The following is a 72,089-nucleotide window of genomic DNA, read 5'->3' on the forward strand; positions in this document are numbered from 1 at the left end:
ATATGTGCTACTTTCCAAGAATCCATCCATTGTGTAAACCAGTGGTTTTCAAGTTAGTTTCCTGGATGAGCCACATCAGTATCACCAGGGAACTTGTTAGAAGTGTAAATTCAGGCTCTACCCTTATCCTACTGAATAAGGAACTCTGGGTATCGGGCCCAGCAATTTCTGTTTTTACAAGCCCTTTGGCTGAACTGTGGGTGTTAATCAAGGGACATCCCCGCTCCACCAAACTGAAACACAGCTGATATTGATATGAAAGATGCTGGCCACTCCTACAAGTATGAGGGTAGGTATTCTGTAAAACTGATCTCTGAGAGATGAAGGGCAGGACCACAAACCTCAAGATCCTTACCAATGATCATTCCCTGCAGTGAATAGTAGATCTCTTAAGTTTTTAAAGTGCAAACTTTAGGTGCATAAAATCACCTGAAGAGGTGGTTAATTAAGGCAGATTCCTAAGTCATGCCCCTGACCTACAGACTCAGCATCTCCTGAGGTCTGCCATTTCAACCATCACCTCTAAGGGATTCTATCAAGGAAGTTCTAGGACAACACTTTAAGCAATGGTTTTAGGCTTTTTCAGACTCTCTTTCACCCCCCTGTATCCTCCCTTACATTTCTTCTTTCCTTCTCATCCCCTCCCTTCCTGCTGTGATTGGTGGGATCTCAGAGGCAGATTCATCATCCTTTCGGCTCTGTGCTTCAGAGAGAACAGGTCAGATGCTCTTGGAGAGGTGCCTTGGGAGTAATAATAATAATAATGGAAGTATTGACTTGCCATCCTCAGATTACAGGGGAAGGTCATGATTTATCAGCTCACATTGATGGGACACGGTGGGTAGCTGGACACACAATAGTCACTGTCTATCCACATGACAAGGCTGCTGGGACTCAGTGATTTAGGGACACAGTGGTTTCTTAAGTCCTCCCAGCTGTCAAACCCCTGTGTTAGTTAAGATGAAGATTCCTGTTCTAGGGTTCTGCAGAGAAACAGAACCAATAGGATTATACACACATAGAGATTTATCATAGGGGATTGGCTCATGTGATTAGAGTACCACTTGGCAAATCTCATGATCTGCAGGGTGAGTCAGCAAGCTGGAGACCCAGGAGAGCCCATGGTGTCGTTCCAGTCTGAGTGTGAAGGCCTGAGAACTAGGAGAACCAAGGTGTAGTTCCAGTCCAAAGGCCAGCAGGCTCAAGGCCTAGAAAGAGCTGATGTTTCAGTTCGAGTTCAAAAGCAGGGGGGGGCTTCCCTGGTGGCGCAATGGTTGAGAATCTGCTTGCCAATGCAGGGGACACGGGTTCGAGCCCTGGTCTGGGAAGATCCCACATGCCGTGGAGCAACTAGGCCCGTAAGCCACAGCTACTGAGCCTGTGCGTCCGGAGCCTATGCTCCGCAACAGGAGAGGCCGCGATAGTGAGAGGCCCACGCATCGCGATGAAGAGTGGCCCCCGCTTGCCGCAACTAGAGAAAGCCCTCGCACAGAAACGAAGACCCAACACAGCCAAAAATAAATAATAAATAAAATTTGAAAAGTAACAGCTAAGGAATAACCACGATTGATTAACTCTTTCAGGCCTGTTTATGTTAAAAAAAAAGCAGGGGGAGAAAATGTCCCAGATCAGCAATCAGACAGGAGGAGTTCTGTCTTACTCCCAGGAGGTCAGCCTTTTTGTCTATGCAGGCCATCAACGGATTGGATGAGGCCCACCCACACTGGGGAGGGCAATCTGCTTTACTCAGTCCATCAATTCCAATGTTAATCTCATCTGAAAACACCCTCACAGGCACACCCAGAACAATGTTTGACCAAGTATCTGGGCACCTTGTGACCCAGTCAAATTGACACATAAAATTAACCTTCACAGTTCCTTTTTCATGATTTTTCACATCTAGATTCTCTTGCCCTCTTTTCTGATAATATTTCAGAGCTTGGATGTCTGGTTGGCACAGAGTCTTGAAAAATGCTCTGGGGGGTAGGGGTGGGGAGCCAGGCATCTTGCCCCATTCCTCTTCGTTCTTCTTGGCATTAAAGTGCTTTGAGGAACTGTTTTTGAAGGAAGTCCTGCTTCTACCTCCTGGGGCGGCCCTTCCAAGTAGAAGAGCTAATTTCAGTTTTTCCTGGGAAAGGGTAACAATGTGATTACAACTTCCCTATAGTAGGTGTTCGCAGTGCTCCAGGTGTCTTATATGAAGAAAGATATCATCTCCATTTTCTAGATGAGAAAACTGAAGCTCAGGGAGGTTATGTACCTCGCCTAAATTTCACACACTATTGAGTTTCACAGCCAGGATGTTAATCAAGGCTGCCTAATCAGAGCCTATGTTCTTTTCACTAAAGTTTGTACTGGGCTTTACAGTTTATAAAGCACTTTAACACACATTATTTTATTTGCTGACCGTAGCTTTCCCCAGTGAAGTAGATATTATAACCATAATTTTAGAGATGGGAAGTAGAGTTTTCAAAGGTTACACATCTTGTCTATCTCCTGTGTCATGTAGCTAGAAACTGGGGAAGCTGGGCCACAAATCCAAAATCTCAAATAAAAAGATAATTTTTATTCTAAAAAAATTCATAGGAATACACATAAACTTAGAAGGAAGGTAAGAAAGAAGATCCCCTGCCTCAGTTTCTCTAATGTGACTGAAAACAGAATAGTATACATTGAGGTCCACCCTAATTCCCCTGCCTATGTCTTTGGTAAGCAGGAGTGAGCCCTTATACATGATCAATTCCGCCCTCTGGGGCATGGATATACTTTAAAATATATTAAAATTACATTGTTGGTAGCTTTTAAGAAACCATAATATATTTTTGCCCTGGGTCTTGCCATACGGCTAAGGCTGGTCAGATTCCACCTGCCTCTGGGCAACAAGTGTGTTTTCTTGTTTAAAACAACTAACATATTTTTATTATATGAGTAATATGAGTTTACTGCAAAAGAATTCTGAAAATGCAGAAAAGTGTAAAAGAGAAAAAAATTTAAACTATCAAAAAAATTTTATTATACAGTAAAGTATTTTTTAACTGCGAATTTGGAAAATTCAGAAAATCATAAAGCTGAAAAACTATCCATAAGATTATAGATGACTATTTTGGCTTATACCTTTTCATTTTCACTTTTTAAAAACACAATTGGGATCATCATTTAAATGTAATTTGTTTGTGTTTGTAATTTGTCTTCCTGTTTTTGTCATAAGTATATCCTCATGTCCTTATATGATCTTTTTCATGCATTTTAAATGGCTGCATATGTAGTTCATGGAGTGGATGTGCATTTGTTTGCATGATCTTCCCCTATTGTTGGACATTTAGAACTTGGATCTCCTGAATCCAAATCTGCTGCTCCCCCACCCACACATATCTGTCTTTATTTCCTTTTAGCCTTTTGCTTACATTGATTCAGGCATTATTTGTGATGACCTTAGGAATGTTAAAAAAAATAAAAGCCTAGTAGCTTCTTATTCATTAATGTGTAATGATGCTAGTGTTAAGGATTTACTATGTACCAAGTTCTATTTTAAGACTTTGAACAAATTTTCATTAAAGTTACCATTTCTGTTATTATTCTCATCATACAGATGATACCACAGAGGCACAGAGAGGTTGAGATAAGTATCAGAATGCACTCACTTGTACTGAGCAAAACATTCAGCTTACAGAGCCTTATACAAATAGGCATTTATTCATTCTGCATATGGGCAGCTATTGATATTGGTTTGGAGGCTCAGACACTTTAAGACTGCTGTCACTGCAGTCCTCTTCTCCCATGCCTCTTGGTTTTAAAATGGCTGCGACTGATCTAGACATCACATCCCAATTCAGGGCAGGAAGAGAGTGAAACAGGTGGTTCTGACTGATCACTTCTACGCCTTTTATCAGGAAAGCACATTTTCTTCTCAGAACTTCCTTTTTCACTCAGCAGAATTCCACTCATGAATTATTGTATTTTATATGATCACTGCCAACTGCAGAAGAGGCTGGGAAAAAAACTTACCTCTAGAGGAGAAGTTGACTAGATGAGAGTGATTTGGTTAAGACTGTTGGGTCAGTTAACCTACAGTGGCCATCACAAGATACTTGCCAAGGTCAAGTGTTGGTCTTATTTGACCCACCCAGCCTATTTCATACAGGTGCTAATACCCATTAGCTGGGAATTGCTGTTTCTCACACCTCTAGAAGTGGCTAGTGGCCACTAGAAGTGGCCTGGAGCCTGCCAAAACTCATCTTTCACTGAATATAGCACCATCTAATGCATGCTAACATTTTTTATCAATATTAATGTCACCACAAAGTGCCATTAAAATAGAAGTGTTTTTCATACATTATTTATCTGCAGTGTGTCCACCAAGCCATTCTTTTGCTGGAGCGCTGTCTCCTTGGCATTTATAAACTAGGTAATAAATCTGCAGCTCACTGGGTTCGTATCCTTGGTCTGTGGCAGAGGGAGAGGAGGATCCACAAGCTTTTTGGGCTAAAACAAGTTGCTGCATCACTTTTCTCTCAGCCCTGAGCATGTTCATTAAGGGCCTGGTTGCAGATGCGCTGAACTAGGGGCTGCACAGTGGCAATGCTGAAAATGATGGCTGTACCCCACTTCTTGAAAATATGGCTTTATCTAATTAGGAGGGGGCTCAAAAAAGATCCGTCATTTACTGGAACCTTTCAATTGTGGTTATTTCTAGAGCAGAAGTCTAAAGTAGCAATTAATAGGAGTGTTTTGTTTGGGGCTGGGACTGGGGTGAGGTGAGTGAGGTGCTTAGGATATTTAAGCAAAATTTAAGGGGATGTTCACTTCCATGGTCGTGTATTACTTGCATGGCCCTGGTTTTGTTTTGTCTTTACTAGTTGCTAATGTTTAAAAATTGGAATAATTATTCAACAAAGGTTTTTTGATCACTTCTGTGTGCCTGGCACTATTCTAGTCACTGGGGATACAGTAATGAATAGAATTGTCATTATTGTCCTCAGGGTACTGATATTTTAGTAAAGAAGAGATTTCATAGAGAAATTTGGATTTTTGGCTCCTTAAAGTATCAGAAGAACTGATAACTGTGAGCTGGCTTTTCCTTATGACAGCCATCACTCACATCTGGGGAGCTGCCGCTTCCTTTTAGTTGAGGCAGGAGTTCGTCACACTCCCCATCACTCCCTACTGTGTTGTTTGATCCTCACGGGATCTCTATGAGTGGATACCACTATTATTGCCAAGTTGCAGATGAAGAAACTGATACTCAAAGAGGTAAAGTGACTGGCCCGGGGTCTTCTAGCTATAGAAGGCAGAGTGGGATATGAACCCATTTCTGTGCAACTTCCGAGGTTGAGATTGCTGTCTCTGTGCAGAGCAGTGATTTAGGAGGCAGGAACACAGAAGTATCAGCAAGCAAAAACATTCAGCCCATATAAGATCAAATTAGAGAGGGGTATCAGCAGGAAACAGATGGCACCCTCAAATTAGGATAGCTCAAGCAGAGTTGCATAAACTATTTACAAAGGCGTGGGCAGAGTGTAGGGAAACCACAAGGCATAGTGCAGAACCCCAGATTAGTAATAGTCAGACTCTACTGCCACTCCTGGACCTCTAGGGGCAGGTGACAGGGTGGGCTACTGGAATCGGGGAGATAGGACGGTAGAGAGGGCTGCACACTTGAGCTGAGAACTTTGGATGCAGCTGGCCCCTTGGCACCCCACGGGGAGGGAACTTGGAGAATAAATACCCCAACCTTACCAAGTTCTCTCTACTCCTTCCTATTGATCTCTTGCCAGTGCCAAAGTCAATTGGAATTCAGAGGACAAGAAGCCCATTGATGCATCCCTCCAGGTTCTGGGGGTACAGAGCAGGGTGAAGAGCAGTGGAGAGTGGCTCAGGAGGGGCAAACAAAGGCAGGGGGCAGGTGAAAGCCAAGGGCATTTTAGGGGGCAGGGACTGATGATGGGTAGGGGAAGAAATTAAGATAATTGTGAATACGGGGTCCAGCTTTGTTTTTCTTCATCAATATATTTTTAAATTGAAGTATAGTTAGTTTACAATGTTGTGTTAATTTCTGCTGTACAGCAAAGTGATTCAGTTATACATATATATAAGTTCTTTTTTTAAATATTTTTTTCCATTATGGTTTATCATAGGACATTGAATATAGTTCTCTATGCTATACAGTAGGACCTTGTTGTGTATCCATTCTGTATGTAATAGCTTACCTCTGCTAACACCAACCTCCCTCTCCATCCCTCCCCTAAACCCCTCCCACTTGGCAACCACTAGTCTGTTCTCCATGTCCGTGATTCTCTTTCTGTTTTGTAGATATGTTCATTTGTATGATATTTTACTTTTTTTTTTTCTGGCCATGCCGCGCAGCATGCGGGATCTTAGTTCCCCAACCAGGGATCGAACCCGTGCCCCCTGCAGTGGAAGTGCAGAGTCTTAACCACTGGACTGCCAGGGAAGTCGCCATTTGTGTCATATTTTAGATTCCACATATAAGTGGTATCATATGGTATTTGTCTTTCTCTTTCTGACTTATTTTGCTTAGTATGATAATGGCTAGTTGCATCATGTTGCTGCAAATGGCATTATTTTGTTGTTTTTTATGGCCGAGTAGTATTCCATTATGTATATATATACCACATCTTCTTTTTCCATTCGTCTGTTGATGGACATTTAGGTTGTTTCTGTGTCTTGGCTATTGTGAATAGTACTGCTATGAATATAGGGGTATGTGTATCTTTTGTAATTATAGTTTTGTCTGAACATATGCCCAGGAGTAGGATTTGCTGGATCATATGGTAATTCTATTTTTAGTTTTCTGAGGAACCTCCATACTGTTCTCCATAGTGGCTGCACCAACTTACATTCCCACAAATAGTGTAAGAGGGTTCCCTTTTCTCCACACCCTCTCCAGCATTTATTATTTGTAGACTTTTTAGTGATGGCCATTCTGACTGGTGTGAGGTGGTACCTCATTCGTGTTTTGATTTGCATTTCTCTAATAATTAGTGATGATGAGCATCTTTTCATGTGCCTCTTGGCCATCTGTATGTCTTCTTTGGAGAAATGTCTATTTAGGTCTTCTGCCCATTTTTTGATTGGGTTGTTTTGTTGTTGTTGTTGTTATTGAGTTGTATGAGCTGTTTGTATATTTTGGAAATTAAGCCCTTGTCAGTCGCATCATTTGCAAATATTTTCTTCCATTCTGTAGGTTGTCTTTTCGTTTTGTTTATGGTTTCTTTTGCTGTGCAAAAGCTTGTAACTTTGATTAGGTCCCACTTGTTTATTTTTGTTTTTATTTCTATTGCCTTGGGAGATGAAAGGTCCAACTTTGATGGGGCTGGGAAATTTCTTTCTCTTTCTCTCTCTCTCCCCGTCAGCCATGTTTAACCACCTGTCTACTAGAAACATCATTGATTTCATGTCAGAGATTCCTCAAGTTTGTAACACAGGGCTTGAAACTTTTGTCGTCATGACTTTCCAAATGGACAAAATGCTGAACAATGTAGGGAAGTAACTTCTTCCAAGTTTTCAGAAGGGTGACAGAGTTCATTGAACCCTAGCATTGTAGAAGGCTGTATCTTTAAACATCCAAGACTGATCTGTCTGTTTTTAAGTTTCTCCTCTAAAATCTATTCAGCTTAATACTTCTTGTCAAACACTGTATATCTTGCTAAACTGAGCCATATATTACCACCACTAAAAATCATTTACTTGCTTGCTTTCAGAATTCTGTTTCTGAAATGAACTGGACTGTGGCTTTGGATCTTTAGTGGATTTTAATCAGTATGTTTCAATCATCTTTGCAGTTACATTTCCCATATGAGTATCCCTGTCAGCATAGTAACAGTAACAAAATCAGGAGCACCTTAGCTAATACGGTAACAATGCAAATAGTAGTTAAACCTAGTATATGTGGCCCAGAAACAATGTACTTCTGAGAATACATAGCTGCAGGGAGGGACATAGAATGTGGCTGGGTGAGAACACTCATATGAGGAGCATGGTGTCATAATTAATTTAGGGAACAGTTGTGACACCATTGGTTGGGTACCTATGAGCCCTTCCTCCTCTTTTTCCTTGTTAATAGAACCCCAATATTGTTCGGCGAGTAGGCAAGTCATGTGCCTTGAAAGGGGGCTGGCCTCTCCAGTCCCAGGGAGAAAATCATTTGTCCATTCCAGGCTGGATAACCTTGTCCCTTTTACCAATGATTGGATTAGCAGGGTCATGGAATGCAGTCCTAATAGGATGTGAGAAGTCTGCTGTGGATATTTCTAGAATAGGTTCTTCTTGTTGCTAAAAAGAGTCACATAGGAAGAAATAGTTGCCTCTTCTTTACTGGACAGTATCATAGCAGCTTGTGATGCCTAGAACTGTGGCAGCCAGGTAATGATGTGAACGGAGCCAGGTCTCATGCTGAGGGTGGCAGAGTACAAAGATGCTCTAGGATGTCATAATTCAGGTAACCACGGAATTCACCATCCTGAGTCCTAGCCTACCTCAGGTCTTATTATGTGAGACACTGTGTTTCTGATTGTTGACACCACAGACACAGGCAGCTCAGATCTTTATGCATCGTAGAGATGCATGAAATTCAGGAGTTTATGGGAAGGGTAACTGATGATTTTAACATTTTGTTTTCCTAATTTTTTTGAATTCCAAAAGTAATATATAGATGTAAAAAATGCAATCAAAACAGAAATGTTAATAATAGAAGCCGGAGTAAATCCTGAGTTCTCATTGCAAGGAAAAAATACTTTTTTCTTTTTCTTTTGTTTTATATCTATATGAGATGATGGATGTTCACTAAATTTATTTATTTATTTATTTTTTAATTTTTAAATTATTTTTATTATTATTATCTTTTAAAAATTTTATTTATTTATTCACTTATTTGGCTGAGGTGGGTCTTCGTTGCTGCATGGGCTTTCTCTAGTTGTGGTGAGCAGGGGCTACTCTTCGTTGCGGTGTGCAGGCCTCTCATCGTGGTGGCTTCTCTTGTTGCGGAGCACAGGCTCTAGGTGCGCAGGCTTCAGTAGTTGTGGCACGTGGGCTCAGTAGTTGTGGTTCACGGGCTCTAGAGCACAGGCTCAGTAGTTGTGGCTCACGGGCTTAGTTGCTCCGTGGCATGTGGGATCTTCCCGGACCAAGGCTCAAACCCGTGTCCCCTGCATTGGCAGGCCGATTCTTAATCACTGTGCCACCAGGAAAGTCCCTCACTAAATTTATTGTGGGAATCATTTCATGATGTATGTAAGTAAAATCATTATGTTGTATATCTTAAACTTATACAGTGCTGTATGGCAATAAAACAGAAGGAAAAAAAAAAAGAAACTGGAAGTCTCCTGTAATTCTCCACCTCCTACCTACATATGTTAATATAATATTAAAAAAATAGGATCTTGAATAGACATACTTAACAGGACATCTTAGATGTCTTTTATATGGATAATGTAGATCTACATCATTCTTTTTAGCAATTGTGTAATATTCCTAAGTATGGCTAGATCATACTTTTAAAGACCTGATGTGGGTGGTGCTTTTAAAAAATGTGATCCATGGGTAACTATATTCATCTCTGCCCCCAATCTCTGCCTTCAGTCATTTCTGGCAGGTGTTGCTGTCGTTCAGAGAGGCGTGCACAGGGAGAAGGTGTGTGGCACAGTGAAGGGACACAGGATTTGGGGTCAGGCAGGTTGGGGCTGGGATTCAGCCCTACCATGTATACTAGCTGTGCCATCTTGGAAAGTGATTAAACCCTTTATGTCTCCGTTGCCTCACCCCACTAAAAGGGATAATAAAACCTACCTCTTAAAGGTGTGAGGGTTAGAAATAATGTATTAAATCACTCACCACCTAGAATGATATTCAATGAATGGCAACAATTATTCTAGGAAAGGAGCCGCCTCCATGAACTAGTGTAACTGTCTTTGGTTATCCTCACCGAGCACACAATGGACAAAGACGCACAAGGACTTGTTAGCCTAAAATAATTTCTTGAAATTATTGAGCAATTGTACCCCAAATGGTACAAGGTAGGTCCATGGAAACAAACAATCTAAATTCATGTTTGTGTCAATCTTGTAAAGGAGTTAAACATTTAACCTTCATTTCCTGGTCAGAGGCCTGCACATACAGTATGAGCAATTTATCAAATAGGCCAAGAAAAGACACCATAGTAAGAAGATTTTGGTAGGCTGGAGTGGTAGGCTAAATTAAACAAGGTGAACTTAATTAGGGGAATATGTAAAATTTAACTGTTTCCTTTTCTTTCTTTTTTTGCACCATACAGAATGGGAGAAATGTGATTTAATAACAGGTATGAAAAAGGCTTAGGTTTTAAGTGGCTGAGGTTCAATGTGAAGCCATAGTGTGATACAGCTGTCTAATCAAGCAACTGGAATCTTAGGCCTTATAAAGAGAAATAGGAAATTCAGAATGAGGAAAGTGATGCCTCCACTTAGTTTGCCCACGTCAGACCACACGCTGTAACACTAGGAAGGCGAGTAACTGGCATGCAGGCTGAGGCTTCATGTTTGTATGCCATGGCAGGTAACACTAACAGATCATATTCCACTGTGTTTCGATGTAGCCTCTGAATCCTTCTCAACACTGTCTTTAAGGCAGCCAATATTTTTTCCATGGAGTTGGCATGCAAGATGAAACCTGTCGGTAGCCAATGGACTGCAGGCTTCTCCTATGATCTCCTTCTAAGGACGCATTTCATGCTTAAATCACGTGGTTCAACTTTTTACCAACCACAACAGATTGGATATGGACCCAAGTTCCGCCAACCTATAGGATGCTTAAAGAGCTTTATCCAAACTGGAACAAGTTCCCTCACTTTGATTCTTTTGTGAATTTGAACTGGGAAAAAAAGAGTAAATCAGGCAGTTGCTGGCGGGTTCAGAGTGGACATAATGAACATAAGAAAAGGGAAGCAAGAATGAGGAAGCAGAAGCTCTGAGGTAGAGATAATTTATAAGGGGAGAGGGGATAAGGAATTGGCTGGTGGCAGCAAAAATGGTGGAAGAAGAGGCAGAGCGCTGAGGATAAATGTCACCCTGCTGCTGAGGGTCTGGCAAGATCTCTTGTCCTCTGGCTGGAGATCCAACTACATTGCCATCTCTACTCTTCCCAAGAGGCCTCATCAGCCTGGGGTCCAGTCAGGCTGGCCAGAAACTTGAGGTTCCTGTTTTTCTTAAGTCCACTATAAACACCCCCTCTTACTTGAGGTGACCGAGGGAATCTTTGTTCCTTGTAGCCCAAAACATCTACTTAAGGTTCTTTGTCTAGCTTTGGGCGCCATAGTGGCAAACCAGAGCAGGTGCCAAAGAGAGAGATTAGAATGGTAAAGAAGCCTGGGAATCTCACACAGAAGGAGTTTTCAAAGCTATGAGGGTGTTCATCCAGAGCAGTGGTTCTTAAAGTGTGATTCCCCAAGCGGCAGCAGTGGCAGCAATGTCTTAGAGATGTGAATTTCTGGGCCCACCCCAGACCTACTGAATCAGAAACTCTGCGGGTGGGGCCCAGTACTCTGTGGTTTAGCAAGATCTTCACATCTGATTCATGCTCAAGTTTGAGAACCACTGGCCTAGAGAAGACCAAGGCAGAATATTAGTACCATCTCTAGTTATTTGAAGGACTGTCAGGGCAGGTGTGATATGAGACCCCTGAGGGCAGCACTAGAACTAGAGCTTAGACAAAATGTGGAGACAGATTTCAGGGCAATAGAAGGGGGACTTTGCAAGCAGTTAGTGTGGTTTGAGAATGGTTTGGGTCTGTTGGGTAGTGAGCTGCCTGTCCCTGGTGGTGTTCAAGGAGGGGGCTGCATGACCTCCAGGTGGTAGATATTGTAGAGGGCTGTGAAGTCCACAGGAGGGAGAAGAGAAGACTGAAGGAGGAAGTGTGAATTAGGAAGACTCTAAATCAGGAACAGTGTTTGAGGACTGGCATCCTGGGTCCCTCGTTGCCATGGTGACAGTGGTGGGGTGGGGCAGTAACAAGCCAGTTGTGTGTATAGGAGTTTCAGGTGGGGCTTCTTTCCATTAGAGGCAGATCCACAATCCTGGTCTCTGTCAGGAAACAAATCCTAACATCTAGGACCAGGATCCCACTTTGGGATTTGCTTATTAACCCTGTCTCTAGATTCTAGCCCTTCCTTAAACGATCTTAAGCAAAGGCAGAGACTCTGATATTGGGGCAAACAGGTCGAGGCAATTTGATCACTCACTCACCCAGTCCTCTTGGGACAGGCAGTAGGATAATGAATATTAATATCAAACTGTCATATTGCGCTTAGTGGGTACAAGTTTTGGCTCTGGAGTCAGAAGGCCAGACATGTCATTGCATGACTCGAACATACTTCTCTCTGCCTTATTTTTCTTGTCTCTTAAATTGAGGCTTATATGAGTTGCTATCTCGTAGGATTGTTTTAGTGTTGAGATGGCAGCCGTGTGCCCAGGCCATGATGAGCGCTCAGTATGTTTAACTCTTATCATTGCTGTCATTGTTGTGTCTCCTCAAACTCCTAAAGTGCCTATGAGGAGGGCAGGGTAGGTTTTGTTGCCCCCATTTTACAGCCCCAGGAGCCGAGGCACAGGATGCTTAAGACCAGGCTGACGTCACACTGCTGCAGTGTTAGTGGCAGACTAGAGCTAGGACTTAGTTTTCTTGGCTTCAGGTGGCCAGGACAAAGCACAGGTTCTGTATGTGTGTTCTAGAAAGAAGAGCAGAATTAGTTTTTTGAAAAGGCAATAGATGCATGTGAGAAACATTCTACAAAAAAGGCATGTGGTGAAACGTAAGTCTTACCATGCCGCTAACGGGCTGGTCTCCTTGTGCCTTTCTGTTGGTGGACTCTGTGCAGCCTCCAGGAGCTGGTTCATGCTTGGACAGGCCTGGGGTGTATGGATCCCTGGGCACTATTTCTAAGGCCTGTTGCTGTTTTGGTCTCCGGTTCCAGGCGCACGCGTGCACGCGTGTGCGTGCGTGCATGTGCATGCGTGTGTGCGTGCGTGCGTGTGCGTGTGTGTGTGTGTGTGTGTGTTGTGAGGAGGGTTTGTGAGGGCAGAGTGGGGTTTGGGATCTAACCTTGCCCTTGGAAAGAGAGGCCAGTAGGTCTGGGCAGCACCAGAGATAGGCCAGGGCCAGTGCTGGGTGGCCTCCTTCAGCCTCCCTCAGGGCTGGGGGCCTTTGAGTTCTCCACCCTGTTCCAGAAGGCACAGGAGGGTGGCCTGGGGGTGTGAATGCTGGACCACTTCTCCCTTGCTCTGAGTCTGGCTTTTATCTCTTTCTTAAGGTGCTCTCATTCCCCCTGCTCCTCCCAATCTGCCTGGGGAAGGCTGATGGGGACCCCTAGACCCCAAGCTGCTGGATCATCACACCTGAGGCACAGGACAGGGGTGGGGACGCAGGTCATGGAGGTGCAGGTCACAGGCCCAGGGGCCCGCACCCCTTGGCTCTTCCCCTTCCTCCTGGGCTCTCTGCTCAGCCAGCTCCTGGGGGAAATGTCAGACTCACTCAGCTTTAGTAATCCTGCCACTTTCCCAGCTTAGAGGAACAATCTTAGTATTTATTATTATTATTACTATTATTATTTAACTTCTGGAAGCCATGCTCTGACAAACACAGCATGGCCTTAGCTGCCTGCCACTTTGGTCAGGAGACAAGGGATGGGGCCAGCTGAGAATGCAGGTCCTTTCCGGGGTCAGCTGGGCAAGCAGAGAAAGGCCACATGCCGAGACCATCCCCTGTCAAATCCCCTGACAGGCACTCTGGTGTCAGAGCAGATTTCTGTGCTTCCTGGTTTCTGGTTCTCTCCAGGCTTAGTTCCTGGCTTCCCCTTTCCCTCATCTGGAGTTTAAAAGGTTCTGTGTGAAGGCCTTGGTGTGTTGCTTCTCTGAGCCTCTCTCAGTAGGGTCCTGCCTCTCTGACGCCTGGAACTATTTAAAAACATCTCTATCAGTCAGCTCCTTGCTGGCCTATGCAGGCTTGAGTATATCTACTCACGGGGGTATAGTCCACCACTTCTGGAATCTCCCACCTCATTCTTAGATGGTTCTAGAGAGAAGAGCAGAACTAGAATTTGTGGCCAGGACTGTTTGTTTTGACAGGTACTGGGCTCCTAACCTCAAATTCCTCTTTCACTTAAAAGTCCTATGGGTTCTTAATCTCAGGATGTCTTTGAACATTTCTCTTAGGGTCAAGTTTCCAGCGGCTCATCTAAAACTTGAGTGGGCTGGGTGGGCCCATTGTTCACCGGAAGGAGTGTAAATGTAGGACAAATCCATCTGTCACAAGAGAGAATCAGGTAGGGGATGGGCAAAGTGACTTCTAAGGTCCTGTCCTCATCATGCCTTTGGGCTCCACATTCTCTTATTCTCTGAAGGAGCCAGAGTCTGCGGTTTTGGGGCCTTATCCTCGGTGCAAGGAGAGCAAGTTGGAGAAGTTACCGGGTCCTGGGATGAGCCCAGCAGCTTTCTTCCTTTTCTCACTTTGCTTCTCTCCTTCCCCCCACCCTTTCCTGCCTGGGGCGGTATGGCCAGCAGCCAGAGCTCCTGAGCCCTGTTATTTAAAAAAAAAATTCAGCCATCACCATGGCAACCTTCATCCTGCACCACCTCAACCAGAGATACAAAGAAGCAGTGAAAGGGAAAGTTTAATAAGATTTTTTATTTATTTTTTTATTTTATGAATCTCACTGACAGTGTCTATCTTTTTGGGAAATAGAAATGTTCCATTTTCGTGTCGTTATCAAAATGCTATTCATTTTCTGCCCCTTGGCTTCAGGAGCGTCACCATCACTGCTTGCTTTCTAAGGGCTCCCTTCAGAATGGGTGAGGGGTCTTTTTGTTTGTTTGTTTGTTTAATTTATTTGGCTGTGTCAGGTCTTCATTGCGGCGTGTGGGATCTTTCGTTGCGGTGCACGGGCTTTTCTCTAGTTGTGGCATATGGGTTTTCTCTTCTCTAGTTGTGGCGTGGGTTCCAGAGCACATGGGCTCTGTAGTTTGTGGCACGCGGGCTCTCTAGTTGAGGCATGTGAGCTCAGTAGTTGTGGCGCGTGGGCTTGGTTGCCCCACGGCATGTGGGATCTTAGTTCCCTGACCAGGGATCGAACCGACGTCCCCTGCATAGAAAGGCGGATTCTTTACCACTGGACCACCAGGGAAGTCTCTGGGTGAGGGTTCTTATTTGGCATTTTGGCTTTTTGAAAGGGTTTGGGGTTGGGCTAATGCTAGAGCATTTCCATGGCTTTATTCTCCCTTCCATTTCCCTGACATCCAATCAGAGTCACATCAGGGTATTGAAAGCTGGAAGGGTCCTTAGAAATCACTTACTCTGCAGTGCCATTTTTGTTTCTGCACGTCTAGCAACTGTTCTCCCACATTCCGAGATTACTTCCTTGATCACCCCCTGGGGTGCCTGGTCTCTGGCTGTGTCAATCCACGTGATTCAGGTGGAGCCCAGAACTTCCCTTGACCACAGCTGCTGGCTCAGAGGTGAGCATGTGGCCCAATGGCACCTGTGAGGGCAGTCCAGGGCCTTTTGTCTGCTACGGCTAAGAGAAAACCCCTCTATTTTTCTGCTGTGGGGATGAAAGCCTGGAGCTGCTGGAGACCCCCATATACAAGGAACCTTCCTGCAAGGGGACCAACAGAGAGGGAAGCAGAGCTGAAGGATGAAGGAGAGAGACCAGGCTCAGAGGAAGTTGCTTGACATCCTGGACTAAGTCCTCAATCCATGGCTTTTCGGTTTCATGAGTAATACGTATCCCCCTTTTACTCCCCTTAAGGCAGTTTAGGTTGGGTTTTCTGACACCTGAAAAACAGTGGCTTTGACGTTACATACCCCAAGAGTTTAGAAATGAGACAACCGAGAGCCGGGGCAGGGAGGCACCACCCAAGGTTACAGAGAGACAGCCCCGAAGGTCAGGTGTCCTGATGTCTGTGTAGCCTCTCAATCTGCTGTCCTTCCATTCTCAGGCTGATTTCCCCACCATGGCAGGAACGAAAGCTGAGCTGGTGGGGGCAGAACGTTAACAAGTGTAATTATGGTAAAGACACCTGCCCAGCTACCTGCCCCAAGGGTGATGGTGAGCATTTGCGGTGATATTCAAGGAAGGTCTCCATCCTCAGAAGATTTTTATTTCTTTTATAGGTTAGGAGGGATCCCAAGACATGTCAAGAAAAGCAGTAATCACATGGCTGGTGCTGCATAGCCGTGAAACCCTAAGACGTAGCTCACCTGCTTTCTCCACTGAGAAAGTGCTTTTTAACTCTGTAAACAGATATAATTCAGTCAGTAAACCAACACTTGTGATTTCATTAATTCCACGGAAAAGCATTAATTGAGGGCCTCCTATGTGCTAATCACTAGTTTAGAGACACAGATTCAGTAGTCAACGAGGTAGCCTCAGTGCCTGTCCTCAGGGAACTTACACTTCAGGGTGGGCATGAAAATAATCAGAGAAACACAGACTTAGGGACCGTGGAAAGTCTTATGAAGGAAAAGTACCCAGTGCCATGAGAGCATATGAAGAGGACCCATCTCGTCTGCTGAGGCAAGGGAAGCGCTGAGCAGAGATGGGCAGAAGGAACAGGTATTAGCTAAGCAGCGTGGGGACCAGTATTTTGAATACTGGACAGAGCCTGAGCAAAGTTAGGGGGGCAGGACTTTGAATTCATTCATGCCAGTGTTTGTTGGGGGCAGGTACCATATGTCAGTGTTCCTCTCTTTTGCTTGCTATTTTAGGTCCTTTTATTCCTGCCATCAGATTCTCAGAGCCCAGGAGTCCTTGAGTCAGTTATATAAACTATTTTCAACCTAGGATCCTTGGTGCTCTGGCCTCACGTCTCCGCAGGTTCAGATACGCTGCGGGCTAACGTCTAGTTAGTCACGCTTTTGTGTGTGAGGTTAAAAAAATTCCGCCATCATAACCGAGCCTGCTCTTTTAGAGAAGGGTGCGGATTGCTTCTATCCCTCCTCAAAAGTGCCTCCTCTCCCCCGAATTTCCCTTTCATTTGTCTGTAGAAGAATGTGGCGGCAGTGAAGCTTGCTGCCACTAGGGGGCAGGAGCGCCAAAGCAAAGGACTAAGTTCCGGGAAGAAAGCAAATGAAGCCCGCAGGTAACACGCAGACAGTCCGACAGGGTTTGCGCTGGTGTAGGCCCCGTCAAGCTCCGAAGCCCAAGCTTTACGTGTCTCGATTCCGATACACCAAGTGTGCTTACAATGATGATTCCCTTCTGCACACTGTTCATTGCTACAGATACTAGTGCCAGCAGAGAAATTTTAAAAAGGAGCTTCTGGTGGGGGTGGTTCTTATTGTCTGTAAAACAAAGAAATGGAGTCTTGGATTAGAATTTAAGCTTGAAGAGTCCTTCAAAATGTGCAGAGGGGCCAGAGGGCCCCAGTCCTGGTTCGCAGTGTGCTGTGTGACCTTGCTTAAGAACATAACCTCTCTGGGCCTAAATTGCTCCTTTATAAAAGGATGATACGATGTGAAAAGTCTCTTCTGATTCAAAGAATCCAAGTGGTGAAGACAGTTAAGAGTGGAGGGCTGCCCCCTCAGATGACGCCTTGTGTAATTTCTAATTTGGGGGGTTCTTTCCCCTGAGGGAGTTCTGTTTTCCTGACTCATACCTCATTTCATTTTACAGATGAATATACTTTACCACAAAGGAATGAAGAGCTATGGGCGTGGTTCTGGCAAGTGGTGAGAGAGATACTGTCGACTCTTTCAAATCGCACCATGACTGAATCCTCTTTGCCTTTGATAGGGACGAGCCATTTGGCTCTGATGTGGGAGACAGGGTGACTATCTGTGAGAAGCAAGTATCTCCCTGAAACTCAAATTAAACCCTCCGTTATCCTGGAATCCAGAGCCTTATTGAACTAGCTCACGAGGCTGCTGGCTTGAGAACAGCGTGGAAACAGGACTGCTCTGGGACTGAGGGATGATCTTTAAGGCCCTTTTCTGCCTTGTCACTCTAGAATGAGAAGATTTATGCCCAGACAAGACTATCCCTGGGAGGCTCCACCAAGAAGTGGCGCTTCGGCCTAAAGCCACAGTCTTGTTCTAAGACAGGTCCCCTGGGACTGGCCCCTGAGGACCTGTTCTGTCCTCACCGCCCCCTGCTGCCTTGGGCTGGGGGAAGATGGTGGACCCTAACAGAGACAAAACCCCCAAACAAATCAAAAACCAACAACAAAAACCCTATAGAAAAACCTCCTTTCTCTGGCAGCACCAGTTTCTGGGATTCACAACTTAGACCCAAAATGTAGAGTGGGAGGGGTCAGCAGGGGCTCGGGGAGGCTCCGCTCGGATTCTCCTTCCCGCCTTGGGTGATGGCTCTCTCTCCCCGCCCACCACTGCCTGATTGACAGCAAGCGGTTGCCTTGCGTGGCTGCTGCCATTCCCACCGAGCAGGATATTATAGATACTTTCGCTCTGAATTAATATAGATCAGCACCATGATTCGTGTTTCTCTAAAGATTATTTTAATGTTGACGTACATTTTAATGGAAGTTTATTTTTTGGTTGGTTGGCATCAGTACCACAATTTGTAATGATCGCAGAATGTTCCAGTTATGAATGTTTTTGGCTTTTTTGGGCCAGGCTTTGCAGCTTACAGGATCCTAGTTCCCCGACCAGGGATGAACCCGTGCCCGCCGCAGTGGAAGTGTGGAGTCCTAACCGCTGGACCACCAGGGCATCCCCCTGCCCCATGGTTTTAACCGGCAACTCCCCACCCAACCCACACATTGCACATCCCCTAGGTTGCCTCTCTTCATCTTGACACCGGGTGGAGGTGGGGAATCACCGCATCTTAGGGATCATCCTCTCTAGCCCTTTCATTTCCCAGAGCAGGGATGTGGCTTCCAGCTGATGGCTGACCGGGGCTAGAATTCAGGTTTTCTGAATCACCACCCCTCTCAGGATTACTGAAGGTGGCCAGGAAGGGAAGAAGAGGGGACTTCACCCTCCAATGCCTGGCAGTTTACAGATTGTTAAGAAAAGTGTCCCCTCTTACGCATTTTTATATTCTCTTCCATGTTTCTACAAGTAAGTGTCCAAAATCCTGTCCCTGGCTGCTTGCTTGTTGGACAAATTTGTCCTGCCCGTCCTTCCTGTGCCCAAAAGTGGCATTTTAAACCCCTCCTTCCTCTCTCCCAGATCTGTCCCACCTCTGCATCCCCCAGATTGAATTTCCCAAGGGTGACTGCCACACAGAGCTAGCAACCCGTCACGAGATGGCTAAATATAAACTGTACAGACTGCAAATAAGCCTCCGTGATCATCTGCTCCTTTGTTTAGCTTATTATCCTCCCAAATCAGGCTGGCGGGGAGGCACGCGCCTCGTCCGTGCTGCGCAGGACCCGGTGGGTGTTGGTGTCCCACAGGACAAGCCAAACAAACACACTCTGCTGTGTGCCGAGTCGTTCCCTTCTCCATGGAGCAGGCCCTGCTTTCCAGATAAAGCCGACAGTCCCCAGGCTCTGATTTCCGAAGCAAATAACTGTGAATCCCCTCAATATTGGGAACAGATGCAACAGTCTGGCTGAGGGCTGAGTGCAGCTAGGGACAGAGACACATGATGTGCTGAGGAAGTCGTCTTACCTCCCTCAGGGGTGGATGGGGAGTGGGGGACGATGATGTGGGAAGGGATCAAGGGTTCAGAGCTGTACCGCCATCCTAGAACATGGCATGTTGGGATAGTGACCCACGGAGGCACATGTTTTTCAGGGGAGACTTCCGATCAGTTAGTGATGTCTGACCTGGACCCAGGTTTGGTAGGTGTGAATAGGTGTGCCGCACACTTGCCATCTGTGATCTAGAGGAAACCAATCTCAGGAGGTAGGATTTCTTGGTATGTAGGGTGGAGCCGTGGCTCCAGAAAGTTACAGGCTTAGCTGAAGCCTCAAACTGTCATGTTGAAAACATTCCTAGTGTTCAGGATCTCATGAATGGTTGGTTTTTCTAGAGAGTTGAGGTCCACTTTGAACCTTGGATTGTAATGGGGACAAGGCACAGGAAAGAATCTGTGTTTGGAAAGGACCCAGAATGGGATGCTATCTTGAAAGGACACCGATGACCTCCACTGCTAATCTGATGGATATTTATCTGTCTTCATCTTAAATGACCCTTATCAGCGCTTGGGGCTACTGGCCATTTCTTTCTTCTTGAATTATGCTCTTCCCTTGCTTAAAAACACTATTCTGCTTTTCCTTCTGTCTCTTTGATCTTGCCTTAATTTCTCTTAAGTTTCATCCTCCTCTGTCATTAAATATTATGGTCCCTTGTCCATAGACTTGTCGTAGGTCCCTTTATTTTCCCACCCTGTGTTCTCTCCCTAGGTGATCTCATCCTAGCCAATTACTTTAATTCCCACCTACATGGATATATTTAACCTTTTATATCTTGAGCTACACAGAATCCCTTAGCTCCAATGGCCTATTTAGCATATCTGCTTGGATGCCCCAAAGGCGAGTCAAACTCAACATGTGCAAAAGCAAGTCTGTGATCTCCCTTCTGTGCCCCGCCCACTTGGATCTCTTCTGGTGTTTCTTATCTCCAGTTAAATAAGACAGAAATGTCACCCTGAACATACCCCCTCCCTCTCTCTTCCTGTATCCAATCCATCACCTAGCCCTGATGGGTTTTTTTCCCAGTTTTATTGAGATATCATTGACGTATAGCATAACGACTTGCTATATGAGGGGTACAGTGTAATGACTTGACGTACATATAAATACCATAAGTTTAGTTAACATCCATCTCATATAGTTACAAAAACATTTTTTCACCTTGTGATGAGAACTTGTAGGATTTGCTCCCTTAGTACCTTTCAAATATGTCCTACAGAAGTGTTAGCTGTAGTCATCATGTTGTACCTGACATCCCCAGAACTTATTTATCTCATAACTGGAAGTTTGTACCTTTTGACCACCTTCATCTAATTCCTCTGCACCCTGCCCCCCCCACCACAATTCTAGTAAACACACATCTGTTCTCTTTTTCTATGAGTTTGGTTTCATTTTTTTTAAAGACTCTACATATACATGAGATCATACAGCTTTTGTCTTTCTCTGCCTGACTTATTTCACTTAGCATAATACCCTCAAGGTCTATCCATGTTGTCACAAATGGCAGAATTGCCTTCTTTTTAATGGCTGAATAATATTCCACTGTACGTATATATCCCTCACATTTTCTTTATCCATTCATCTGCTGATGGACACTTAGCCTGATCATTTTACCTCATAAATATTTTTGAATTTGTCCACTTTTTTCTATCATGACCACCATCCTAGATCAAGTTACTAAATACTTTCCTTTCTTGCTCAGACTACCAATGGTCCCAAACACCCCAATTCCTTTCCTTAAATTAATTTCAACTCCCAAGTGGTCAAAAAAGGTCTTTGTCACAAGGCACCTGGGATCCCCCTCTCTTTCTCCTCCTAGTGCTTCTACACTGATACTGGCCTCTAGTTTACTGCAATGCTGAGAAGGACTGGTAAACTCCCAACATTCACATGGTGCTTTCATTTCAAAGCACTTTTGTTCACATCGTCTCATTTGATTCTCAACTAGCCCTGCAAGTGGGTCACAATCACCGCATTTTAGGGATCTTACCTGTCTTCCTTGGAAACAGTCTCAGAGACATGGATCACCTCTTCTAAGGTCATCACTGGTGAGCAAGCAGGCTCACGTCTGCTGACTCCTCACACTCACCTCACTGTTCCTCCCACTCCTCAAAAGAGGACTTTGGATGAGCCAGATGCCCTTTAAGGCATATTCTAGGGCTCACAGTCTGTGATTCTGTGGTTTACAGGGACCAAGAGGAAGTTGCAAAAACTTTTCAAAGAGAACTTTAGAGGTGAGGTTGAGAGAAAAGGTTCAAAGTGAAACTTGCCTTTCTCCACAAGTGAGTTTCGGATCTGAAGGCTGCAGACAACAGATCAATTCTCTCCGCCTCGCGGCTGCTGCTTCTCTGGCCTCTCAGTGACCATGACTGGAGGCTGGCTTACAGCCTGATGGTGACCCAAGAAGGGTCAAGGGGTTTTAATCTTGCTTGGAGAAAAGATTGAACGTGGGAGGAATGAAAACCTCACTGTTTTGCTAAAGAGGGTAATGAGAAGTAAAAATAATCCACTGTGAATGAGCCCCTGTGACAACTTGAAATAGAAGCAGGGGAGCCGTAGAGATGGAGAATTTGAGGGAAGAAAGAGTCAAAGCAATGAAGGGCTAGTGATTTTATGTTCCCAAATGCAATCCACATAGTTTACATCTGAGAACATAGCAGAAGTTTGTGTTTGTGGTATAGATTGCTATGTCTTCTCGTAGTTATGTGTGAATTAAGGGCTTCTCAAGCTGCAAAAAGATTGCTAATGGACTGAATGATCAGGAGGGACTCCGTTGATGAGATGGTCATACTTCATGAACTTTTCATTAGGCTGGATACAAAAATATAGACATTTCCTTATCCTGGGTGTGAATATGACAAATGGTGAGCTTGTGGACCGTGTAAAGTAGGGATGGTAAATAAGTTTAATTTCCCGTGGTATCCCTGATTGTGTACATGCTTGTGACTGTCTTTTTTCTTTTTCTCAAATATATAAAATGTCCAGAACAGGGAAGACAGAAGACAGAAAGCAGATTAGCGATTGCTTAGAACTGGCGTTGTAAGGGAAGGAAGAATTGGAAGATGACAGGTAAAGGTTACAGGGTTACTTTCTTTTAAATACCTTTTAACCTCCCTTCACCCATTTCTCCCCCCAACCTCTGGCAACCACCAATTTGTTCTCTGTATCTATAAGCTTTTTTTCTTTTTTTAAAAAAGACTCTACCTATAAGGGAGATCATACTCTAATTTGTCTTTCTCAATCTGACTTCCTTCATTTAGCCCAATGCCCTTGAGGTCCATTTATGCTGTTACCTATGGCAAGGTTTCATTCTATTTTATGGCTGAATAATATTCCATTGTAGATATATAAACCATAATTTCTTTATCCGTTCATCCGACGATGGACACTTGGGTAGTTTCCAACATCTTGGCTATTGTAAATAATGCTGCATTGAACATGGGGGTGCATGTATCTTTTGGAGTTAGTGTTTTTGTTTTCTTCAGGTAAATACCCAGAAGTGGAATTGCTGGATCATACGGTAGTTGTGTTTTGGTTTTTAAAGGAACCTCTATACTGTTTTCCATACTGGCTGTACCAGTTCACATCCCCACAACAGGGCATGAAGGTTCCCTTTTCTCCATGCCCTCGCCAACACTTGTTATTTCTGGTCTTTTTGATAATAGACGTTCTAACAGGTATGAAGGGTAGTGGCTGTCTTGAACACTGGGATGAGGAAGATTTTAAAGCCAAGCATGGGCTTCATGGGGAAATGTGTGATGACTGATTAGCAATTTCTGCCGTGGTTGAGGAATGAGGCAGTGGGAGTACAAGTGCTGACCTGGATCAGTGCTACTCAAAGTGTGATTTGCAGATGGATGTAGGTCTAGAAATATTTGTTACCCATGAAGAAATGAGTACAGAAACGGTAAGTAAGCATTTAGAAACTTTTATAGCAATTTGACATTGCTGCCTCATCCAAGTATATAATTCCTGTTATTTTATAAAGTATTGATCTGTGGCAGATTGAAAACAAAATTAAAACCTGGCCCTTTACCAGAGATAGTTTGAGAAGCAGTGACCTGACAGACTGTATTTGACCCGATTAGTTCCTATAAAAGACTTTGGACTTGGAAAGCTTATGAACGCAGCCAAGGTCCTATACATGTAAATGTTGGCATTTACATGGACTTGTTGACTGAGCATGGGTGTTTGCCAGCTTTCCTCCTCTTGCTTGGCAGAAGGATTAAGGTAATAACTACTCAGAGATTGCCAGAAATGCCTTCCTGGACTTCTCTACCCATTTCTACTTTCCATTTATTCCATAAAGCCTTCACTAACATTGGCTTCTTCCAGTGGAGAGTCAGTGAGACCAGCAAAGAGGTGATGTCATAGAAGGACCTGGAGGGTGGTCAGAGAGAGGTGTCCAACATCAGCTGTTGAATTGGCCTGGGTGGCCGCTGGGATCATACATGAAATCACCCATTCATTTGCCCATTCATGCATTCTTACTCTTTCATTCTGTCATTCAGCAACTCTCTGTGGAATGCCAACTATAAGCGTCAAAGTGCCAGGTCCTGGAGATATGATGGTCACCAAGGCAGATGAGTTCTCTGCTTTTACGAAACTGACAGTTTAGGAGGGGGACAGATATTAAAGCAATAATGTGTATGAGTGGTGATATAAATCTTGGTAGGTAGTCTGATGGAGAAGCATTGGTTTCTCTGAGAATATTCAGCAGGGCCCCTATCCTAGCTAGGGCATCTTGGAAGGCCTCTGAGGAAGTGACACGTCTGCCGGAGTGGCTGGACCATGATGAAAGACTGGAGAGCAAAGGAAGTGACTAAGATGATCCTGGGGAGGTGGGAAAAGGACAGATGGTGCAAGGCCTTGCAGGCTGCAAAAGGAGTTTGCACTTGATCCCAAGAACAGTAGGGAGCCTAATGGAATTACAAATATGGTTAAGACATGGCCTCTGCTCTCAAGAGACCATCAGCACTGGGGGGGAGAAAGATACCTAAACAACTACCTATAATATAATGTGATCTGGGTTGTACAGAGGTGTACACACAAATGGGAAATAATGGGGTTAGGGGACTGAGATGCTTTAACAGGTGAAATTTGACCCTTCATTCTCCTGCTTTAAACACTTCGGTGGTTGCCTTTTGTTCTTAGAATATAGATGAGATCTTTCTGTATTGCCCCACATGGTCTGGTTGCTCCCTCCATCCCCAGACACTTCTGGGGCCACTGTCTTGCTTCCTCCACTTCTGACCGGCATCCTGACTGATCATTTTTTAAGTCCCCAGAAACCACAGACTTTCTTCCTATAGAGTGGCCTTTATTTATTTATTTAATTGATTTTTTTGGCTGTGTTGGGTCTTTGTTGCTGCATGCGGGCTTTCTCTAGGTGCAGCAAGCGGGGGCTACTCTTCATTGCGGTGTGCGGGCTTCTTATCGCAGTGGCTTCTCTTGTTGCGGAGCACGGGCTCTAGGCACATGGGCTTCAGTAGTTGTGGCACGCAGGCTCAGTAGTTGTGGCTTGTGGGCTCTAGAGTGCAGGCTCAGTAGTTGTGGTGCACGGGCTTAGTTGCTCCACGGCATGTAGGATCTTCCTGGGCCAGGGCTTGAACCCGTGTCCCCCGCATTGGCAGGCAGATTCTTGACCTCTGCGCCGCCAGGGAAGCCCTAGAGTGGACTTTTGTTTGGAATGCTCTCTCCCTAGGCCCCCACCGCACCCCTGTCTGCTTCACTCATTCTCTAATTTTTCATATCTCAACTTAAATATCCCTAGTTCACCAGAGGACCTTGTACTTCTCCCTCCAAGTGCTTAGGACAACTAGAATTCTTTATTTGTATGATTTGTTGTTTAATGTCTGTCTCCCCTGATGCAGTAGGCACCCGACACATATTGAATGAATGAATGAATGAATGCATAAGAAGACAGCCTGCCTGGCCTGGGAAGATAGCAGTGCTGGCGTGAGAGCGTGGACATGGGGCATGGAGTTTGGGTCGAGGGTGGGGGAGTGGGCATGACTGGTCCCAGAGCACAGCTGTTCCTTCTCTGTTGGCTTTTCCTCTCTCCCAAGCATGTGTGAAATGAGCCACAACATGCTGGGACTCTCTGAAAGGCCACTTTTGAGGGATTATCAGTGCCAATCCTTAGCTCTTCAGGGAAAACAAGTATCCCAGGTAGATAAACCGTGCCTAGTCCTATCTCTGTGAATTATAAGAAAACCCTTCAACCTTAAAGTTGCTCAGGGGGCTTCCCTGGTGGCGCAGTGGTTGAGAATCTGCCTGCCAATGCAGGGGACATGTGTTTGAGCCCTGGTCTGGGAGGATCCCACATGCCGCGGAGCGGCTGGGTCCGTGAGCCACAACTACTGAGCCTGCGCGTCTGGAGCCTGTGCTCCGCAACAAGAGAGGCCGCGATAGTGAGAGGCCCGCGCACCGCGATGAAGAGTGGTCCCCGCTCGCCGCAACTAGAGAAAGCCCTCGCACAGAAACGAAGACCCAGCACAGCCATAAATTAAAAAAAAAAAAAAAAAAAAAAGTTGCTCAGGACCACAGAGCTTCTGTTCGGGTGTGTCATTCAGCAGGTGATGAGCATATTGGAAGGCTGGGGGCTGGGGCTGTGGTCAGCCACAGCTGGGCCCTCCCTCTTCATTCCCCTCTGCCCTGTGTGAGTCAGTCCCTGCTGGCCTTAAGGTTGTGGTTCAAGAACCAAGAGGCCCATGTCTGTAAAATTTTCTCTGTGAGTCATCTATTGCCGTGTAACAGCTTACCTCCAAATTTCGTGGCTTAAAATAATGCATATCATTGACTATGTCTCATGGTTTCTGTGGGTCAGGAATTCAGAATACAGGGGGCATGACTTGTGTCTGGTGCTCCAGGTCTGGGGCCTCAGGTGTGGGAGTGGGAGGGGTTGAAGGCTGGGTGCTGGAATCATCTAAAGTCTCCTTCAGTTATGAGTCTGGCGGGTGATGGTGGTGCTGGCCTGGGGACCTCACTGGGTCTGTGGGCCGAGACACCCAAGTGTGGCTTCTTCATGTGCTTGGGCTTCCTCACAACATGGTGGCTGGATTCCAAGGGCAAGCATCTCAAGGGAGAGCCAGGTGGAAGCTGAATCCATTTTAGAGCCTAATTCTGAAGTCACACAGTGTCACTTCTGCTACATTTTATTCGTTAGAAGAGAATCACTAAATCCTCCTCATGTTCAAGGGGAAGGAAATTAGACTCCACTGTTTATGGGCATATTTGAAAACTACCACATTCCCTTAAACAAAAGTCCAGAGAGTACCCTGGAATAGCAATATACGCTCCAGTGTAAAATAATGATGTCCGGGAATTCGCTGGTGGTCCAGTGGTTAAGACTCCACGCTCTCACTGCTGAGGGCTCAGGTTTGATCCCTGGTCCTGCAGCCACGTGGCTGAAAAAAAAAAAAGAATGACATCATGACAAACATTTCATTTCTGAGATTCTGTAGGACCCTACCCTGGGCAGTGTTTTGACAGCTCCCCACAGCCCCCATCTCCCTTTAGGAAGAGGCCCTAGTTTCTGAGAAACTTCTCTAGCCCTGGTTAAATAAACATAGGACAGTCTGATTTTACTCTGTGCATGTGTGTGTGTGTGTGTGTGTGTGTGTGTGTGTGTGTGTGTATGGTGGGGACCATCCACAGTTCACCTGAAACTCTGCAGACAGGCTACTCACTATCCTGGAACATTGGGCAGCTTCTCAAGGTTCAGTACACATTTCTGATATTTCAGAGCTGCCCAAAGAGGTAATAAAGAAATAAATAAGCCACACTAATAGTGAAGAGTTATATTTAAGAGAAGGTTCTTCGACTGAACTAGTTTAAATGTTAATTTTGTTACTCAAGAGGACACTTTGGAGCTCCCTGTCATTATCAAACAATTAAACTGTAGTTCCTTATTAATTTTTACTGCTTTCCTAGGGTAATTAGTGGTACATATTGTGAATTGCATCCCATTAATGAATAGATTTTTGAATGTGAGTGGGCAGAAACTTTTATTTGGCTATCCAACAAGATAAGGCCCATGAAAGGAAGAAAGGTGGACCCTTGCCAGAATAAAGGGCCTCTGCATGTCTCCCTGAGTCTAGGGTGAAGCCCGGCAGTACCCTTTATAAAATATGTAGTCATCAAGCTTCAGGAAGTATGATGGTCCTGGCGCCTTCCTTGAACTCAAAGTTGGCAGTCAGAAAAAGGATAGTTCTATTGGAACAAAGATTTGGAAACCAAAACCACAATATGGAGATTCCTGAAGTCTTAAAGGAAGACTCTCACTTGCGGATTCATCTTTTTGGTTTTGTTGAAAGTGCAGTTTATGAAGCACCTACTATATGCCTGGTACTTTACCAGGCAACATGAGTATATTATTTAGTTCTCCACACTCCTTCATGAGATCGCTATTATTATCTCAATTTCATAGACAAGGAAAACTCATCTCGGGCTTAAAAACATGAGATAATATAGTAAGTGACAGATCTTGGCCCTGAGGCCAAGTCCAGCTGAGTCTCAAGCCCCAGTTCTCAACCACTGCATCACTGGCTGATGGTCGGGCCATATCTTTATTCATATCCTCTGTTGCATCACTCTGATTTATTTTAACATTTTTCTTGTTTGCAGATTCTTAACTAACAAAATTGAACACAAGTGTTAAAGGACCTTAGAAATGTAATGTGATCCCTTCATCTTTTTTTTTTTTCCCCTTCATCTTATAAACGAGAAAATTGAGGCCCTGGGAGGAGAAGGGACTGTCGACTGAAAACATATACAGAACCTAAAAGTTGAGAATTATGTTTTATTTAGCGGACTTTCTGAGGACCTCAAGCCCAGGACACAGCCTCTCAGATAGCTCTGAGGGACTGTTCCCAAGAGGTAAGGAAGGAGGTGGGATATACAAGGGTTTTTGCAACAAAGACCAGGTTGTTGGAACATTAAAAGATTACCGTTAATTAAAGAAAACCAGATGGCTCAAGTTAATGAATTTAGCACTTTTCTACGTATGGGAAGATGCAAGAGTCTGGGCTCATTGAAATCATTCCTTTGCTATGCATCTCAGCTCTCTGGGGCCAGTGTCCTGTTCTTGCGCATCCTGAGTTCCCCTCAGGGTGCACAATTGGGGATGGCGGCCATGGCTGAGGGCTTGGCAGTGGGCAACCTGGCAGCCCGGAAGCCATTTGTCACCATGCTGAGTTCCCGCAGGGCTCACCACAGGGGCAGCTGTGGTGGATTGATGGCTGAAACATCCTTTGTTTACTGACATGGCAGGCAACTTTTTTCATCCACAGGACCATCTGACCCAGTGAGGGAGTAGTGAATCTGCTTCCATGTACGTCCTAGAGGTGGTCCTGGCTGCCAGCGGTTCCCCTGATTCCTACTCTGTTTGCAGAATCCTCAGATCCTAACAGAGAGGCTGACCTCTGGCTTCCTGGGTGGGCTTCTCACCAGCAGTGTCACCTGCTCTGAGAATCTAGGTAAGTCACATTCCCTGTATGGGAAAACCATAGCCAACTCTGTCTTGTCCACTTGCAACCCAAATGTCACCAGCCTGAAAATACAAATTGTGTTGGCACAAGTCCCCACCTGCCTGGCTGACAGCATTCACCCCCACCTCGGTTGACCTGGGGGTAGGTGGGGGGCAACTGCTGAGACCACAGAAAGCAAAACTGCAGATCTGAGCTGCCAAACCAACCCTAAGGGTGCCTTCCTCTGGGCTTCTCACTTAAAAACAATCAATGCAGAATGGTTTAAGACATTCTTAACCTCTTTATCAGTTATTTCCGGCTGAAAGCTAGCCTAACAGATAGTAGCATGTTGGGTGACGGGACACAGTCCCTGCCCCGGCGGAGCTTACATGCACTTTCTAGATGACAGAGATGCTGGGAAGGGAAGAGAGCGCAGTTGTCAGCTGGGGCAATGCCCGGGTACCAGCTCAACCGTCCTCTTTTGCTTATCAAAGGAGAAGAACAGCATTCCTTTCACACTGTGTCTCTGTTCAGTATAATTAAATTCCATCTCTATTTGCTTTTACTTTTAACTTCTAATTTCTCAGAGTAAATACGAGCCAGGAAGAGCTGACCAAGGAAGCAGCTGCTCCTAGGAGCCTGGCCGGTCTGCAGGCGGCTGTGGTAGATTGCGAGCTCATTTAGAGAACACTTTTGGATCGATAATGATTTCAGTTCCACTAGAGGCAAAGTGTTTGGAGCCAGTGACTCCGGAGGAGGAGCGATGCTTACATTCGGAGCGCTGGGGCCACGGGTGGAGGCTTTTTCCTTCTCGCCTTCTCTGCGTGGGAGAAGTAATCTCTTTTTTGGCTGGAGGGTTGCTAGGTCAGTCAGTCCTGGCAATGGTTGATTCACAGTTCAGATTTTCTCTCACAGGTGACAAGTTTTGCCAAGGGAGAGGCAGTGGAGGGTGGTGGTTAAGAGCTCCAGCTCTAAGAATCCAGACTCTACCTCTTTACATGCTGTGTGACCTTGGGCAAGTTACTCAGCCTGGCTGAGCCAGGATTTCTTTACCAGTGCTCTGTGGATAAGCACAGGAGACAAGGCTTCTGCTGGCCCTCAGCAGGCCTTCCATAGATCTTTCGAGGAGCACGGTCACCAAAGGCTGGAATGGGGAGGGAGTGAATTTGTGGAATGCATAGAAATGAAAACATCCCCAGCAGCTGGGGGTGTAACATCAGTAAAGGCACAGAGGTCAAACAAAACCAAACCCAAAACACGTTGAGGGAGGGGTACCCAGGGCGTTACCAGGAGGTGTTGAGATGAACTCTGTCTCCCTGCCTAGATCTGGTACTGCCAAGGTCCTGCCCTGTGAGAGGTGCCCCCTGTTAAAAAGAACTAAAACACTCCCCCAAACATGACATCCTTAAACAAATATTTTTAATGATATTCAAGTTTCTGTGTTTTTAATGGAAGAAATAGGCACCTTTATGCTGCTGGTAGACGTGTATTCTATTAAAATATTTTAGTAGGACAATTGTCAATATGAATCAAGAGCCCTAAAAGTGATCACATCCTTTGACTTGGCAGTTTCACTTTCAGGAAATGATTAAAGGAACTAAGATTATGGTTGTGAGAAATTTAGTTAACATGCTTTTGGCACAGTGTTGTAAAAATAGAGAGCAACTGTCCAATAATTTCTTAAATTCTGGTGAATTTGTAAGTGGAATACCATGTTACCATTAAAAAATATAGAACATTGCTTTTTAAAAAAATTTTATTGAAGTATAGTTGATTTAAAATGTGTTAATTTCTGCTATACAGCAAAGTGATTCAGTTATATATATATATATATATACATACTTTTTCATGTTCTTTTCCATTATGGTTTATCACAGCATATTGAATATAGTTCCTTGTGCTATACAGTAGGACCTTGTTGTTTATCCATCCTATATATAATAGTTTGCATCTGTTAATTCCAAACTCCCAATCCTTCCCTCCCCCAGCCCCCTCCCCCTTGGCAACAACAAGTCTGTTTTCTATGTCTGTGAGTCTTTTTTTGTTTCGTAGATATGTTCATTTGTGTCGTATTTTAATTCCCTGTGTAAGTGATATCATATGGTATTTGTCTTTCTCTTTCTGACTTACTTTGCTTAGTATGATAATCTCTAGTTGCATCCATGTCACTGCAAATGGCATTATTTCATTCTTTTTAATGGCTGAGTAATATTCCATTCTGTATATTTTTCACATCTTCTTTATCCATTCATCTATCAATGGACATTTAGGTTGTTTACATGTCTTGGCTACTGTAAATAGTGCTGTTATGAACATAGGGGTACATGTATCTTTTCGAATTATAGTTTCTTCTGGGTATATGCCTAGGAGTGGGATTGCTGGATCATATGACATCTCTAATTTTGGTTTTTTGAGGAACCTCCATACTGTTTTCCATAGCAGCTGAACCAATTTACATTCCCACCTACAGTATAAGAGGGTTCCCTTTTCTCCACACCCTCTCCAGCATTTATTATTTGTAGACTTTTTAATGATGGCCATTCTGACTGGTGTGAGGTGGTACCTCATTCATGTTTTGATTTGCATTTCTCTAATAATTAGCGATGATGAGCATCTTTTCATGTGCCTCTTGGCCATCTTTGTATGTCTTCTTTGGAGAAATGTTTATTTAGGTCTTCTGCCCACTTTTTGATTGGGTTGTTTGTTTTTTTGTTATTGAATTGTGGGAGCTTTTTGTATATTTTGGAAATTAAGCCCTTGTCAGTTGCATAAAAAGTGTAGAACATTGTTGAAAGCCTGAGAAAAGGCTCAAGATGGATGCAGATGTGAAACATGAAGACTGGATTATACTTCTGAGGTTTAAACCTGCTTCTACCACTTCCTCGTGGTGTGGCATGGGACAAATTACACAACTTCTCTGTGTCTAGGATTTTTCATCTGAAATAGGGGTCAGAAATGATAGTTGCTTTATGGGTTTATTATAAGTGAGATAATGCTTGTAAAACTTAGGGCAGTGACAAGTACATGGTAAGTGCCTCATCTATCGTTAAGTGAAACTATGAGGACATGTTTCAAAAAAAAAAAGGAAGAGGAGCATATGTGCAAAAAAGAAAAAGAATTTATTTATCTATTCAATACATATTTATTGAGTACCTCCCATATGTCAGGCTCTGGAATACAATGGTGAACAGAAGAAGCCCAAATATCTGCATTAGCAGGGTTTACAGTTCTGAAAGGAAGTCATCCTAAGGATCACTGGGGGTGACTTTACAAAATGCAGGTGCTGGGGACCCATCCATACCTAGAAATCTGGATTCTGCCGATGTGTGGGCATGCCCAGGAGTCTGATTTTGTGTATGCACGGGGAGATTCTGCTGCAGGCTTTGGGAGACTGTGCTGGTGGAGGTACCACTGAGCGATGGTTGGAGAGGGATGAGGAGTGACTGATTTTTTCCTTGTATTTTGTAAAGTTTTAACAGTAAGTAAGAATATTTTAAAAAAAATTTTATACCTTTGTAAACATTTTATATATATAAATATTCAGCAGATCTGCCCCTCCAGTCTGCCTTCCTCCACATCCAGCACAACCCTTATTTCTTCCCCAATAGCAGAAGCACATTGCATAGATTCCAGATGAGGAAAGGCCTCTGGGAATGGATAGTGCGGCTGTGATTCTCAGATACCTGCAATATCACAAAGGGAAGGTGGAAAATTTCTTGCCCAAATCATCTACTTTTACTTGAATCTGCTTCGGAGCAGCCTCTCTTATGCAAAAGCCCTCTTTAAAGATGCATTTCATTTGCTTTCTTTTTCCTGCAAATTCTCCTGACCTTGAGATTTCTCTGGTGGCTCTAGTAATTGGTGCTGTTTCCAGAGTCATTTGTATGGACACTGTGTAACGCGGAGGTAGGGGGAGAAATCTCCACAGTCATCCTGTGCTTGTATCAGGTGAATTTATATTTTATGGATTTTGGTTAGATTGATTTGTGTGAAACACCGTGGAGTGTTTGCAAATATGAAAGTTTTTGTAGTGCTGGTCGCTTGTTTGCATTTACAGGAAGAATATAAAGAAGAAAAAAATTTGCTCTCTCTGCCAACAAACTCCATCGTCCCAGGAGCGTGGTAGAGAAGCAGATGAAGGGGTTCCTTCATCTGGAGAGAAAATTAGAGGCAGGGAGATCAGAGATCAGGGTGGGAAGCTGCCAGTGAAGGCTCATCTGCCCCGGGAATTATTGACAGGTGTGGGCTGCATGTTTTTAAGTACTGGGTAGGTCTCACTAAAGAAACAGGTTAAGATAAACACAACTGCTATGATTAAAGGCTTTAAAATCTCTGAACTCTTTTGTAAGTGGGCTCTGTGGCCCTACCTTGAGTTCATTCGGCGAAACAATGTCCATTTTGGGCTGATCTTAGTAGTTACAGATACATAGAAGGAGTACCTGTCAGCTTGGTTATATAAATTGAAAAACATATCTTCCCCAACCCCAAACCAAATCAAACCAAACCAAACCAAACCAAACCAGAATACCTAACTTCTTGTATCAGTTGGTTCTGATGCCTGAAATACTTTTAGTGTGGTTTCTTTTGGTAAAGGTAGGCATAGTAAGTATGTAGCATGCATACTGCTACTTCTTACTTCTGAGCTCATGACAGACATTACTAATCAATTATAGTATTCTCTACTGCTGAGGCCAGATGTCAGCACTAGTGCCTAATAATCTTACTTATAGTCTGGGCAGAACATTCTTTTGGGGTTGGTCTTAAGCATAGATAGGGTTGGTGTTTGACCTAACTAGTAGAAATTATAAGGCCTTCCCTACTCCACCAACCTTTCCCTATTAAGCAACTCCATTCCTAAATTTCTCATCGTGATAGCCATCCCCCCTTTTTAACTGAAGTATAGTTCATTTACAATGCTATGTTAGTTTCAGGTGTACAGCCAAGTGATTCAGTTATATATATACACATATATATATATATTCTTTTTCAGATTCTTTTTCCTTATAGGTTATTACAAAATACTAAGTATATTTCCCTGTGCTATACAGTAGGTCCTTGTTGGTTATCTATTTTATACAGTAGTGTGTATATGTTAATCCCAAATTCCTTATTTATCTCTCCCCTCTCTTTCCCCTTTGGTAATCGTAAGTTTGTTTTCCATGTCTGTGGGTCTGTTTCTGTTTTGTATATAAGTTTGTTTGTATCATTTTATTTTTTAGATTCCACAAATAAGCGATATTGTGTAATATTTGTCTTTGTCTGGCTTATTTCACTTAGTATTTCACTTCATGTTGCTGCAAATGACATTATTTCATTCTTTTTTATGGCAGAGTAATATTCATTTTATATATATATATATATATATATATACACACACACACCCCACACACATCTCTCTGTCTCTCTGTTTATATATATATATATATAAAATGGAATATATATACCACATCTTCTTTATCCATCATTTGTCGCTGGACATTTAGGTTGCTTCCAGGTCTTGGGATAGCCATCCCTTTTGGATAAAGCACAATTGGCAAAGGCAAAGCATCTGTATTGCTTTTCTTACTGCAATGCCTCCATGTTTTATCCTTGACAGGCACCAGTTATAAATCACAGCTCTCACAATGAGTTCAGGAGTCACCTTAGAATCTTTCTCAACACAGCTTTCCTTGCAGCTTCTACCAATAGATGAGATTTTGTATAAAGCAGGAAAGGTATTTGCCATCCATGGGTTTCTGAGAGTGAGGAGGCAAGGCATCTGCTTGTGAATTTTCCCATCTGATTAGTGTCATGGGGGAATGGGGGAAGGGAGGGAATAAGGGTAGGTGTAAACTCTTCGGTCTGGTATTTAAGACCCTTTGTGGTTTGGCCTCAGTTTCTATCTCTAATCAAAGAGCCTAGGTTTGCTCAGACAAGCATTCGCACTTGCTTCCATACTTCTTGGTTTTTTCCTTTTTTGGGTCCTCTGTTCACTGTTTCCCCCACTTGGAACACCCTCCCTCCTGTCCATCCAATTCTTGCTGTTATTTAAGGCTTAGCTCATGGTCCATCTCTTTTTGCTAAGTCTTTTCTAAATACTAGCAATGATTTCTCTGTGGTTTAAAGTCCCAGGACATTTACAATTCATTCTACTCACTTGGCATCAAACATCTTCCCCTGAAACATTTGTTTCCTTTTAATGTCTATGTGTTTGAATTTGTTAGCCACTAGACAATAGACCTTGCCAGCAGGGTCTGAGCCCTCATCTTCCATTGTGTTGAGTGTATATGTTGGGTAAGAACCATTTGTCTGTCCAGGGCTGGTGGAAAGAGGGGATGCTGGTGGAGGGTAAATGAGCCGCACTTCATCTGCTCTGCTCTCTGGTTTAAGCCCCTCTCTGTTTCCATTTGAGGCCTTTGAAATAGGATTCAAAACATAGACTGGAATGTCGGTGGGTTTTCCCACGGAAAGCTAATGCAGTATTGAGAGATGATTAAAGGGAGGATCTGGAGGGTGCAGCACAGCGAACCGCCAACTCCAGGTAGTGGGGCGGAGCACTGAAGTAAGTTTCACTTCCCTTTGGTTCTTCCCGCCCTAGTAGGAAGTGATGACAATATCCAACATTCAAAATCATTTAATCTTCAGTCTTGCCATTAGGGAGGAGTTGCATTTTATTAAAGCAACTATCTTCACTGCCACTCTGCCCTGCTCAGAATCTGGTGTCAGAGAAGTAGGGCTCATTTTGTACGTCTGAAATATTTCTTAGTAAGTTTTTAAAATAAATCTTCAATGCTACATAAAAGTGATATAAAGTTCATCACATATAAATGCTTGCTTTCTGAGTGTTTTCTATGTATTTCCAGATTATATAAGGATGTTTTATTCAAAATGATTCAAAATGATTTTCCTTCATTAGAATGGCAACACATTTGTATTTTTATTTTACTTAGAGAATAAATTGATAACAAATACACAAGTTCATAAAAATATTCAGTGAAAAATTTGTACCAGCCACTGAGCATATAAATGATCCTTCTTTTCAGGGTAGTAGATACTAAGGCAGAAGTTATTGAGAACCGAAAGTTCAGTGGAGAAGCTGAAACCCAAAGGGCATGGGACTTGGCTAATGCCCTGGCTTTGTTAATACAACTTGAAAAAATTAGCCCCAATTTTCTTCCACATTCTAGCATGCGTACATCCCGTTTCCATAGCTAGTTGGTAGGTTCCTTGATATCAGAGATCCAGCTTCTGTGATCTTTGACAAGCAATTAGACCAGTAAACCCCACAGTCCTCATCTGTAACATGAAGAAGTTGGATGAGCTGTGGTTTACAAACTGTGCTCTGCGGTACCCTAGGGTTCCCTGGGGAGGGCAAGAGGCCAGCTCTCTACCAGTCTCTCCCACTACAGCAGCTCTTTTTAATTACTATTTTTCAGTGTTACAGTTAAGATTTGATTTGGAAAAAATGGACTGGATGATATCCAAGTTATTGTTCAGCTTTCAAAAATTCTATCTCCAGTCTTTACTCCTAAGGTCTAGTTCAGTGAACACAAAAGGGCTTAATACATTTTATTGGCTAAGAAAATAAAAGGAAACATTTTGTGAATAATGGCTGACATTGACGGGCTATCTATAATGTGCTAAATGCTTCATAATTATTATTTCATTTATCCCTCACCACAGCCCTGTGAGGCTTAATCCTTATAGGGAAACTGATATTTTTAAGCAACTTGGATAGAGCATAGCATATCACTGGTAAGTGGAACTACACTGATATTTTAAAATTATTTATAAAGTAGTTATATTTGGGTCCATTCTCAAAACCTTTGTGTACCATTGTAGTTTTCCCTTGAGTTCTCTCGTCCCTTTTATTCAAGAGTTCATAGTCCTCCTGAATCAAAGTTTTAAAGAATCTCAGGAAAAAAATGGAAAATCATTTCCCTAGATCTGGGCTCTTGAGGATGCTTTAATCATGCAACCCACGGGAGGCAGAGGACTAGATGAAATGACCCAGAGAGGTTAATTTCCAAGTTTCTCATTCTATGTTCTCATTCAGTGATGGCCAAGATGGCTGTTGCATCGAAGGCCATGTTTCTGAATTGATTTCTGTCTTCAGCATCCAGGGAACATGTGCCCTCTAATCACCTCCACCCACCCCACCAACCCCCAAATAGAAATTATACACCCTCAGTGGTTCAAGATGGCAATTTTGGAGCTAGGTGGTGAGGCTAGGTTTAGGGCATTACATTTGAGTTCTTCCCCCAGTGGTACAGCTTTAATTAATGTTTCCAACATGTTCTCTGTAAGTAGCAGGAGACAATAAGGGAGCATCTGGGGTTTCCAGGAGCCTTGGAAAACAACTTTGCATAAGTCCTCTTGGGAATCAGTGTGATAATTTCTTGGGGGTTTATACCAGGAGTAAGATCCATGAGTGGTAGGTAAGCTACACTGACCCTGGGGTAAGGTCGGGTGGGATACACGGTGAGCACTGGTACAGTGCCCTCCAGAATGACCTTAGCTTTTCACTCCCATGAAGATCTCATTCTCCCTTATCCTCACCGAAAGTCTGATGAGTCTACAGAGGTTTCTCACTGTCATTTTAATGTGCATTTGTCTGATTACTAGGGGAGTTGAGCAGAGGATTATCTTTCTCTTCCATGAAACTGTGAGTTCCTCTAAGGCCGTGGAATAATCGTGTGTATCCTTGGCCTCTGCTACCCAGTAGGACCTCCTTACTTACATCAGTGCCTGGCTCGTCCCTCAGCAGAGGCTTCAGGTGTTCCAAATACAAGCTTTTTCTTGAAATTTCTTTAAGTTGGAAGCATCTGTGTCTAGCTAGGGTCTGCCAGAACTGCAATCAGGATAATGACCAGAGTATTCACTTGTTTCTGTAAAATCAGAGAACTGGTGAACTTCAAGGACACGAAGAGGAATGGTCGGCTAATGACAGGTTTCACTCAGTAAACTCTGATTTCCTCTCTTGTTTTTCCTCAGTGTGATACGTCATCTTGTCAGCTTGTGTGCCGCTCACTTTTGATCTGTTTGAAATGCTTGCCTGGGGCCATCCATGGGAAATAATCTAGTCTGACCCATCATGTCCCCATCTCTACACCAGTGGTTTTGAGCACTTTGGGGTCATGTGTCCCATTGATACTATGATAAAAGGTACAGACCCATTCTCTGGAAAATTCATGTGTGCACAAAATTTTGCACATAATCTCAGTGGACACGACCACCTAAAGACTTATGTGGCAATTGTTTGTTTGTGCACTCATTTATTCATTTACTTGCTCATTCACTTATTCACTCGTTCATTCATTTATTGTTAGTTAATGCTGTGATCTAGGTGCTGTGTTAGATATTGGAGACCCATGAACAACAGTCCCTACCCTCAAGGAGTTTATAGTCCAAGCTTACAGATGGTAACTAAACCACCTGTGATGGTAAATTTTGTGTGTCAACCTGATGGGGTTAAAGGATGCCCAGATAGCTGGTAAAACATTATTTTTTGGTGTCTGTGAGGGTTTTTCTGGAAGAGATTAGCATTTGTCTTGGTAGACTGAATAAAAACGCCCTCCCTCCCCACCCCAATGCTGGTGGGCATCATCCAATCTGTTGAGGGCCTGACTAGTACAAAAAGAGGATGGAAGGGCAAGTTTGTTCTTTTTGCTTGGCTGAGACATCCATCTTTTCCTGCCCTCAGATATCAGCATTCCTGGTTCTCAGGCCTTCAGACTTCGACTGGGACTTAACCCCTGGCTTCCCTGGTCCTCAGGCCTTTGGACTCAGACTGAATTACTCCACTGGCTTTCCTGGTTCCCCAGCTTGCTTTTTTTATTGTGGTAAAATATATACAACATAAAAGTCACCATTTTAACCATTTTTAAGTGCACAACTCAAGGACATTAAGTACATTTACAATGTTGTACAACCATGCCACTATCCGTTTCCAGAACTTTTTCATCACCCCAAACAGAAACTCCCTATTCCCCCCTCCCTTCTCCCCAGCTCCTGGTAACCTTTATTCTACTTTCTGCCTCTATGAATTTGCCTATTCTAGATACCTCATATAAGTAGAATACTACAATATTTGTCCTTTTGTGTTTGGCTTACTTCAGTTAGTGTAATGTTTTTGAGGTTCATCCATGTTGTAGCATGTATCAGAATTTCATTCCTTTTTAAGGCTGAATAATATTCCATTGTATATATAGACCACATTTTGTTTATCAGTTCATCTGTTGCGGACACTTGGGTATTTCCACCTTTTGGCTATTGTGAATAATGCTGCTATGAACATTGATATACAAATATCTGTTTGAGTCCCTACTTTTGATTCTTTTGGGTATATATCTAGGAGTGGATTGCTGAATCATATGGTAATTTTATGTTTAACTTTTTTAGGCTATATATATTTTTCTCAGAAATTTTTGAAAGGATTTTCAAACTGTGCTTTGTAAATTACTTGGCTACTTATTTAGTTTATGATTGGTTATTTTAATTTTTATTCTATAACATTATTATCCTTTTATTTTGGTAATCATCTAGCACAGTGGTCCTCATATTTAAGCTTGTATCAGAGTCACTCGAAGGGCTTGTGTAAACAGAGAATTGAACTCCATTCCCAGAGTTTCTGATTCAGTAGGTCTGGGGTGAGGCCTAGAAGTCTTCATTTCTAGCAAGTTTTCGGACAAGGCTGATTTTGCTGTTCTGGGGGCCACATTTTGAGAACCACTGACAATGCATACTCAGGAATTCTTGAGGTAAAAATAGAACTTACCAGCTGTTTTCAAATGTAATAATTTTATGAATACTAAACCTAACAATTGCTGAAGTTGGCATGATATATTTTATAGACACACACATTCGTTGCAACTTTGCAGTTTTATTTTTGTATTTTGTAATCAACAGTCTTTTTTCAGGTCTTTAACATTTTTATAGGCCTCTCCCAAACTTATAGGCCTTAACTGTGCCCAAAGCATTGATGGAGAGAATGGTTTTTCCCAAGGCTTATAGATTTGCCTTATTAAAAAAAAAAAGAAGACTGGTAATTATCCCATTGTGTAGATGCATCATAATTTAATCACACCCAATCAATAAACTATAAGCTGTTTGCATTGTTTTCCTTCTAAGCAAAGCTACAGTGAACACCTCTCTATCTCAGGGGTTCACATTTCTGGCTGCCTGTTAAAATCACCTTTTCTAATCAGTTTTCTATTCCTATCCTTGGACCTCACTACCAGAGGTTCTGATTTTATTGGTCTGAGTTCATGCTGCCCAGGCATGAATATTTTTTAAAAGGTCCTCAGGTGATTTTAATGTGTAGCCAGGGTCGAGGATCATTGTCCTACATGCACCTTTGACCACATGTGCTGTGTCTTGTCTGGGCCAGGACATTCCCTTGAGATCTGAGGCTAACCCAGAAGAAGATTCATTGTTATCTTTGTAAAAAAGATGTTCAAATGATTGTCCGACAAGTCAAGACATGCTATGTTATTGCTGCATTGGCAGTGGGAACAACTGTCCTGCTGGTTCTCCTCTGCTCTAAAACATGCGCACTCCTAGCCTTTTCTGGCACAGATGCTTGTCTTTTAATTGCCAGGGAGGAGGGAAAAAGAGTGTTAAAAAGACAAGCTTCATTGCAGGAATCAGGATGGTAGCTCATTCCTTATCCTTAAGAGTCTCTGAATTTAGTTGTTTTCATTATTTAAATTCTAGCATTGAAGAAATCTTCAGTGTAGAAACATTAGGACAGATTAATAAGTGAAAAGGAAAATACATAAGTGTCTATTTTCTATTTAATGAAGAATAATGAGAATCAAGTCTAATCATCTTAATCAACAGCAGTGTTCAAGCGCAAATGTTACATTTTGGGTTGGAGAAGATGAATGACTAGCAACAGATGCAGAGATTTTTGTCACTATTGTACGTAGTTGGAGACAGATGTGACTCTATAAACCAAGCCAAAAAAACAAAGGTGATGTTCAAAATATACAACAGCTGGTATGGCATGGGGCCTGGTGCTGGTCAGGACACAGTTCTGGTCTGTTTTGACCAAAACCAGCCCTCCAAAAGCATTTGATGTGGGGGTATTAAGAGTTCCCTGCTTTCACAAGCCTACCCAACTTGCCTGTCATACTGCCTGAGACTGCACCCCTCACCTGAGTAAAAATTTTATCTTTCTTGTAAGATAAATACAGATATCTTTTGGAGGAGAGTATGTGTATATATGTGGGAACTTCATTTCCTAATAGCTATTGATTACTTTATAACCTGAGCAGGTTCCCTGTTGGACATGTTCCCTGGTGGACTGGACATAGGAGAGATCAGTGTTGGTGGGGAGAGAGAAAATTCAGGACTCTGGGCTTCTGCCTGGGAGAAAAGGCCCCACTCATGTAGTGACATCATTACGGATGGGGTAGAATGGGAAGAGGACTTGAAGATCAATGTGGCCTGTTTTTATCATTTTGCCAAGTAATCAACTTTAGCAGAGATGCCTAGATCTGGAAGGAACTGTAGAGATCATCTCTTCCACATGCCCCAATTTATATCTAAGGAAGCTGAGCCCAGAGAGGGAATGTGACTTGTTCAAGGCCACACAGTTGTTTAGTTTGGCAATGTGGGAAGAGTTTTAGTGTCAGAACTGGCTTTAAGGTCTGGCTCTGATCCTGATGAGGTGTGACTCTTCTGCTGTCCTGGGAAATGGGGAATACATTTCAAAAAAGTTAAAACATGTGAAGGGATGAAGAAGTCCAGAGTATGCCATTGTTACATAAAAATTATTTTGAGCTGAAGGCATTTGAGATCCTGAAATCCCTTATCTGCCTGAAAGCAGAGCATCTCAAAAGAACTCAATTGTCATAAATCCCCTCCCTGGGAGCAGCTCTCTAGTCTTCTTGGAGATGTAAGGCTGGCACCACACCAAAACAGACATTGTTACAAAACTATCATGTCCCCCATTTATTCTAAGTGCCCTTTCTTCCCTCTCTTTCTAAAAAGTCATTTGTTTCCCAGAAGTGCCCTTCTCCCCCTTCCTCTCCCCTATTAAGATGGTATATAAGCCCCTTTGGGTCACATCTTTTTTATGAACTCCCATGATTAAATCTGATTTTTCTCTTGCTAGTCTGTCTGTTTGAGTTTAATTTGCAAGCCCCCAAGAACAGAATATAAGAGGGTAGAGAAAAAGTTTTTCTCCATGACACATGACTCATACAAAAGACAGTAAACATGTAAAGATTTTATTCAAAGAAGATAGAGCTGGTTCAAAAAAATTTAAGAAACACATTTATATAGTATGTTAGTCGAGGGAATGTGGAAATGAATTTGCTAAAAGATACAAAATTGGTTAATGTTCTACAGGGCAATGAAATTGTAACCTTTGGGACAGAAATCTACAAGGTAACATTATTTTCACAATGTCTGTTCTCTAAACAAGTAGTGAATGGCAAAATCAAACCAAGTCCTAATGAATAATCCTCTCATGAGTCTGTTAAACAATGATACTGAAAGGAGGTATGTTTATCACGGTAGTTTATTTCCAAGTTTTGGGTAAATTTGGCTTAGTATGGGAATGTGATGAAAAAAATGTCTGAAGTACTCCTCAGTTGTTACTGTTTAGCAGGAAAATGTGCTTCTGGAGTGTTCTGGGTCCTTGATTCTGTGAGAGTCCATCCATCTATGTATCTCCTATGTACATACTGCAAGAGGAGGTGACCCTAGGAAAGAGAAAGTGTCGCTCTATCAATCCTCCCAGTATCAATCAGCCAAACTGCTGAGGGTTTGAAATCCTGGACCCAGGAGGGGCCTATTCTTTACTAGAAGCCATAGTAAACAGATTTAGTTGTCAGTTTAGCCAAGAATGAATGGAAATAAGTGAAGATTTAAAGTTTTTGGAGCAGGAGGCCTGTTGAATTTGGGGGTAGGGGTCGGGCAATGACAGCTCTCCTCTTGTGTTTTGGGAGAGGAGAGCGGTGCCTGAAATCATTTTACTTCCTTTTCTCACCTCAGTGACAAAATATGTCCACACACCTTGGTGATTCTCCAGGTCCAGGACTTGGCCATGAGGTCTGGTCAGGGCTGAATCTGCCCCAGTCAAGGTTCTCTTGGGAGTGCCTATTTCTTTTTTTTTTTTAAATAAATTTATTTATTTATTGTTTTTGGCTGTGTTGGGTCTTCGTTGTTGCAGGCGGGCTTTCTCTAGTTGCGGCAAGCGGGGGCTACTCTTCGTTGTGGTGTGCGGGCTTCTCATTGCAGTGGTTTCTCTTGTTGCAGAGCATGGGCTCTAGGCGCGCGGGCTTCAGTAGTTGTGACACGTGGGCTCAGTAGTTGTGGCGCACGGGCTTAGCTGCTCCGCAGCATGTGGGATCTTCCCGGACCAGGGCTCGAACCCGTGTCCCCCGCATTGACAGGCGGATTCTTAACCACTGCACCACCAGGGAAGTCCCTGAAGGTTCTCACCTTAAAATATTTCCTGAATATAATAACTTTTTACTATCATCACTGTTATCACCTTGACCTACGTCTCCATCATTTCTAACCTGAGTGAGTCCAGTTAACGCTTGTGGAAATAAACAAAGACCAACCCAGTGAGAACAGGCAAAGGCTATTTGTACAGAGCTTGCTGTAACAAGGGAGCCAGCCACCATCACTTGTGTTTTGGCCGAGACTCAAAAGCAGGCAGAGGAACTGGAAAACTTCATAGTGGAGAAAAGGGAAGACTTCAGGTATGTCCCTATTGGAGGCTGTAATTGTGGGGAAGTTGTAGGTGGGCCAATAAGAGGTAGGACATCTTATGTGACTGGTGAAGGCTGCATATTTGGCTTTCTCTGGTTGGTCCTAAGTTGGAAGCTGCCAGTTATTAATCAAGTCCTGCCTGTTTTGGGCTGGTAGTGATAGGAGTTTGGCTTTATGGAATTTTTTTCTAGAGATGGTGGTCTGACTTCGTACAAGTCTGACTTATAAATAATAAGTAGGCTGGCTTCCTGAGCTCCCTAGATAATGGGTTGGTTTCTAGGGCTGGTTGCAGATAGTAGGTTAGAGATCTATTTTTACATATGGTTTGGCCATTGTATATTCAGTCTCTCATGCTGCGTTCAAAATTTAACGGTGTTTCTTTGGTGAACACTTGGAACCAACTTGATTGGGAAGTAACTACTATTACTGTCATCTCCATTTACCTAGAAAGAACCTGAGGGTCAGAGAGGTTAATTAACTTGCCCAAGATGACAAGGTAAGAAGAGCCTGGCTTTAAACCTTGGCAGTTTTCACTCCAGAAATCACCACCTTAGACTACCTCCCTCAGCCACGTAGAGACTGGAGTCACCCTGTCCTTGCCAGTGTGTTAGCAGATAAGGATTTAAAACACAATCTCTCCACCAGCAGAATTTGCATTTTGCCTCTGCTAATTCTCTTCCTGAGGAAGTCAGTCCACTCTGTATGACCTAACTCATCTTATATCTTCTCAGTGAGACTTGACTCCATTCATCCTATTTTCCTTTTAAATATCCAATGGATTATAGCATATAAAGGAGTGAATCTCTGAGAGGAAAATAGAAAGCCTTGGGACATCCCTGTATACACATTCAGGAGTCATACTGCCTAGGTTTGATTCTCAGCTCCCCCACTTAGTAGCTACAGACCTTGGGCTGATCTCTGAATTTATCTAAGCCTCAGTTTTCAAATCTGTAAATGGGGATGATGATAAAATACTACCTATCCTATGAAGCATAAAGATTCAAATAACAGACACAAAGCACTTGCATGATGCCAAGGCAGATGGTAAGTGCTCAATGTAAATTAAAACACAAATACCCTTAGAAGATTCTTTCCTATGGCCTTAACTAACGTAATATGGAAAGTGGGAATTTTAATTGTCAATAGTTTGGGCTGGAAAGGGAGGAGAGAAAAATTCTAGAGTACTCTTTTTCAAAAATTTTCGGGACTTCCCTGGAGGTCCAGTGGTTAAGAATCCGCCTTCTAATGCAGGGGACACAGGTTCAATCCCTGGTTGGGGAATTAAGATCCCACATGCCGTGGGGCGACTAAGCCCGCACGCCACAACTACTGAGTTCACACGCCTCAACTAGAGAGAAGCCTGCGCGCAGCAACGAAAGATCCTGCGTGCCTTAATGAAGATCCTGTGTGCCACAACTAAGACGTGATGCAGCTAAAAAATAAAATAAAATAAATAAATATTTAAAAAAATTGTCTGGGAAAAGTGAAGACTTTTCAAAAAAGTTGACAAAAAGTGGCATTCCCACCCATCCCCACACACACACATGCTTCTCGCTCCCATATGCTATTCACTTTTGAGACCCTCCAATGATTACAGGGAAAAGACTGAATAAGATTTTATTTTTACTGATTGAATTGAACAATTGGTCTTTGTAAATCCAAGTAAATACACAGCACATTAAGAACTTCAAATCCTATTTTATTTGTCTTCTCTGGGTCACTGTACTTGAAATAAGTAGAAGCCAGATAAATAGGCATCCACTGGAGTAACAATACAGAGATGCCTAGCCTTTTGTTTGTAGAAATAATCGCATATCAAGGGCCTTATCCTCTACTTGGGTACAGAGCACAAAAGAATAATTTAAATTTCCAATTCAGAAGAAAAGCGATCCACACCCCCCAACCACAGTTTATTTTCTGTCTCGGTGGGATCTTCCCATCTAGGGGAGCTAGGGAATGTGGCACAAAGAGGGTAGAGGATTGGCTCAGTGGTGCTGCAGCGTCTGGAATCCCTGCATGGCCAGAGGGGAAGGTCTCTGGAGTCCTACCCCATAGCCATAGTGAGGCAGAGAGAACGTGCGTGCAGGTGCCGCCGAGTGAAGTGAGGTGGGAGCTTGCGGAAGTTCCTATCTGATTGCCTTTATTTCCAAATGATTTAGAGAAGCAAAGTCAAGTGCTGAAAATGGGGACGGGGACTCAAGGTTTGTAAAGAGAGGCAAAAGCATGAATTGTCAGGGAGAGTGGAAGAGTGAATGGACTAGCAACAGGACCCGCTTGAGGTTCAAGGTCACGACTTGACCATGACCAGTCAGCCCCTTTCTCTAGCCGCTTTCAGCTCTCAGGGTACAGGGGCGGAGCAGGCGGAGACTTGGTTTTAACTGAGAAATATGTGGTTTAACCAACTGAGTCTGACAAAGTAAGAAGAGGCCAGGGGACTGGGCAAGAGGGAACAAGGATAGTAGTGGGTTGGGGAATCTGAGCCTCGGTTCACGGTCCCTCCCCCTCCCCCATGCCATGTCCTCACTTGGAGAGTGGGATACTTGAAAGTGAAATTTTGGAGGGGTTTTAGTGATTGGTAGTGACATGGTCTAGGATCTGGAGTGAGACCATGGGGGTGATTGGTGAAGTGGGATAGAGACCAAGCTCATCAGAGGTGAGAAAATCAAGAAACTGAGTGAACAGGGTATTGGAAGGGTCAACAATGTAGATATTGGAATCACTGGTAATTAAGCCAGATCTGTATTGGAGAGAGGGGCAGTGAGCCAGGAGCTAAATATTCAAGGAATAAAGGGGGTGATGCTGGGAGTAGGAGTGTAACAAGGAGGGGTGGTTAGTGGTGTAATCTGATAACAGGAGATTCAAGGCTGCAGGGATTTTACAAGGAAGGAAGGACAATGGTCTGGAAGAGAGGACAAACACTCCATCTCCAAGTCTAGTGGATGGAAGAGAGTATAGTTCTTACTCGAGGGATCTTCAGGGAAAGTCACATTCTCAGGTCAGAGCCAGGATTCTCTTAAAAAGTCCCTTTGGAAATTCAGCAACCAGATTAAGGGGGTAGAGAATGATACATAGTAACCCTAGAATAAAAAGTGATACACGTGCTGCTTTGATTGCTCAGAGAAGAGGCATGCGGGAGGATTATGGATAGGAAGTGACAGTTGACCTGAGTTTTAGAGGATGGGTAGAAGTTCTCCAGGCAGATAAAGTGAAAGGAAAGAGAGAGAAGAGCAAGGATAAAGGCATGGTGGCATGGTTAGATTTGGGGAACTGAAAATAGGCTGGTGAGAATAGAGGAGGAGGGATGAGGGGCTGGAGAGTCCGAGGCAGGGGTTCCATCATGAAGGGCCTTGAATGCCGTATTTGGAGGTTGAACTTTACTTGGAAGTGGTTATAAGCCATTGAAGGAGTATGAGCAGGACAGTGGCTGGATTTTTAAGTAGTATTGAATTCAGGAAAACAACCATGCTGTGATTTGCATTTGCTTTTTTCATGTATGTATCTATGAATACAGATCTCTATCTATCTATCTAATCCCAAATAGGAAGTGGATTCCAGTTATTACAGCCCAGATTGTTGTCATCTGGACTCAACCAAATACTGAAGATTTAAGGCAGGGGCCAGAGCACTAAGTGGCTTGGGGACGGGCCTAAAGACCCCTAGGGGTTAGGAGTCTTGGCACAGACAAAACCCTGAACTGGATTCTTAGGTTCTCACTTACCATTTTGTGGCCTAGACAAATTACTTAATTTCTCTGACTCTCCTCATTGGTAAAATGGGGATAATAGTCCTCACTTGAAGGTTCCTGTGTGGACTAAATGAGGTCATGCAGTAATGTACACAGCAGAGTGCCTGTCTCATGGTAAGTGAATATTAGCTGTTATTAGCTGTTAAATATTAGCTGTTATTTTTATGGTGTATGAACTTCAAGCTCACACATGCGCCTACATTACTTCCTCTCTGGTTTGGCTGCACATTGCAATGACCTGGTCCTACTTTTTAAAAACAGGCATAACTTGTTTCCACCCCCAGGGATTATGATGGATTTGGTCAGGGGTACCGCCAGGGTGTTTTTATAAGCTCCCAAGGTGATTTTAATGTGCGATGAGGTTGAATGCTGTTGGTTCTCAGAGGGCTACACCTGGCAGCATTAGCATCACCTGGGAATTAGTTAGAAAGGCAAAATTTCCCTGGTCTCCTGAATCAGAAACTCTGGGGGTGAATCAGCAATCTGTATTTTAACAAGCTCCCCACGCACACTCAAGTTTCGTAAGTACTGATCCAGGCCTAGCCGTTCAGGGTGGTCATTTCAGCCGTCGACATCACTTGCACCTGACCCAACACGTCTCGCAGATCCTCCCCCTCCGCTTCCTCTGCATTCCACTGCCTGCTCTCCTTTTTTTTTTTTTTCCCCCCCCCCCTTCAGAAGAGGATGGTTAGATTTAGGGCTGAGATTTCTTTTCTTTTGCTTATTTAATTTGGTATGTTTTCTTTTTCTTCTTTCAGGTACTCTTCCATTCTCCCAACAAAATGTCGGTGCTGGCTACTGGGGGTATGGAGCCAAATAAGGAAGACACGGCCCCTAATCCCATGGAACGCCCAGTTGTCGTATTGTGATTTATAATAAATGTGTACTTGGCCTTTGTCCCCACTTCTGGCACAGACCTCTGAAGTTGGAATTTCCCTTGGAATTTTCTGTGATGAGAGCGTTAAAGGTGTCTTTTGTTGTGTTGCTGTTGACTTCTGGACCACACCTAGGGATGGAGGCTGGTTGCCAGGAGAGCCCATCATGTGATTATAAGTTTCAGTTCCACCCCCTGACCTCGGGGCAGGGGAGAGGCGATGGCGAATGAGTTCAATCGCCAGTGGCCAATAATGTAATCAATCGTGCCTACGTCATGAAGCGCCCGTAAAAGCCCAGAAGGACTGAGTTCGGAGAACTTCCGGGTTGGGGAACATGGAGTTGCTGGGAGAGTGTTGCACCTAGAGAGGGCACGGAAGGTCCGTGCTCTTTCCCCACATCTTGTCCTATGAATCTCTTCCTTCTGGTCGTTCCTGAGTTGTAGCCTTTCATAATAAACTGGCAATCTGGTAAGTAAAATGTTTCTTTGAGTTCTATGAGCCGCTCTAGCAAATTAATCGAACCTAAGCAGGGGTTTGTTGGAATCTCCAATTATTGCTGGTCCGTCAGAAAACCTGGGCTTTTGACTAGCGTCTGAAGCAGGGGTGTGGGGTGCAGGGGGGCAGCCTTGTGGGTCTGAGCCCTTACCCTTGGGATCTGATGCTACCTCTGGGTAGTATCAGAAGTGAGTTGAATTGTAGGGCACCCAGCTGGTGCTGGAGAATTGCTTGGTGTGGGAAAGAACCCGCCGCACATTGGAATTGGAGTCAGAAACTTACGAGCATTAAAAAAAAAAAAAGTAGCCTACTGGGCCTGTCTTGGGCAGGGTGAAGGGTGATTTTTAGGTCCTCAGCTTGCCTGTTTCACATCCTCCTCTTCCTGTGATCTTGTTCTCTCTGCCCTGCTTGTGTGAAAACCTATTCTCATGTTTGGATTTGACCTCAGTCATTTGTAATTTAGTTTGAGCTACTCTGAGTATAAGCCATGTTTGCCTACCAGACTGCATGCACCTGAGGAAAGGGGGTGTGTCTTTATTTCTTTGAATGCGCACACTTCTCGAGTTCACATTCCTGTAATAACATGCCACTTGCATTTTTAAGTGCTGAACAGCACTGGCTTTGGCACCACAGATGAGGGTCTGTCTGCAGCCTGCTAGCTGTGTAAACTTGGGTAACTCACGGCGCTTCTTAGCGCCTCAGTTTGCCCATCTAAAATGGGCTTGATGATCGTTAACGTCATACAGGTGTGAAGACTATGTAAGATAACGCATGGAAAGTGCTTAGGTCAATACTCTACTGAGGATATTCACTGAGAGCGCTCAGTGAACGGTACATGTTAATGATCGTTATTAAATTTCACTTCCTGCTGGGAAAGGATAGGTTTCATCCAGGGCAGTATGGTAAAATGCATGTCAGACTCCAGTGAGGTGTTGGGAAGCTTTTGGGCAGAGTCTCTTTTCCCTGAGGTACAATTTCTACTCTGACAGCCCCCTTTCCAGGCAGCCCAGAAATGTCACCTCCACCAATGTCTCCAGAAACCCCTCTTACTGAGCCCTTCATACAGTTTCCTGTGGTCTCACCAACGCTGGTGCTGAAGCTGCCTGGAGCAAGTCCTAAATCTTCTCTTCAGAGAGTTTAATACCTTGCAAAAGCCTGAAGCCTATTTTATTTTATTATTTATTTATTTATTTTAAAATAAGTTTATTTATTTTTGGCTGCATTGGGTCTTTGTTGCTGCGCATGGGCTTTCTCTAGTTGCGGCGCCCAGGCTTCTCATTGCGGTGGCTTCTCTTGTTGCAGAGCATGGGCTCTAGGCGCGCGGGTTTCAGTAGTTGCTGCACGCGGGCTCAGTAGCTGTGGCTCACGGACTTTAGAGCGCAGGCTCAGTAATTGTGGCGCATGGGCTTAGTTGCTATGCGGCATGTGGGATCTTCCTGGACCAGGGCTTGAACCTCTGTCCCCTGCATTGGCAGGCGGATTCTTAACCACTGCGCCATCAGGGAAACCCCTCGAACCTCTTTTAATTGAATTATTTCATTCAGTGTCAGGCTTAAAGAGCACCCCTACAGGGTCTCAGCTCTGAATGAATGCATTAAAAAATCAAATACTGTAGATGATGGCATAATCCTCGAGGCAGATATAAATAGAATCTCCTCTGGTGCCCTTTCATTTCCCTGCATTAGTTAATAAACACATTTTTATAGCGTCTGCTTTTCATTTTCCTCCCCTAAAGTTCTTTAGTTGCCTTAGTAAGAAAGAGAACAAAACTCAGAATAAAAGAAGATGTTGGGGAAGAATTTACTATCTTAATTTTCGGGGCTGGAAGGGATTTTCAACATTACCTGGTCTAACCCTTCACATAATTTACCTGGTGTGAGGCAGAGGTCTAGAGAAGGAGATGGCTTAGCCAAGGTCACAGAACTTCACCTCCGATGAACTTAGCTGGAAAAGACACAATCTTTGTTCTGGAAGAGTATTGGGAACCACAGTGAAACACGGTGTAGAAGAATGAGCAGACCAGGGCAGTGGTTAAGGGGGGCGCTTTGGCCTCAGACTACCAGGGATTGAATCTTTGTCCACCTCATGCAGTCTGCCTTTGGGCAAGTGACTTAACATTGCTGGGGCTTAAGTTTCCTTACTTCCAAATAGGGATAATAATCGTACCTACCTCAGAGTGCTGTTGAGTCAGACAACAGTTCACTAAAAAGCTTAGTACTGTACCTGGCACATAGTAAGTGCTCAATACATTTTAGCTGTTATTGTTATTAAATAATTTTTTTTAAAAGCTCTCATTGGGATGGTAATGGGCAGGCCCTCCATCTTTAGCACCTTATGGCAGTGGCTGTGGGCTCGCCGTAAGAAGTGAATTCCTTATTTCCTCCTGTAGGAGGAAAGTCCCAGAGGTCCTTAATCCAAGGGCAGGCTTCTCTGCTAATGAGAGTATGTAGAAGAAGGGCAGATGTTAAGTGGTCAGCTCCATCAGAGAGGGCTGAAAATGATGCTGTCTGATCCTTTGAGAAGATCAAATACAAAGTGGATTTTAAGTGCTTAAAAAATGTGGGAGCTCAGTGAAAGGGAGGTGTTAGTGACAATAGTAAAACTAATGTTACCAAGTACACTAACAGCCATTATCTCATTTGATTCTCAATTATATATGAATATATAATCTATAGATATTATGTAGCAAGCCATCAACTCTCTTGAATAAACAAATGAGTAGTTGGATAGGCATTGTTGTCCCATTTGAATGAGGAAATAGGGATGCAGTCTTTGCTATGTAACAGACCCCCCAAAGTTTAGTAGCTTAAAGCAACAACGACTCCTTTTTTTTGTACGTTTATTTATTTATTTATTTTTTTCTTCTTAGTCATCCATTTTATACACATCAGTGTATACATGTCAATCCCAATCTCCCAATTCATCACACCACCACTCCCACCCCCCGCCACTTTCCCCCCTTGGTGTCCATACGTTTGTTCTCTACATCTGTATCTCAATTTCTGCCCTGCAAACCAGTTCATCTGTACCATTTTTCTAGGTTCCACATACATGCGTTAATATATGATACTTGTTTTTCTCTTTCTGACTTACTTCACTCTGTATGACAGTCTCTGTATGACAGTCATAGTCTCTGTATGACAGTCTCTAGACAGTCTCTAGTCTCAACAAATGACTCAGTTTCGTTCCTTTTTATGGCTGAGTAATATTCCATTGTATATACGTACCACATCTTCTTTATCCATTCGTCTGTGGATGGCATTTAGGTTGCTTCCATGACCTGGCTATTGTAAATAGTGCTGCAATGAACATTGGGGTGCATGTGTCTTTTTGAATTATGGTTTTATCTGGGTATATGCCCAGTAGTGGGATTGCTGGGTCATACGGTAATTCTATTTTTAGTTCTTTAAGAAACCTCCATACTGTTCTTGATAGTGGCTGTATCAATTTACATTCCCACCAACAGTGCAAGAGGGTTCCCTTTTCTTCACACCCTCTCCAGCATTTATTGCTTGTAGATTTTTTGATGATGGCCATTCTGACCGGTGTGTGGTGATACCTCATTGTAGTTTTGATTTGCATTTCTCTAATGATTAGTGATGTTGAGCATCCTTTCATGTGTTTGTTGGCAATCTGTATATCTTCTTTGGAGAAATGTCTCTTTAGGTCTTCTGCCCATTTTTGGATGGGGTTGTTTGTTTTTTCGATATTGAGCTGCATGAGCTGTTTATATATTTTGGAGATTAATCCTTTGTCCGATGATTCATTTGCAAATATTTTCTCCCATTCTGAGGGTTGTCTTTTCGTCTTGTTTATGGTTTCCTTTGCTGTGCAAAAGCTTTGAAGTTTCATTAGGTCCCATTTGTTTATTTTTGTTTTAATTTTCATTACTCTAGGAGGTGGATCAAAAAAGATCTTGCTGTGATTTATGTCAAAGAGTGTTCTTCCTATGTTTTCCTCTAAGAGTTTTATAGTGTCCGGTCTTACATTTAGGTCTCTAATCCATTTTGAATTTATTTTTGTGTATGGTGTTAGGGAGTGTTCTAATTTCATTCTTTTACATGTAGCTGTCCAGTTTTCCCAGCACCACTTATTGAAGAGACTGTCTTTTCTCCATTGTATATCCTTGTGTCCTTTGTCATAGATTAGTTGACCATAGGTACGTGGGTTTGTCTCTGGGTTTTCTATCCTGTTCCATTGATCTATGTTTCTGTTTTTGTGCCAGTACCATATTTTCTTAATTACTGTAGCTTTGTAGTAGAGTCTGAAGTCAGGGAGTCTGATTCCTCCAGCTCCGTTTTTCTCCCTCAAGACTGCTTTGACTATTTGGGTCTTTTGTGTCTCCACACAAATTTTAAGATTTTTTGTTCTAGTTCTGTAAAATATGCCATTGGTAATTTGATAGGGATTGCATTGAATCTGTAGATTGCTTTGGGTAGTATAGTCATTTTCACAATATTGATTCTTCCAGTCCAAGAACATGGTATATCTCTCCATCTGTTGGTATCATCTTTAATTTCTTTCAACAGTGTCTTAAAATTTTCTGCATACAGGTCTTTTGTCTCCTTACGTAAGTTTATTCCTAGGTATTTTATTCTTTTTGTTGCAGTGGTAAATGGGAGTGTTTCCTTAATTTCTCTTTCAGATTTTTCATCATTAGCGTATAGGAATGCAAGAGATTTCTGTGCATTAATTTTGTATCCTGCAACTTTACCAAATTCATTGATTAGCTCTAGTAGTTTTCTGGTAGCATCTTTAGGATTCTCTATGTATAGTATCATGTCACCTTCAAACAGTGGCAGTTTCACTTCTTCTTTTCCAATTTGTATTCCTTTTATTTCTTTTTCTTCTCTGATTGCCGTGGCTAGGACTTCCAAAACTATGTTGAATAATAGTGGCGAGAGTGGACATCCTTTTCTTGTTCCTGATCTTAGAGGAAATGCTTTCAGGTTTTCACCATTGAGAATGGTGTTTGCTGTGGGTTTGTCGTACAGGGCGTTTATTATGTTGAGGTAGTTTCCCTCTGTGCCCACTTTCTGGAGAGTTTTTATCATAAATGGGTGTTGAATTTTGTGAAAAGCTTTTTCTGCATCTATTGAGATGATCATATGGTTTTTATTCTTCAATTTGTTAATGTGGTGTATCACATTGATTGATTTGCATATATTGAAGAATCCTTGCATCCCTGGGATAAATCCCACTTGATCATGGTGTATGATACTTTTAATGTGTTGTTGGATTCTGTTTGCTAGTATTTTGTTGAGGATTTTTGCATCTATATTCATCACTGATATTGGTCTATAATTTTCTTTTTTTCTATTATCTTTGTCTGGTTTTGGTATCAGGGTGATGGTGGCCTCATAGAATGAGTTTGGGAGTTTTCCTTCCTCTGCAATTTTTTGGAAGCGTTTGAGAAGGATGGGTGTTAGTTCTTCTCTAAATGTTTCATAGAATTCACCTGTGAAGCCATCTGGTCCTGGACTTTTGTTTGTTGGAAGATTTTTAATCCCAGTTTTGATTTCATTACTTGTGATTGGTCTGTTGATATTTTCTATTTCTTCCTGGTTCAGTCTTGGAAGGTTATACCTTTTTAAGAATTTGTCCGTTTCTTCCAGGTTGTCCATTTTGTTGGCATAGAGTTGCTTGTAGTAGTCTCTTAGGATGCTTTGTATTTCTGCGGTGTCTGTTGTAACTTCTCCTTTTTCATTTTATTGATTTGAGTCCTCTCCCTCTTTTTCTTGACGAGTCTGGCTATTGGTTTATCAATTTCGTTTATCTCTCAGAGAACCAGATTTTAGTTTTATTGATGTTTGCTATTGTTTTCTTTGTTTCTATTTTATTTATTTCTGCTCTGATCTTTATGATTTCTTTCCTTTTGCTAACTTTGAGTTTTGTTTGTTCTTCTTTCCCTAGTTCCTTTAGGTGTAATGTTAGATTGTTTACTTGAGATTTTTCTTGTTTTTTGAGGTAGGCTTGTATAGCTATAAAATTCCCTCTTAGAAGTGCTTTTGCTGCATCCCATAGGTTTTGGATCGTCGTGTTTTCATTGTCATTTGTCTGTAGGTATTTTTTGATTTCCTCTTTGATTTCCTCTTTGATCTCTTGGTTATTTAGTAACGTATTGTTTAGCCTCCATGTGTTTGTTGTTTACGTTTTTTTCCCTGTAATTGATTTCTAATCTCATAGAGTTGTGATCAGAAAAGATGCTTGACACGATCTCAGTTTTCTTAAATTTACTGAGGCTTGATTTGTGTCCCAAGATGTGATGTATCCTGGAGAATGTTCCTTGTGCACTTGAGAAGAAAGTGTAATCTGCTGTTTTTGGATGGCATGTCGTATAAATATCAATTAAATCTATCTGGTCTATTGTGACATTTAAAGCTTGTGTTTCCTTATTAATTTTCTGTTTGGATGATCTGTCCATTGGTGTAAGTGAGGTGTTAAAGTCCCTCACTATTATTGTGTTACTGTTGATTTCCTCTTTTAAAGCTGTTAGCAGTTGCCTTATGTATTGAGGTGCTTCTATGTTGGGTGCATATATATTTATAATTGTTGTATCTTCTTCTTGGATTGATCCCTTGATCATTATGTAGTGTCCTTCCTTGTCTCTTGTAACATTCTTTAAAGTCTATTTTATCTGATATGAGTATAGCTACTCCAGCTTTCTTTTGATTTCCATTTGCATGGAATATCTTTTTCCATCCCCTCACTTTCAGTCTGTATGTGTCCCTAGGTCTGAAGTGGGTCTCTTGTAGACAGCATATATATGGGTCTTTTTTATTTATTTATTAAAAAAAATTTTTTTTTTACAGTTTATTGTATGTCTCTTACATGTCTTTAATCTGTACATTCTCACTCAATCTTTTATTTTCACACCCACACACTGTATTTTATTTTTACAAGAGATAAATAAACTGACACCAAGCATTGTACATGGATGACCACAACCAAAGCAACAATGATTGCAACTACCAAACACAAAACACACTCATACTATGTCATTATATTGACATTCAGTCCAGTAATCCTCCACTGTAACAGCTCCTTTACTTTGCAGTGAATATGGATTTGTATATTTTTTGCCTCTGAGTCCTTGTGGGATTTTTTTTTTAAATTCAAAGTCACAAAAATTATAATCATCCTCATCAGTTCACTCAGTCCCATGTAATTAATTTTTTTTTCATCTTGATCTTTTGTTAGCACTTTTATGAATTCATCAGTTTTCCATTAGAGTTCTGAAAATGCTTATTCATTCAGTTCAACCGTATAGTCAGTTACCAGAAAGCTGTACTTGTCAGAGTCTTTTCCATGAATTCCTTGAAGATGAAACCCTTTTATAGGAACATTTTTGCAAAAGCATCAGAGTACACCCAGAACTGTCTGTAAATGACAAAAGACTTAAAAATGACCACAGTTAAAGATTTGATGAAAGTTCATAATAATGCAATTGACAAGGAAATTTAGTTATTTCTGAGATATACATTTTAAAGTAATAACTAGAATTATGACATAACATTATACCAGAACATATAAGATTTTTAGAAATTTCATGTAATGTCTGAAACATTTATATTAATATATTTCCATACAAATAACCCAAAGAAAGTTTAGTATTAGTTGTTTTTTTGTTTGTCTGTTTGTTTTTTTATACTGCAGGTTCTTATTAGTCATGAATTTTATACACATCAGTGTATACATGTCAATCCCAATCTCCCAATTCAGCACACCACCATCCCCACCCCACTGCGGTTTTCCCCCCTTGGTGTCCATACGTTTGTTCTCTACATCTGTCTCAACTTCTGCCCTGCAAACCAGTTCATCTGTACCATTTTTCTAGGTTCCACATACATGCGTTAATATACGACATTTGCTTTTCTCTTTCTGACTTACTTCACTCTATATGACACTCTTTAGATCCATCCACAACTCAACAAATGACTCAATTTCATTCCTTTTTATGGCTGAGTAATATTCCATTGTATATATGTACCACACTTCTTTATCCATACGTCTGTCGATGGGCATTTAGGTTGCTTCCATGTGTGTCTTGTTTTTGTAACCATTCAGCAAGCCTGTGTCTTTTGGTTGGAGCATTTAATCCATTCACGTTTAAGGTAATTATTGATATGTATGTTCCTATTACCATTTCCTTAATTTTGGGGGGTTTGTTTTTGTAGGTCCTTTTCTTGTCTTGTGTTTCCCACTTAGAGAAGTTCCTTTATCACTTGTTGTAGAGCTGGTTTGGTGGTGCTGAATTCTCTTAGCTTTTGCTTGTCTGTAAAGCTTTTGATTTCTCCATCGAGTCTGAATGAGATCCTTGCTGGGTAGAGTAATCTTGGTTGTAGTTTCTTCCCTTTCCTCACTTTAAGTATATCATGCCACTCCCTTCTGGCTGAGAAACCAGCTGTTAACCTTATGGGAGTTCCCTTGTATGTTATTTGTCATTTTTCCTTTGCTGCTTTCAATAATTTTTCTTTGTCTTTAATTGTTGTAAAGTTGATTAGTATGTGTCTCAGTATGTTTCTCCTTGGGTTTATCCTGCCTGGGACTGTCTGTGCTTCCTGGCCTTGGGTGGCTATTTCGTTTCCCATGTTAGGGAAGTTTTCAACTATAATCTCTTCAAATATTTTCTCGGGTCCTTTCTCTCTCTCTTCTCCTTCTGGGACCCCTATAATACGAATGTTGTTGCATTTAAAGTTGTCCCAGAGGTCTCTTAGGCTGTCTTCATTTCTTTTCATTCTTTTTTATTTATTCTGTTACGTGGCAGTGAATTCCACCATTCTGTCTTCAAGGTCACTTATCCGTTCTTCTGCCTCAGTTATTCTGCTAGTGATTCCTTCTAGTTTATTTTTCATTTCAGTTATTGTATTGTTCATCTCTGTTTGTTTGTTCTTTAATTCTTCTAGGTCTTTGTTAAACATTTCTTGCATCTTCTCGATCTTTGCCTGCATTCTTTTTCCGAGGTCCTGGATCATCTTCACTATCATTATTCTGAATTCTTTTTCTGGAAGGTTGCCTATCTCCACTTCATTTAGTTGTTTTTCTGGGGTTTTATCTTGTTCCTTCATCTGGTACATAGCTCTCTGCCTTTTCATCTTGTCTATCTTTCTGTGAATGTGGTTTTTGTTCCACAGGCTGCATGATTGTAGTTCTTCTTGCTTCTGCTGTCTGCCCTCTGGTGGATAAGGCTATCTAAGAGGCTTGTGGAAGTTTCCCAATGGGAGGGACTGGTGGTGGGTAGAGCTGGCTGTTGCTCTGGTGGGCAGAGCTCAGTAAAACTTTAATCCACTTGTCTGCTGATGGGTGGGGCTGGGTTCCCTCCCTGTTGGTTGTTTGGCCTGAGGTGACCCAGCACTGGAGCCTACCTGGGCTCTTTGGTGGGGCTAATGGTGGACTCTGGGAGGGCTCACGCCAAGGAGTACTTCCCAGAACTTCTGCTGCCAGTGTCCTTGTCCCTTGGTGAGCCACAGCTGCCCCCCACCTCTACAGGAGACCCTCCAACACTAGAAGGTAGGTCTGGTTCAGTCTCCTATGGGGTCACTGCTCCTTCCCCTGGGTCCCGATGCACACACTACTTTGTGTGTGCCCTCCAAGAGTGGAGTCTTTGTTTCCCCCAGTTCTGCCAAAGTCCTCCAATCAAATCCTACTAGCCTTCAAAATCTGATTCTCTAGGAATTCCTCCTCCTGTTGCCACACCACCAGGTTGGGAAGCCTGATATGTGGCTCAGAACCTTCACTGCAGTGGGTGGACTTCTGTGGTATAAGTGTTCTCCAGTCTGTGAGTCACCCACCCAGCAGTTATGGAATTTGATTTTATTGTGATTGCGCCCCTCCTGCCATCTCATTGTGGTTTCTCCTTTGTCTTTGCATGTGGGGTATCTTTTTTGGTGAGTTCCAGTGTCTTCCTGTCGATGATTGTTCAGCAGTTAGTTGTGATTCCAGTGTTCTCAAAAGAGGGAGTGGAGTGAGAGCATGTCCTTCTACTCCGCCATCTTGAATCAGTCTCTCAATGACTCCTTTTTTAAATTTAATTTTATTTAATTTTATTGAAGTATAGTTGATTTACAATGTTGTGTTAGTTACTGGTGTACAGCAAAGTGATCCAGTTATACGTATATATGTATCCTTTTTCATATTCTTTAACTTTATGTTTTATCACAAGATATTGAATATAGTTCCCTATGCTATACAGTAGGATCTTGTTGTTTATCCATTTTATATATAATAGTTTGCATCTGCTAATCCCAAACTCCTAATCCGTCCCTCCGCCACCCCCCTCCCCTTTGGCAACCACAAATCAATCCGTCCCTCCGCCACCCCCCTCCCCTTTGGCAACCACAAATCTGTTCTCTATGTCTGTGAGTCTGTTTCTGTTTCATAGATAAGTTCATTTGTAACAATGGCTCCTTCTTCATGCTTCTGTAGGTTGGCAGCGTGGCTCCTCTGTTGGTTTTGCCCAGACTCAAAATGCTGGAGGGTCAATTGGGTTGAGGGTCCAAGAGAGCCTCAGTGGTATATTTGGCAGTTGATGTTAGATGTGGGCTATGATGCCTTGCTTCTCCCCATGTTGCTTCCCCTCTTCCATAGACTAGATTAGCTTCCTTACATGGTGGTCTCAGGGAAGCATTCCAAGATGGTGGAGGCAGAAGCTGCAAGGCTGTTGCTTCCACCATATTCTATTTGTCAAAGCAAGTCTCAAGACCAGCACAGATTCTAAGCTTGGAGAAACTCCCTCTGTCGATGAAAGAAACTGTAAAGAATATGTGGTTATATTTAATTACTAGGAGATTAGCAGATTTCATCTTTCATTAGCATTCGGCCAGGGTCCCAGAGCCCATACGAGTCAGGGTCATGGCTTGAACTTGGGTTCTGTGACTCCAGGGCTTGTGGCGTTTCTTCTACGGCACGACCACCTTTGCTGCAAGATTAAATGCAGCTCAGGGATGAGGCAAAGGTTTTCTGCCCTTAGATGTTTTAGGGCACTGGGCACCTGCTGTGTCTGTTGAAAAATGTCATAATCCTGAAACACTGAGGTTTGGACATAACATAGTTCTTTATTTTGTATAAAATACCCATAATATGTTTACATAGTATAATTCAGTGTAGGCTCTTTAAAATGAGAACCTGACAGAATGGCTTGTCCTTCCAGGAGAACTAATGTGCGCGTGTGTGGCTTAACTTAAGAGAGATTTGTTTAGGTTTCACCCTCTCAGTTATTCACAGAAATCTAGGCCTAGGCAAATAAGCTCTTTAAAAATGGTGAGGTTTGTGTAATGGTCACATGGTTCCCAAGCATTTGGCTAAAGCTTGAGAAGATGAAACAAGGGTGACTGAAAACAAAACGGAGATTAAATTTCAAGCCAACAGGGGCTGCTTTAAAACCTTAGAAAGAACAGAGCAGTCTGTTGAAGAGAAAACCTATAGGAGAATCTGCCCAAATAGATTCCCAAACAGTAGTGATCTGTTTTGAGTAGTAGAAGAAAGTCGTTCACAAAACAGTTTAATTTTTTTTTTTTTCTTCAGTGCTTGGGATGGCGACCTTTAGAACTGTACTGTGTCCTGAAAAATGTACTTAATGGCACTCAGAATGGTTTCTTAGAGGAGAATGGAGTAAAGTTTAAATACTTGGTCTCCCATTCCTGCCTGCTAAGGGGGAGGAGATTGCTGCTCAGCGGCCTGCTTCTGCAGTGCTGGCTGGGGCAGCGGACAGAAGAAAGTGCCAGGAGGTGGGCAGCTTTGCAGGAGGAAGGGACCCAAGCCACCAGGGAGAAAGGACCCTGGATGGGATGCTGCTGAGAAGCTGTGAAGGATGAGAAGGACAGGTGCACAGGGCACCTTTGGGGAGAAGGAGGTGTGCTTGTGGATCACCTGGGAGGATTTTTAGGAAGTTCACTCTTGTTCTCTAGTGCGGGGTGCAATTCCCCGTTTGACCTCCCCTAAAGTCTTTGCTGCTTCTTGAGACTTTTGGGGTCCAGTTTGTGTTTATTTTGAATATGACCCCACATGGAGAAGCAGGAGCTAGAAGACCTAGTTTCCTTTGAGTTATGTTAGTTTTCTCCTAATCTTATTTTCTAGGCATTTTCCCTTTCCAACCATGAATTTTTTTCCATTGGTGGGGGGTTTACCAACCCTACAGGTTTTTTTTTTTTCTCCTAATTTTGTTGTTGGGTTTTGCTGGTGGTGAGTTCTGATGTCTGTCTACAAGGCTCTCGCTGAAAAGTGCTCCCTGGGCCAATAGTGAGAGTTAAAGATACCGCTGATGCAACAGCAGGCTTTTTCAGGGCCCAGCGCAGGCTGCTGTGAGCTGCACATCTGAGTGCTGGCCTGCTTCCCTAGCACAATTTTGCAAGTAATTTAGCAACTATGATGCTGCCCCAGGGCCGCCCTGGCATTGGAGCCAGCAAGCATTCAAGTCATGCCATTTGTATTCCTTGGTGTTTCTAGACAAGCTTTGTTACTCATATGAGAATCAGTTGTCGCTGTGTTCCATTTCCCACTTCCTGCCCTTTCATGTTCCTTTTGTGACGGTCGGAGAGCGCATCTGAGTAGAGGGATATTTGGATTAAGATGAAAAAATAAGAGGCTTCCCTAGGGTAGTGTCAAAACCATAATGATAATAATGAGAGCACATACATGCATAGGCTCATTGACTCTTACAGCCTTAGGAGGTAGGAGTGTCTAAATTTTGCAGGGGCTGGGAAATTATTATTTTTTAAAATGGTATTTTATATTGGAGTATAGTTGATTTACAATGTCGTGCTGGTTTCAGGTGTACAGCAAAGTGATTCAGTTATACATATACACGTATCTATTCTTTTTCAGATTCTTTTCTCATATAGGTTATTACAGAGTATTGAGTCTAGTTCCCTGTGCTATGCAGTAGGATCATGTTGATTATCTATTTTATATATAGTAGTGTGTATATGTTTAATTCCAACCTCCTAATTTTCCCCTCCCACCCACCTTTCCCCTTTGGTAACCATAAGTTTGTTTTCTAAGTCTGTTTCTGTTTTGTAAATAAGTTCATTTGTATCATTTTTAATTAGATTCCACATATAAGTGATATCGTATGATATTTGTCTTTCTCTGTCTGAAGGGCTGAGAATTAAACAATTTACTTAGGGTCACACAGCAAGTAAGTGGCAAAACTGACTTTTTAAAAAAATATCTTTAATTTTTAAAAAAATTAATTAATTAATTTTTGGCTGCTGGGTCTTCGTTGCTGTGTGCGGGCTTTCTCTAGTTACGGCGAGTGGGGGCTACTCTTCGTTGCGGTGTGTAGACTTCTCATTTTGGTGGCTTCTCTTGTTGTGGAGCACGGCTCTAGGCGCACGGGCTTCAGTAGTTGTGGTGCATGGGCTCAGTAGTTGTGGCTCGCAGGCTCTAGAGTGCAGACTCAGTAGTTGTGGCTTACGGGCTTAGTTGCTCTGCGGAATGTGGGATCTTCCCGGACCAGGGTTCAGACTCGTGTCCCCTGCATTGGCAGGTGGATTCTTAACCACTGCACCACCAGAGAAGTCCCCCAAACTTACATTTGAACCCGTATCTTGGCATAAGTTCCTAACCTTTAAGCTACAGTGTACCTCCTAGATGAGGGTCAGGAGGTCTGGGTTCTAGCATAGCTGTTTGCTCTTGTGCAAGTCAGTTCCCCTGCCCAGATCTCAGTTTTTTTCAGGTGTAAAGTGAAATTTGGCCATAATCTTTAAAGTCCATTCCAGCTGTATGAGTTTGTGATTCAGGAATTTACAGACACTTCTTATGTGCCAGGATGCTGATCTTATGATAGAAGGGAAGGCATTCCTGCCTTCTGGGTGGGCCATGGAACCAGTTATAGTCTAACAGGAGTAAATCAGAGTATAATGGTCCTGGCATGTAGCAGGCAGAGGTCACGCTCAAAGTAGTTAATAACTTGTTTGGTAATGAAAATCAACATAAAAAATTAAACTAATTTGAAAAGCCCTTTTAGTTTATATACTATCTATCTATATTTTAAAACTGCTTGGCAAATAATATAAGTTGTGGTGCATATCATTGGTCAAATCATTCTAATTTCCAAGTCATTTGCTGAGTTTTAGATTTTTTCCAGTTTTATTGAGATATAATTGACATATTTAAGATGTACAATGTGTTGATTTGATACACTTATATATTGCAAAATGACAACTAACACCTCCATCATCACAGAATACTTATTTTTGTGGTGAGAACATTTAAGATCTATTCTTTTAGCAACTTTCAGGTATATAATGCAGTATTATTATTATTATTATTATTTTTAACATCTTTATTGGAGTATAATTGCTTTACAATGGTGTGTTAGTTTCTGCTGTATAACAAAGTGAATCAGTTATACATATACATATGTTCCCATATCTCTTCCCTCTTGCGTCTCCCTCCCTCCCACCCTCCCTATCCCACCTCCCTAGGTGGTCACAGAGCACCGAGCTGATCTCCCTGTGCTATGTGGCTGCTTCCCACTAGCTATCTATTTTACTTTTGGTAGTGTATATATGTCCATGCCACTCTCTCACTTTGTCATAGCTTACCCTTCCCCCTCCCCATATCCTCAAGTCCATTCTCTAGTAGGTCTGTGTCTTTATTCCCGTCTTGCCCCTAGGATCTTCATGACCTTTTTTTTTTTTCTTAGATTCCATATATATGTGTTAGCATACGGTATTTCTTTTTCTCTTTCTGACTTACTTCACTCTGTATGACAGACTCTATGCTCCTCCACCTCACTACAAATAACTCAATTTCATTTCTTTTTATGGCTGAGTAATATTCCATTGTATATATGTGCCACATCTTCTTTGTCCATTCATCTGTCGATGGACACTTCGGTTGCTTCCATGTCCTGGCTATTGTAAATAGAGCTGGAATGAACATTTTGGTACATGACTCTTTTTGAATTCTGGTTTTCTCAGTGTATATGCCCAGTAGTGGGATTGCTGGGTCGTATGGTGGTTCTATTTTTAGTTTTTTAAGGAACCTCCATACTGTTCTCCATAGTGGCTGTATCAATTTACATTCCCACCAACAGCGCAAGAGTGTTCCCTTTTCTCCACAACTTCTCCAGCATTTATTGTTTCTAGATTTTTTTTTTTAAACATCTTTATTGAAGTATAATTGCCTTACAATGGTGTGTTAGCTTCTGCTTTATAACAAAGTTAATCAGCTATACATATACAATATGTTCCCATATCTCTTCCCTCTTGCATCTCCCTCCCTCCCACCCTCCCCATCCCACCCCTCTAGGTGGTCACAGAGCACCGAGCTGATCTCCCTGTGCTATGCAGCTGCTTCCCACTAGCTATCTAGTTTCTAGATTTTTTGATGATGGCCATTCTGACTGGTGTGAGATGATATCTCATTGTAGTTTTGATTTGCATTTCTCTAATGATTAATGATGTTGAGCATTCTTTCATGTGCCTGTTGGCAATCTGTATATCTTCTTTGGAGAAAGGTCTTTTTAGGTCTTCTGCCCATTTTTGGATCGGGTTGTTTGGTTTTTTGTTATTGAGCTGCATGAGCTGCTTGTAAATCTTGGAGATTAATCCTTTGTCGGTTGCTTCATTTGCAAATATTTTCTCCCATTCTGAGGGTTGTCTTTTGGTCTTGTTTATGGTTTCCTTTGCTGTGCAAAAGCTTTGAAGTTTCATTAGGTCCCATTTGTTTATTTTTGTTTTTATTTCCATTTCTCTAGGAGGTGGGTCAAAAAGGATCTTTCTGTGATTTATGTCATAGAGTGTTCTGCCTATGTTTTCCTCTAAGAGTTTGATAGTGTCTGGCCTTACACTTAGGTCTTTAATCTATTTTGAGTTTATTTTTGTGTATGGTGTCAGGGAGTGTTCTAATTTCATACTTTTACATGTATCTGTCCAGTTTTCCCAGCACCACTTATTGAAGAGGCTGTCTTCTCTCCACTGTATATGCTTGCCTCCTTTATCAAAGATAAGGTGACCATATGTGCGTGGGTTTATCTCTGGGCTTTCTATCCTGTTCCAGTGATCTATATTTCTGTTTTTGTGCCAGTACCAAACTGTCTTGATTACTGTAGCTTTGTAATATAGTCTGAAGTCAGGGAGCCTAATTCCTCCAGCTCCATTTTTCGTTCTCAAGATTGCTTTGGCTGTTTGGGGTCTTTTGTGTTTCCATACAAATTGTGAAATTTTTTGTTCTAGTTCTGTGAAAAATGCCAGTGGCAGTTTGATAGGGATTGCATTAAATCTGTAGATTGCTTTGGGTAGTAGAGTCATTTTCACAACGTTGATTCCTCCAATCCAAGAATATGGTATATCTCTCCATCTATTTGTATCATCTTTAATTTCTTTCCTCAGTGTCTTATAATTTTCTGCATACAGGTCTTTTGTCTCCTTAGGTAGGTTTATTCCTAGATATTTTATTCTTTTTGTTGCAATGGTAAATGGGAGTGTTTTCTTAATTTCACTTTCAGATTTTTCATCATTAGTGTATAGGAATGCAAGAGATTTCTGTGCATTAATTTTGTATCCTGCTACTTTACCAAATTCATTGATTAGCTCTAGTAGTTTTCTGGTAGCATCTTTAGGATTCTCTATGTATAGTATCATGTCATCCACAAACAGTGACAGCTTTACTTCTTCTTTTCCAATTTGTATTCTTTTTATTTCTTTTTCTCCTCTGATTGCTGTGGCTAAAACTTCCAAAACTCTGTTGAACAGTAGTGGTGAGAGTGGGCAACCTTGTCTTGTTCCTGATCTTAGTGGAAATGGTTTCAGTTTTTCACCATTGAGGACGATGTTGGCTGTGGGTTTGTCATATATGGCCTTTATTATGTTGAGGAACGTTCCCTCTGTGCCTACTTTCTGCAGGGTTTTTATCATAAATGGGTGTTGAATTTTGTCAAAAGCTTTCTCTGCATCGACTGAGATGATCATATGGTGTTTCTCCTTCAATTTGTTAATATGGTGTATCACATTGATTGATTTGCGTATATTGAAGAATCCTTGCATTCCTGGAATAAACCCCACTTGATCATGGTGTATGATCCTTTTAATGTGCTGTTGGAGTCTGTTTGCTAGTATTTTGTTGGGGATTTTTGCATCTATGTTCATCAGTGATATTGGCCTGTAGTTTTCTTTCTTTGTGACATCTTTGTCTGGTTTTGGTATTGGGGTGATGGTGGCCTCATAGAATGAGTTTGGGAGTGTTCCTCCCTCTGCTATATTTTGGAAGAGTTTGAGAAGGATAGGTGTTAGCTCTTCTCTAAATGTGTGATAGAATTCGCCTGTGAAGCCATCTGGTCCTGGGCTTTTGTTTGTTGGAAGATTTTTAATCACAGTTTCAATTTCAGTGCTTGTGATTGGTCTGTTCATATTTTCTATTTCTTCCTGGTTCAGTCTCAGATGGTTGTGCGTTTCTAAGAATTTGTCCATTTCTTCCAGGTTGTCCATTTTATTGGCATAGTGTTGCTTGTAGTAATCTCTCATGATCCTTTGTATTTCTGCAGTGTCAGTGGTTACTTCTCCTTTTTCATTTCTAATTCTATTGATTTGAGTCTTCTCCCTTTTTTTCTTCATGAGTCTGGCTAATGGTTTATCAATTTTGTTTATCTTCTCAAAGAACCAGCTTTTAGTTTTATTGATCTTTGCTATTGTTTCCTTTATTTCTTTTTCATTTATTTCTGATCTGATCTTTATGATTTCTTTCCTTCTGCTAACTTTGGGGTTTTTTTGTTCTTCTTTCTCTAATTGCTTTAGGTGTAAGGTTAGGTTGTTTATTTGAGATGTTTCCTGTTTCTTAAGGTAGGCTTGTATTGCTATAAACTTCCCTCTTAGAACTGCTTTTGCTGCATCCCATAGGTTTTGGGTCATCGTGTCTCCATTGTCATTTGTTTCTAGGTATTTTTTGATTTCCTCTTTGAATTCTTCAGTGATCACTTGGTTATTAAGTAGTGTATTGTTTAGCCTCCATGTGTTTGTAGTTTTTACAGATCTTTTCCTGTAATTGATATCTAGTCTCATAGCGTTGTGGTCGGAAAAGATACTTGATACGATTTCAATTTTCTTAAATTTACCAAGGCTTGATTTGTGACCCAAGATATGATCTATCCTGGAGAATGTTCCGTGAGCACTTGAGAAGAATGTGTATTCTGTTGTTTTTGGGTGGAATGTCCTATAAATATCAATTAAGTCCATCTTGTTTAATGTATCATTTAAAGCTTGTGTTTCCTTACTTATTTTCATTTTGGATGATCTGTCCATTGGTGAAAGTGAGGTGTTAAAGTCCCCTACTATGATTGTGTTACTGTCGATTTCCCCTTTTATGGCTGTTAGTATTTGCCTTATGTATTGAGGTGCTCCTATGTTGGGTGCATAAATATTTATAATTGTTATATCTTCTTCTTGGATCGATCCCTTGATCATTATATAGTGTCCTTCTTTGTCTCTCGTAATAGTCTTTATTTTAAGTCTATTTTGTCTGACATGAGAATTGCTACTCCAGCTTTCTTTTGATTTCCATTTGCATGGAATATCTTTTTCCGTCCCCTCACTTTCAGTCTGTATGTGTCCCTAGGTCTGAAGTGGGTCTCTTGTAGACAGCATATATATGGGTCTTGTTTTTGTATCCATTCAGCCAGTCTGTGTCTTTTGGTGGGAGCATTTAATCCATTTACATTCAAGGTAATTATTGATATGTATGTTCCTATTCCCATTTTCTTAATTGTTTGGGTTTGTTATTGTAGGTGTTTCCCTTCTCTTGTGTTTCTTGCCTAGAGAAGTTCCTTTAGCATTTGTTGTAAAGCTGGTTTGGTCGTGCTGAACTCTCTCACCTTTTGCTTGTCTGTAAAGGTTTTAATTTCTCCATCAAATCTGAATGAGATCCTTGCTGGGTAGAGTAATCTCGGTTGTAGCTTTTTCTCCTTCATCACTTTAAATATGTCCTGCCAGTCCCTTCTGGCTTGCAGAGTTTCTGCTGAAAGATCAGCTGTTAACCTTATGGAGATTCCCTTGTGTGTTATTTGTTGTTTTTCCTTGCTGCTTTTAATATTTTTTCTTTGTATTTAATTTTTGATAGTTTGATTAATATGTGTCTTGGCGTGTTTCTCCTTGGATTTATCCTGTATGGGACTCTCTGTGCTTCCTGGACTTGATTAATTATTTCCTTTCCCATATTAGGGAGGTTTTCAACTATAATCTCTTCAAATATTTTCTCAGTCCCTTTCTTTTTCTCTTCTTCTTCTGGGACCCCTATAATTCGAATGTTGGTGCGTTTAATGTTGTCCCAGAGGTCTCTGAGACTGTCCTCAGTTCTTTTCATTCTTTTTTCTTTATTCTGCTCTGTAGTAGTTATTTCCACTCTTTTATCTTCCAGGTCACTTATCCGTTCTTCTGCCTCAGTTATTCTGCTATTGATCCCTTCTAGAGAATTTTTAATTTCATTTATTGTGTTGTTCATCATTGTTTGTTTGCTCTTTAGTTCTTCTAGGTCCTTGTTAAATGTTTCTTGTATTTTGTCTATTCTATTTCCACGATTTTGGATCATCTTTACTATCATTATTCTGAATTCTTTTTCAGGTAGACTGCCTATTTCCTCTTCATTTATTAGGTGTGGTGGGTTTTTACCTTGCTCCTTCATCTGCTGTGTGTTTCTCTGTCTTCTCATTTTGCTTAACTTACTGTGTTTGGGGTCTCCTTTTTGCAGGCTGCAGGTTCGTAGTTCCTGTTGTTTTTGATGTCTGTCCCCAGTGGCTAAGGTTGGTTCAGTGGGTTGTGTAGGCTTCCTGGTGGAGGGGACTGGTGCCTGTGTTCTGGTGGATGAGGCTGGATCTTGTCTTTCTGGTGGGCAGGTCCACGTCTAGTGGTGTGTTTTGGGGTGTCTGTGGCTTTATTATGATTTTAGGCAGCCTCTCTGCTAATGGATGGGGCTGTGTTCCTGTTTTGCTAGTTGTTTGGCATAGGGTGTTCAGCACTGTAGCTTGCTGGTCATTGAGTGAAGCTTGGTCTTGATGTTGAGATGGAGATCTCTGAGAGATTTTCGCCATTTGTTATTACGTGGAGCTGGGAGGTCTCTTGTGGACCAGTGTCCTGAAGTTGGCTCTCCCACTTCAGAGGCACAGCCCTGATGCCTGGCTGGAGCACCAAGAGCCTTTCATCCACACGGCTCAGAATAAAAGGGAGAAAAAATAGAAAGAAAGAAAGAGAATAAAATAAAATAAAATAAAATAAAGTAAAGTTATTAAAATAAAAAATGAAAAATAATGATTGAGAAAAAAATTTTTTAAAGTAAAACAAACAAGCAAAAAAACAAACAAAAAAACGGATGGACAGACCCCTAGGACAAATGGTGAAAGCAAAGCTATACAGACAAAATCACACACAGAAGCATACACATATACATTCACAAAAAGAGGAAAAGGGGAAAAAATAATATATCCTGCTCCCAAAGTCCACCTCCTCAATTTGGGATGATTCATTGTCTGGTCAGGTATTCAACAGATGCAGGTACATCAAGTTGTTTGTGGGGCTTTAATCTGCTGCTTCTGAGGCTGCTGGGAGAATTTTCCCTTTCTCTTCTTTGTTTGCACAGCTCCTGGGGTTCAGCTTTGGATTTGGACCTGCCTCTGCGTGTAGGTTGCCTGAGGGCGTCTGTTCTTTGGTCAGACAGGACGGGGTTAAAGGAGCAGCTGATGCGGGGGCTCTGGCTCACTCAAGCCGGGGGGAGGGGGGGGTACGGATGCGGGGCGAGCCTGCGGCGGCAGAGGCCCGCGTGACGTTGCAGCAGCCTGAGGCGCACCGTGCGTTCTCCCGGGAAAGTTGTCCCCGGATCACGGGAGCCTGGCAGTGGCGGGCTGCACAGGCTCCCGGGAGGGGCGGTGTGGAGAGTGACCTGTGCTCGCACACACGCTTTTTGGTGGCGGCTGCAGCAGCCTTAGCGTCTCATGCCCGTATCTGGGGTCCGCGCTGATAGCCGCGGCTCGCGCCCGTCTCTGGAGCTCGTTTGGGCGGCGCTCTGAATCCCCTCTCCTCGCGCACCAGGAAACAAAGAGGCAAGAAAAAATCTCTTGCCTCTTCGGCAGTTCCAGACCTTTTTCCAGACTCCCTCCCGGCTAGCTGTTGTGCACTAACCCCTTCAGGCTGTGTTCACGCAGCCAACCCCAGTCCTCTCCCTGCGATCCGACCGAAGCCCGAGCCTCAGCTCCCAGCCCCTGCCCGCCCCGGCGGGTGAGCAGACAAGCCTCTCAGGCTGGTGAGTGCTGCTCGGCACTGAGCCTCTGTGCAGAAATCTCTCCGCTTTGCCCTCCGCACCCCTGTGGCTGCGCTCTCCTCCGTGGCTCCAAAGCTTCCCCCTCCGCCACCTGCAGTCTCCGCCCGTGAAGGGACTTCCTAGTGTGTGGAGACCTTTCCTCCTTCACAGCTCCCTCCCACTGGTGCAGGTGCTGTCCCTATTCTTTGCCTCTGTTTTTTATTTTTCTTTTGCCTTACCTGGGTACGTGGGGGAGTTTCTTGCCTTTTGGGATGTCTGAGGTCTTCTGCCAGTGTTCAGTAGGTGTTCTATAGGAGCAGTTCCACCTGTAGATGTATTTCTGATGTATCTGTGGGGAGGAAGGTGATCTCTGCATCTTACTCTTCCGCCATCTTGAAGCTCTCCCCAGTATTAATAACTATAAGCACTATGCTGTACACTAGATCCCCAGAACTTTTTCATCTTATGACTGGAAGTCTGTATTTTTTGACCAACATCTCCCCTTTCCCCCCAGACATTGGTAACCACAGTTCTAGTCAGTTTCTATGAATTCAGCTTTTTTGATTCCAAATATGTGATATCATAGTATTATTTGTCTTTCTCTGTCTGACTTATTTTACTTAGCTTAATGACCTCAAGGTTCATGCATGTTGTCTCAATGGGCAGGATGTCCTTCTTTCTCATGGCTGAATAATATTCCATTGTGTATATACATATATGCTACATCTTTATCCATTCATCTGTTGACTAACACGTTGTTTTGATATCTTGGCTATTGTGAATAATGCTGCAATGAATATGGGAGTGCAGATAGCTCTTCCAGATCCTATTTTCATTTCCTTTGGATATATACCCAGAAGAAGGATTGCTGGATTATGTGGTAGTTCTGTTTTCAAATTTTTGAGGAACCTCCATCCTGTTTTCCATAGTGGCACCACCAATTTACATTCTGATCAACAGTGCACAAGGGTTCCCTTTTCTCCACATCCTCACCAAAACTTGTTGTCTCTTTTCTTTTTCATGGTAGCCATTCTAACAGGTGTGAGGTGATACCTCATATGGTTTTGATTTGCATTTTTCTGATGATTAGTGATGTTGAGCACCTTTTCATGTACCTGTTGGCCATCTGTATGTCTTCTTTGGAAAAATGTCAATTCAATTCCTGTGCACCTTTTAAAATTATATTGTTTATTTTTGAATTGTATGGGTTCTTTATATATTTTGGATATTAAACCCTTATCACATAGGTGGTTTGCAAATATTTTCTCTCATTCAGTAGGTTGCCTTTTCATTTTGTTGATGGTTTCCTTTGCTGTGCAGAAGCTTTTAATCTGATGTAGTCCCACTTGTTTGTTTTTGCTACTGTTGTTTTTGCTTTTGCTGTCAAATCCAAAAAATCATTGCCAAGACTGATGTCAAGGAGCTTACCTCCTATGTTTTTTTTTTTTTCTAGGAGTCTTGTCATTTCAGGTCTAAATCTTCACACCATACACAAAAATCAACTCAAAATGGATTAAGATAGGGGTCTGGTTTCATTTTTTTGCATGTGGCTTTCCAGTTTCCCAGCACCATTTATTGAAGATACTATCCTTACTCCATTGTATATTAATGGTTCCTTTGTTGTAAATTAATTGGCCATATATATGTGGATTTGTTTCAGGGCTCTAAATTCTGTTCTGTTGATCTATGTCTTTATTTTTATGCCAATACCATACTGTTTGATTACTATAGCTTTGTAATGTTGTTTGAAACCAGGAAGTGTTATACCTCCAGCTTTGCTCTTTCTCAATATTGCTTTGGCTGTTGAGGATTTTTTGTGGTTGCATACACATTTTAGGATTGTTTGTTCTATAGCTGTGAAAAATGCCATTGGAATTTTGATAGAGATTGCATTGCATTGGGTAGTATGGACATTTTAACAGTATTC

The 72,089-nt window shown here is 42.4% G+C and overlaps 1 long non-coding RNA gene across 1 annotated transcript; it reads left to right on the forward strand.

Annotated features, from left to right (window-relative positions):
* The first annotated feature begins 28,452 nt into the window (after positions 1 to 28,452).
* Positions 28,453 to 48,884, forward strand: LOC132363898 (uncharacterized). The gene is made up of 3 exons (XR_009502671.1): positions 28,453 to 28,523; positions 28,937 to 29,122; positions 48,326 to 48,884. It is a non-coding gene; the product is annotated as an uncharacterized LOC132363898 (long non-coding RNA).
* The last annotated feature ends 23,205 nt before the right edge of the window (positions 48,885 to 72,089 follow it).

This window comes from Balaenoptera ricei, chromosome 3 (assembly GCF_028023285.1).
Source record: "Balaenoptera ricei isolate mBalRic1 chromosome 3, mBalRic1.hap2, whole genome shotgun sequence".
Lineage (NCBI taxonomy): Eukaryota > Metazoa > Chordata > Mammalia > Artiodactyla > Balaenopteridae > Balaenoptera > Balaenoptera ricei.